Below are 72,089 nucleotides of genomic sequence, written 5' to 3' on the forward strand. Positions count from 1 at the left end.
ATCTTCATAAATACGTGAAGAAATAATAACAATATGAGTTAAAGAGACTTTAACAAAACTATATCATAGTTAATTATAAATATATTTACAACAAACATATTTACGTAAAAAGAATATATTAATAGTACCAAGAATATAAATAAAAATGACAATCATTATAAAATAATGAAACAATATAAAATATGAACATCTTAATAATTATTATAGACAAAAATAATCAAAGGTTAAGCAAATAAATGAGGTTAGGGACACCCCACTAAATAAAATAAATAAAAATAGTAGTAGATAAAATTTTAAAGAGATAAGGTTCTCCTCCCCCTTACCTGGATAAGTTAGAGCTAAAATTTGGGCAGGACCTCCTCCTCTGGATTCCTTCTTTCTTTCCCTCTCTCTCTTTCTTTCTCTCTCTCTCTCTCTCTCTCTCTCTCTCTCTCTCTCTCTCTCTCTCTCTCTTTCTCTTTCTCTCTCTCTCTCTAAGATTTTCACCTTCTCACTAAGTTATAAATTTTTCACCCCCTATGCCCCTATTTATAGGCATCCTGGCGCACCCGGAACGACCCGTACTGATTTCGAAACGGCCCGTTCCGGAACCTTTAAATATACGTAAATTTCTCAACTGGAACGACCCGTTCTGAAATCAGAACGGCCCGTTTCCAAAAAGCAGAACGGCCCATTCTAAAATCAGAACGCCCGTTCTAGAGTTCACTTTTACACAGATTGACCATAATGAGAACGACCCTTTTCCAACTGAACTTTTTAGGCATTTTTCTACTCTGGAACGGCCCGTTTCCCTTTGGGAACGGTCCGTTCTGGGAAAACCCAAATAGGCCATTTTACACATTTGGAACGGCCCGTTCCATTTTTGAAACGGCCCGTTCCGGGCCAACAAAAATAAGCCTTTTTGAAAATTTGGAACGGCCCGTTCTGAGCCTTCAAAATACCAGAATAATTTTATTATTTTTAATTATAAAAATTCCTTTAATAATTTTCATAAATATTTAAAATACATAATAATCAAGTATTAAAATCTCTACATAAAAGACCCATTTTTATTAATTAATAACTATAAGAAAAATAATTTTCATAAATATAAAATATTGTATAAAATTTGGGATGTTACACTTATACTACTCCAGGTCAAGCATAGTTAACTGTAGAGTTCTAATGAGATGGGCTACAGAAAAGCTAATGCATGTTATCAGTATAAGTTGTACTAAATAACTCATTTAAGTCATCTTCAACTATACAATCTCATACTTATACTATTTTTGGATCCCTCTCAATTTGGTATGTCCAGTCCGCTATAAAAATATAAAAATATAAAAATATATAATAATTATATTACCAATAATAATAATTATATTATATTTAATTAATCTTTATATATATATATATATATATATATATATATATATATATATACTTACTTGTATAATTAACAATCTACTTATTTCTATTTAAAATTAATATTATGATACAATTTAAATTATTTATTATAAATTTAAAGGTTTAAATAATAATTTATATATTTTAAAATGATAAGGGCTATAATAACACTGGTGTAACTTTTACTAAGTATTACCCCTCTCAATAACTTTATATTAAATGTGAATTTTATAAATCCAACCGTTAGATTAAAAGTTCATATCACTTTATATGTTTATATCAAATTTTGTTAAAATTGAACAACAATTTGAAGGTAGTCAAAGTGTTCATATTTTAGTATATTTCGAAATGTATATATTACGTCAATTTTGTTTTACAAGAATGAAGTATCAAATAATCTAGAATTAATATAAAATTTTGTATATATGAGCTAAGAGTAAAAAAATTTAATCTAACGGTTGAATTTATAAAATTCACATTTAAAATATTATTTTTATAAATTAAATTTTAGCATTGTAAATAATCCTTATTATTATACTGGTGTTATTATAACCCTTCTCTTTTAAAATATTATTTTTATAAATTAAAATTTAACATTTTCAATAAATTATTAATTTATTAACTTAATATATTTATTCATCTTAAATATAAGAAATAAAATTCAAAAAAATATATTTATTCTTGTTTTATTTTCTAATTATTAACCATTAATAAAATACTAATTTAAAATCTTATCTAATTGTATTATAATATTTTCATATTAAATTTAAAACCAAATATTAGTATGTTATTTTTTATCATCATTAATTTATAAAAATAAAAAATAAAAAATGAAAATTTTTAATAATATTTATTCTTTATCAAATATTTATTTTTTTACTATAATCTATTTAGTTTAAAAGCATACGCTACAGGTTATTTTAAAAAAACTTATATTACACTTAAAAGATTGATCAATTTGAATAAAAAAGAATAACAATAATAATTATTATTATTATTATTATCATATTAAATTTACTATAATATATTGAAATTATATATACTTTTATTTATCTTTTTAAATATTAAACTTGTTGATTTATATAATAAAGTGAAATTTATAAGTTTGTTGGAAGATAAATTCATATTCTATTTACATACTTTATTACAATTTTTTAAAAAAGAAAATAAATTATTACCAATATTAAAATTTAAAATATAAAAAAAAAATAATGTACGCATTTCGTTTCCACATTGTATTAAAAGAAAAATATATATAATAAAAATTGTGAGAAAAAGAAAATCTTAAATATTACCTACGAAAAAAATTCCGTAAGTAATATTTCATAGATAAGTAAACATTATCAGAAAAAAAATTCCGTAGGTAACTAAAAATTACCTATGGAAAAAATTCCATAGGTAATATTTCGTAGATAACTAAAAATTACTTACGGAAAAAATTTCGTAGGTAATATTCCGTAGATAACTAAACTATCTACGGAAAAATTTTTGTAGGTAACTATAAATTACCTATGGAAAAAATTTCGTAGGTAATATTCCATAGATAACTAATTTCATAGGTAACATTTCGTAGGTAATTAAAACATTACCTACGAAAAAAATTCCGTAGGTAACATTCCGTAGATAACTAAACATTACCTCTGAAAAAAATTCTGTAAATAATATTCCGTAGATAACTAAACATTACCTACGAAAAAAATTCCGTAAGTAATATTCCATAGATAATAACAGTTTTTCTTGTAGTGAATACCTGAGGATTTGAGGGAATAAACTGAAATGTGCGGTCTGAAAAATGAGTAAACTATTGATTATAAATGTGAAAAAGAGGAGCGAGACTTTCAAAATAATAAAAAAATATTAAAATAGAACAATTTATATATATCGAAAATAGAGTTAGCAATGCCTTTTGTCAGATTAAAATTTGTTAACAATTATTATATTATTATTCTATTAAGACATAGCATACCAACTTGCAAAAGTGAGTTACCTGATTTCTTTTTCTTTTTTTTTTTTTAAATGGAAAATATGAAGTCTTGTAATTTTTGAATTGCGTGTGGTTTGCGTGAATCAAAATTTTTAAGTAGTTGAAAATTGAAATTGGCAAAATTGAAATTTTTCGACAACATATATGCAAAATTTAAATTTAAATTTAAATTTAAAAATAGAAGAAGTATAAGCATCAAATGAATAATTTAAACTGAATAGCAATTTTGGCAACTAACAAGAAGTACAGGCAATGGAAATAAAGTTGGCATAAGCATATGTATAAAAGAAGGGGGAAATAATGTAATAGACAAAAAAAAAGTGTATTTTTTACTGGATTTCACTATATTTCACTCCATCCTCAATAATATAGTTATTTATTTTCATTTATAGTAAATTCCCCTCTTTTTCTCCTCTTAAAATGTTCATACTAATTTAACTTATCATTCAGAACTTTGCTTGTCTGCTTTTTGGATAGGCCAATTAGTACCTCCTTATTGCACCCATGCTACTTTCCCTCTCATCAAAAGATAAAATGCAATTCCATCTTACTGTTAGAGAAAACGACTAAAGTACTGTTAGAGAAATATAAAATAAAAGAGATATAATCGTTCTGGTACTTCAGAACTAATCGTACTAGCCATATGGAAAATACCATAACAAACACAACAAAAACTACATTGTAGTATTAAAGACATTATCAACACATTTTTATGGTTCTAGATCAATTAATCAGGCTAAGTTGGAATCTGAAGTGCTAAATATATAGGTGTTAGGCCCACTCGAAAAACTGCAAAAGTCGAAATAGTACATAAAGATTCCTCAAAAGATGATATGAAGACAGACACCTTCCAATAACAAATGTTCAAGATCGAAAAGAGTTATGTCGAGATTAGACAAAGATATGCTCGAAAAATAGTAAAGGTGTGTGTGGTGCTGATGGTCATACGAAGGTAGTTAACGTCCAGGTCGAGAAATTAATATACGTGAAATGACGGGTAGGTCGAGAGGTTAATATGAACGTGGGAGAACGGTTATGAGAAGTTTTAATTTGGAAGCCACGTAATGAGCATAGTAGATAGCGGTTATCCCATAGTGGCTTGCATGCACGAAGTTAACCGTCATCAATTCATTCTATAAATTCAAAAGAGTTGCACCATCACAAAGGTCGAAAAACTCATACTAAAATTATACTCTGAAGTACTCTCTGCCTGCGCACATGGCTTTCGTACACGGAATTATTTTTGGGTATGATTTCTTCTCGGCCATTTTCCTGTTTTCATCTTAGGAGTAGATTTAGTGTAGTTTCTTGTCCTTCTTGTAAGCACGTAGTGGAATTGTAACCTGAACAATATGCTTCAACCTGTACTGCAACTTGATCATTGTATAAAATTGAACCATGATTTGTATTGCTAATATCATTATTGTTCATCTAAGTGTTTACGTGCATGGAAATAATTATCTATTAATCATTGATGAATGCTTAGAGACCAGCCATTATTGATCATTCAATTTCATTCCTTTTCATTGTAATCCGAGATCATATACCTAAATTGAAACACTTGCTCTGCTAGTCTAAATAAAAAGAACCTGTTAACAAATTCCACCGTAAACAAATTGGCACGCCCAGTGGGACATGTTTAAGGAAAGCATCAGAACATAATTGGACTAGTTTTAGGTGTGTGAGTTGCATGAGATTAAGGAGTGGAAGAACAATGACTACGTCTAATAGAGAAATAGGTACTAACAATAATAATCACGTAGATGCAGAACAAGCAAATTCTAATCCTGATAATGTGACTAATGTGACCAGGGGGGCAACGTCTTCATCCCCTATGTTACTCGAAAACACAGCTAGGCAAACAAATGTTACTCAGGAACTAGCGAATGTCACTCGGGAATATCCCTGGGGTATGCCACAGAATTGGCGAAATACCCAACCTGTACATGTCGAAATGCCAATACCGTTAATAGGACCCAATTCACAAATGCATGTATACCCACAGGGATATAATCCTGGGCCGAATGGCATGGGTTTTGTTATGCAAGACCCGTATCAGCATATAGGAACAAGTCAAGAGGGTTCTTTGATTCGACAAGGCAGTTATGTACCTACGAGTATTAGTAATCAAGCCATGATGGCTCTTCGACAACAAATGGACCATAGTAATCATGACATGGTTAATTTGTTGTCAACTCAAATGCATAATATCATGACTCCTCTGTACGAATTGATAAACAAAATAGGGGATAGATTAGGTAATGGACCTCCTTCGAGAGCAATGAGTGCAAACCTGAACGAAATGGAAAACCCTGGGGGGCATGGAAATTTTCATCAGAACGTAGTTCGACCTAATAGGAATCCTAATGATAACTTAGACGAAATGGTAGAAAGAATACTGAATAGGCACGGATTCGATGTTGGTCGAAACGAGCGTCCTTACTTTGTGTCAGCCTTCCCGGATTATATAACTCAGGTAGAACTACCCCGAGGAATCAAAGTACCAAAATTTTCGAAATTTACGGGAGAATTGACCGAGTCAACAATCGAACACATAGCTAGGTACAGGGTTGAATGCGGAGATTTAGCGAATAATGAATATCTAAAAATGAAATATTTTCCAAGTTCATTGACTAAACATGCATTCACTTGGTTCACAACTCTACCCCCTAATTCGATACATACTTGGGTTCAGTTAGAAGGTAGTTTCCACTAACATTTCTTCAGAGAGGAAACGAAAGTGAGTATAGTTGATCTAATGAACATTAAGAGACAAAGCCATGAAACTTTAGACGACTATTTAAATAGATTCAGGCAATTAAAATCTCGATGCTATACTAATATACCTGAACATGAATTAGTTAGGATTGCAGCGACAGGGTTAGATTTCTCGATACGCAAGAAATTAGTAAATGAACAGTTGAGGGATATGGCCCAGTTAGCCGAAAAGGTAAGGAGGATCGAACAGATTAAGCTAGAGAAAGAAAGATTAAGAAAATTTGAAAAATTTGTTCGAAAAGAGAAGGTCGCGTATTTAGAAAATTCTGAACTTGGTGAAGATCCTAACTGTGAGGTTTCGAGTGAAGATTTTGAGATCAACTTAGCAGAAATACGTCCTGGCCCCACGTATCAATGTCAAATGTTAAAACCAGGGGATAACGTAGAAGGAAATTCGATTAAGAAATATAGTTTTGACGTAACAAAAGCAGAAAAAATATTTGACATCTTATTAAAAGATAAACAAATTGTACTCCCTGAAAATCATAAAATCCCACCATTCGAGCAGAGAAAAGGAAAGAAATTTTGCAAGTATCACAATATGTATGGTCATTGGACTAACAACTGTTTGTGTTTCAGGGATTTGATCGAAAGGGCGATTACTGATGGTCGTCTTGCTTTCGAAGAGAAAGACATGAAGGTGGATACAGACCCATTCGCTGCTCATACTGGATATGTCGAACCAGTCTCGATCGGTATCAACATGGTGGATGTTGCTGTCGAGGATGATGAGAACATCGAACCCATTTATGATGAGAAGCTCGAGGAGTTAATGGAGGATTTTGCCAAGGAGCAGGAGCCTATATACCCCAAAGAAGGGGATAGTTTGGTTGAGTTCTTGTCGAAAAAGAAAGAAGCTGATAAAGAGGTTATCCTGTGTCCTCGATGTAGTGCTGTTTTCGATAGGGCTGCTGCTAAAGCCTTTGAAGAATCAGATATGATGAGGAACTACAAAGCTGAAAGTTTTCAACAAAAGTCTAAGACTAATGCTGGACCACACGCTGGGTTAACAATGAGGCAGGTTCATATGCCTCAATACAATGCTCCAGTAGGAAAAATGGAGATGTATAACTCCTTGAGATTCGGCAATACTTTCGTACCAAATGCTAATGTCCCCATCGGAAAATGGAATGTACCTCCGAAACCCATGGTTGGTGGAATGGGTCGAGGGAAGTAGGTAATGACTTATGCTAGAAACCCAGTACAAGGAAATCTCGGGAAATTCTCGAATCAGGCTCCAAGGTCTGGTAAATTTTTGACTGGGGGATATGGACGGGGCTTTCGACAACCGTTCAATAATTTAACTAAGACCCAGTGGAGGAGACAGCAAAGGATGCGAAAAGCTACGTTTGAAGGTGTTGGGGGAAACCGCTTCTCAATCCCTGTACCTCAGAAAGGGGAATCATCTTAAAAGTTTCTCGAGGATGATGAAGACATGATTACTGATTGCTTCGAAAGTGGTTTTGAGGACTCTCTGGAAGACATTTGCGGGTAGTTTCCATTTTGCCTTCCGAGTATGCTGGGGCTATGGAGTCCGTGAAGGAACAAGAGGATATTCATCGAGAGGACCTCTTCGATGACCCCAATTATGAATCCAAAATCATATGGGTCCATCAAATCTCGAGGGTGATCCCCAAGTTCAATTCTGCTGTGTTCGACTCTCCCACGGAGGAAATGAAGGGACACCTTAAGCCCCTATTGCTGACATTGATGATCGAGGGGCAAGAGGTGAATAAGGTTTTGGTCGACGGAGGTGCAGCTGTGAACATCTTGCCAAAAACAATGCTGAAAAGGTTTGGGAAGTTTTTGGGTGACTTGAAGCCTCACAACATAATGATTTCTGACTATGCAGGGAAGTCTTCACACCCTGAAGGCATGATTCTGCTTGATGTGCAGATTGGGAGTGTGAAGAGAACCACTATGTTTATAGTGACGCCATCCAAGGCAAATTTCAATGTTTTGCTAGGTCGAGAATGGATCCATGGAGTAGGTGCAGTTCCTTCCACAGTGCACTAGAAGATTTTCTTCTGGAATGATGATGAAGGGTTAGAGGTTCTCGAGGCCGACCAGAAAACATATGAAGTTGGTATGTATTTCGCTGATCAACAATTGACAGCATTTGCCAAGACTAAACCGTTCAATGCTTATAATTCTAGGGTGATGGATGAAGAAGCAGGAGTCAAGAAAACTTTCTGTTGGGACGTTAAGAGAGGATTCGTGATTCGAGCCGAAAAGGATTCAGCTCCGCTTGAGGAATGAAGGATGAGAATCCTTATTCGAGCTTCTTAGCTCGAATATCGGCCTACGTGGCCGATCGAACAACCAATATGGCCGAAGAGGTTGAAGGTGAAGAAGGATGTTTGGGAATAGATGACAAAAGTACGGTCACTTTGGCCGAGGAAAAACGAAAAATAGAAAAACAAAGGGACCAACGAGTCTCGAGTAAAAAAGAAAATCAAAAAATAGAAAGAGGCCAAGAGGTCAAAAAAACAAAAACAAAAGAGTATGAAAAGCAAGAGCTTGAACTCAAATTAGACTGTATTTTCGATAATTCGCCCCTGGGATTCGAAAGGGACGCCAAGGAAGAATATAAGTTAGAATCCCAAGACCCACTGGAAGAAGTTAATCTGGGGACTGTCGAGAATAAAAAAGTCACTTATATCAGCAAGTCCTTGCAAGGGGAATTGAAGGAGGAAATCATTCGAGTCTTGCATGAATACAAAGATTGCTTTGCATGGGATTATGATGAAATGCTAGGACTAGATCGAGAGTTGGTAGAGCATAGGCTACCCATGATCCCAGGAAAGAAACCCGTGAAGCAAACTCCTCGAAGATTCGCTCCTGAAATAATCGAGAAAATCAAGGGAGAGATTGAGAGATTACTAAAAGCGAAGTTCATCAGAACTTCAAGATATCCTGAGTGGATCTCGAACGTAGTGCCGGTTATAAAGAAAAACGGGAAACTCAGAGTATGCATTGACTTTCGAGATCTCAACATGGCAACTCCCAAAGATGAGTATCCTATGCCCATTGCTGAAACCATGATAGACGCTGCTGCAGGTAATGAAATTATGTCTTTACTTGATGGTTATTCAGGATATACCCAAATTTTCATTGCAGCTAATGATGTATCGAAAACTGCTTTTCGATGTCCAGGTGCGTTGGGCGTTTATGAATGGGTGATGATGCCATTTGGACTAAAAAATGCAGGTGCCACTTACCAGAGGGCAATGAATTTAATATTCCATGATCTAATTGGTAAGTTCATACAAGTATACATTGATGATATAATTGTTGGGTCGAAACAAAAAGCGGACCACCTAAGCCATTTAAAATTATCTTTTGAAAGAATGAGAAGACATGGTTTGAAAATGAATCCACTAAAATGTGCTTTTGGTGTTTCAGCAGGAGAATTTCTGGGGTTTGTTATACACCAGAACGGGATTGAAGTAAATCGAAACAAAACGAAGGCTATCATGGAGACTAAACCTCCATCGAGTAAGAAGGAACTTCAATCTCTCCTAGGTAAAGTAAACTTCCTGCGAAGATTCATATCGAACTTGTCTGGTAAAACTAAAGTATTTTCTCCTCTTTTACGTTTAAAAAAGGAATAAGAATTTCGATGGAACGAAGAGCACCAGAAAGCATTCGATGAAATCAAAGTTTACTTGGCTCTTCCACTAGTGCTTGCACCACTCTTTGAAGGGAAGCAACTAAAGTTGTACATCTCAGCTAACGATTCGACTATTGCGGGCATGCTGGCGCAAGATGATGAAAATGGCATCGAGAGAGTCATTTACTATTTAAGTCGAATCTTAGTAGGGGCGGAAATTAGATATACCCCTTTAGAGAAATTATGTTTAAGTCTTTATGTTGCTTGTACAAAGTTGAAGTACTATATTAGGACTCGTGATGTTGTAATATTTTGTCGAAGTAATGTGATAAAATATATGTTGTGTAAACCTGTGTTACATTCTCGAGTTGGTAAATGGGCACTTGCATTAACTGAATACTCATTAACTTTCGAGCCATTAAAAGCAACCAAAGGTCAAGTAATTGTAGATTTTCTTGCAGATCACTCGAAAGAAACTGAAAAAATTAATTACTTAGCCATTAAGCCTTGGGAATTATTTTTCGATGGTTCGAAACATGACTTAGGCACTGGGATAGGTTTGTTAATCATTTCTCCTCAAGGAATTCCGACTAAGTTATCATTCAAAACAAATACAGGATACTCGAATAATGAAACTGAATACCAAGCACTCATTACTGGACTCGAGATTCTTAAAGAATTGGGCGCTAAAAATGTGGTAATTCGAGGAGATTCACAACTGGTCATCAAATAATTAACTCGAGAGTATAAGTGTTTAAACGAAAAATTAGTTGAATTCAAGACTCGAGCTGTGCAGTTACTTGATACGTTTGGTGAAGTAGAATTACAACACATTCCTCGGGACTCAAATCTTATCGCAAATGAGTTGGCTCAGATAGCCTCTGGATATAAAATCAGTAAAGAGTGTCTCGAATATCTGATTCATACAGAAAGTGAAGTGTTAGACCATCGAGAAATTCTAAGCATAGGTTCAGCAAGTCAACAAGATTGGAGGAGCAAATTGATCGAATACTTGCGAAATCCTAATATAAAGGTTGAAAGGAAGATTAAACTCCAAGCTCTCAATTATCTCTTACTAAACGATGAATTGTACAAAAGAGGTTTTGATGGAGTTTTGTTCAAATGTCTGGGAGACCATGAAAGTTATATAGCCATGGCAGAGATACATGAAGGCATTTGTGGAGCACATCAGGCTGGAAAGAAGATGAAATGGGTTTTGTCAAGGAAAGGCTTGTATTGGCCAACCATGATTAAGGATTGTATCGAATTCGCAAAAAGTTGTGAAGAGTGTCAAAAACATGGACCAATACAAAAGGTACCAGCAAGTGAGTTGCATTCGATCATCAAACCTTGGCCATTTCGAGGTTGGGCAATGGATTTAATTGGACAAATACACCCATCTTCTTCGAAAAATCACAAATATATTTTGGTTACCATAGATTACTTTACAAAATGGGTTGAAGCTATTCCTTTAAAAGATGTTGAGCAAAACGACATAATTAATTTCATCGAAGATCACATTATTACGAGGTTTGGGATTCCTCAAACAATTACTACTGATCAAGGCACAGTCTTCACGGGTCGAAAAGTCGCTCAATATACAAAATCGAGAGGGATTAGGTTGATAAATTCAACACCATATTATGCGCAAGCAAATGGTCAAGTCAAGGCTGCTAACAAAGTGGTGATCGGATTAATTAAAAAGCATGTATCAAGCAGGCCACGAAGTTGGCATGAAACACTTGTGCAAATTCTATGGCCATACAGAAATTCTCTGAGAGATGCTACAAAAACTACTCCATATAAATTAGTGTATGGGCATGAGGCTATCCTTCCTATTGATATTAACTTACAATCAATTCATATACAGAAACAGAATGAATTACCTACTGATGATTATTGGAATTTAATGTATGATGAGTTGATTTCTTTAGAGGAGGAAAGGTTAATTGCGTTGCAAAATATTGTTCGACAAAAGGAAAGAGTCGAGAAATCGTACAACAAGAGGGTTAAAACACAACGATTTCGAGTTGGGGACTTGGTGTTAAAAGTAATTCTTCCCATGGATCAAAAATCTCGAAATCTAGGCAAGTGGTCTTATAATTGGGAAGGCCCCTTCATAGTCGAACAAGCATATTCTAAAAATGCATACGTTATTAAAGAGATAAATTCAAATGTGACTAAAGTAATGAACGGGAAATACTTGAAACATTTTCATAAAAGGGTGGAATAAGAATTGTTCGATACAAGCAACACAAAGATAAATCAGAAAGCAATGTTAAAGAATCTAATTATTACAAAACTTGGACTTGAACTCGGTAAAGGCCATGTAAGCTTCATCCAACTTCTGCCTTCGAGTGGAGCATTGACTCTCCAAATGTCTCTTGTGCTTGAGTGACTTCGCAAGTCGAGAAGAGATTGTTTTGCCTTCGTCCTTCAAGGTCTTTTGACGTTGAACAACTTCTTGACTCTGAGCCTTTAAAGCGGCTTGTTCAGAGCGATAGTTTTTCAGTTCAATTTGTAAGGCTTCGATAGTAGCCACACAATCTGCTTCTCGCTGCTGAAGTTTCTTTAAGGCAGGAAGAATCTCCTCGGTGGCCTTACGATTCGAAATCAAGTCGTCACGAAGCTTTTCGAGTCGTGCACGATCACCCTCACTCTCGACTTCAATCTGAGCAACTTCTTGAAAAGTATTTGACCATTGTACTCGAAGATCTGAGGCAAGAGTGAAAGACTTGATAAACTCTTGAAGTTCAAAATGAATGGCAGAAGGAAGGTCTGGATAGGCAAGCAGGTCCTCAACCATCTGTTCAACTTCGACTTTAAAAGTTGGGTCGAGAAGGGCTTGATCCAAGTTATCCACATAAGCTTTTAACCTATAAGACTCGAGCACAGGTTGGAAAGATGGTGTTGTCTCAGAGACTTGTTCAATTGTGTCCTTCTCCTTTCCTGACTCAGATGGACCACTTGTCCAGTTATCAAGGACTTCAAAAATATTGTGGATATCTTCGTCCTCTTCGTTGAAAAAACTTAGCAGGTCCAAGTCAGTCGAAGGAATAGAAGAAAGGCCACCTTGAACAGAGGAAGTGGCGACCCCTTGGGTCGAAGGAGAAGTCGTGAAAGGCTTGGGAGATTCAGTCGAACCTGTACAAAAGAAAAATGCATAAGAGGTTCTCATTAAACACCATGATAAGAAGATAAAGTCGGAAGAAATATACCCTTGTGCGGACTCAAGGGAGGTTGTAGCTGAAAAGAAGGGTCACCTTGAGCGGAGTCTTGTTGCAAAGTCTCCTCATTGACCAAAGGGTCCGACTGAGGAACCTTGTCATCCTCGACCTGAGGAGGAATTTGATTGGAGGCTATCATCGAAGCCATCTCAGTAACGTTTAACTGAGAAGTGACCACCTATAAATTAATAAGGAGATTATGAGATTATTCTTTCTTATAATTTGTTAGAAACTGTGAAAAGAGGGGCTAAACCTGTTGAGATGCCTCAGTGAGGGGAGGAACATCTCTCGAGAATTCTCGAGAAGAATCAATCTGAATGACCTCGGTGTCCTAAAATAGAAAGCAGGTTAGAAATAGAAGTACTTGAGGAAAAGAAAATACGTAAGCAAAATCAAAGACAAGAGTACCTTTGCCACCGATTTCATAGCATCTTTGAGGAGTTTCTCAGAAGGGAGCCTCTGAATTTTCTTGGGAAGAGGTATAGTCAATTTATCTTTTCCTTTGTCCTGTTTCTTAGTAGTCGAAACCTGAAAACATAAAAGTTATAATCGAAAGGTGAAAGGAAGTCAACGATGCAAAAAGAATTACTTACAATTTTAGTACTCTAAGAGTCCGCCTTTTGTTTTTTTAGAGGTCTCGAGCTGCTGGAAATTTGGCAAGTAGTTAGGAAGGAACATAATATCAGAAACCTAGAAACTAATTGAAAAGATAGTCCAAAATGGTACCTTATAGCGCAGAGAGACCTTTTCATATTTGGTCTTCCTTTTTCGACCCTGTAAGGAAGATCCTTTGTCATCATCATCATCACTTTCCCAGTCGGGATTTTGGTCGACGTGTTGTGGAACACGTTGAGGAACAGCAGCTGTACAATAACGTAGATAAAGAGTGAGATAGGTGCAGTGAGGGATTCGACAAAATTTCTTAGTTACAGGTTGTTACCAGGGGGTAGGTTAGTGTTATCGACCCAACATAGAGGCCACCATCTTCTTCGAGGAAAATCGTACAAGGAACATTTCGCGTAGGTAAATCTATTCTTTACAGGGGTTGTCTTCCACTCGAGGTAAAACAGATCAAGTGTTTTTACCCAAGGAGGGTAAGATAAATACTTAGCTAAACCAAAAAGAGCATTTGGAAGAGGGGGTATATTTCTAGGACAAAATTTTTTGAAATCGGTTTTACCTCGAGGGTTAATTACCTTTTTTGAGCGGATGTTCCTTTGTACCATTTTCGACAAGGAAACGGAGGCATCGAAAATGGTTTGACCGATATTATCAGGTCGATAACAAACTTTAAAAAACTGCTCGAATTGATAAATAATATTTTGATTCTTGAAAGTACCTGATTGCTTGGGCCCCTGTGAACAAGAGAGAGGAGAGTTGATCAGTTTCTTCAAAAAACCATCAAAACTCACAAGTTTATCTACAGAGTAATCGCACCACCACCGAAGGTAGCACTTCGAAACTAAAAAGGAAGGAGAGAAGTGGCAAGGGGTAAGAGTAAGCTTTTTATTAGGACGCAGAATAAGGTCCAAAACTTCTTGATAATTCCCAGTCTCTGCACAAATGTCAGAATCAATTCCCTCTTTCCGTCGAAGGGGAAGTGGTTTCATTTGACACAAACCAAACTGTCGAGAGAAGAGTTGTGGTTGATAAGGATAAATTCTGACATCCTTTTGCCTCATCCCCGAAATGATGACGTCCCAGGAAAGAAACCCAATCCACATATCAATCGAATCTGGGGTGATCTTTCCAACTTGATTACGACCTCGAAGCCAAGAAGGGCCTGACAAGGTAGTACGTATGAAGGGGGCCAAGTCTTCACTAAACTCCAAGAAACTAAGAATAGCATCAACATATATCAAAAAATTGTCGACTAAATGTTTACGAGGGGTTAGAGTCATAAGACGGGCTCCTTCGAGGTCGCAAGTTGGGGCAAAAGTGGAAGCTAAAGAAAGTTTTTTCTCAAAAATGGCATTAAGCCATAGCTGAAGCAACCAAAGTGGTCCAGAGAGGTTGCGGGGATCTGAATCTCGAGAAAGGCTTTCCGATGCTTCGTCGAGGCAGGTGTAGAGAGAAGCTAATAAAAGTTTACTTAAACAAATCCTCTTTCCTAAATGTAAGGCTTGTGCCAAGGTATAATAATATTTGGGAACCTGTAATGAAGGAGTACAAAATACACAAGCAGAAAGCCAATACATTAAGAAAGCAATATGTTCAGAAGCGGAGACGGGGGTATTGGCTTGTCCCATGTGTGCAGTGATAAAGGCTAGATAGGTTTTCTTGTTCCAAGATATTGAAGTCTCCTTGATTGAAATTTCTTCCTCGAAAAGATTAGGGTGAAACCTATCCCCAATAGGTGCCAACCCAGTAATAGCAGCGACATCAAGTAAGGTTGGACACACAAAGCCATAAGGAAATTCGAATGCTCGAGTTTCCCTATTCCAGAAGAAAATAGCAGATAGAAGCATTTGAGGATCGAAGAGATGTAAATCAAACTTAGCTAACTGAATGAATTCAGAAATACCGGTTGCTACCCACTAAGAGTGCATTGAATGCTCTACACGAGTCAACCAAGCCAAATGTCTATCCTTAACAGGAGGGAAAGCCCTAAAAATCTTAGTGGTATCCTTAAGCAGTGACAAATCTATCTCAGAAGAATAAATGAAAGGTTGGGTGGAAGAGTCTTCAGGAAGTAAAGTGTTGCCAAATTTCTTCTCGTTTTGACCAGCAAAAGGCCCTAAGAAAGCATGCACATTACCGTTCTCAAGGGAGAAAGGAAGAAGTACCTGAGATTGAAAAATCTTCAAGCTCGCTTCTTCCATACCAGGGATAGGGACGAAAGGCTCAGTGCCTTTAGGAATGGTGCAGACTTGAGCATTAGTCATCAACAGAGAGCTCGCTTGAATGGGAGTGGTGGTGGCCATGGTGGACGCAGCGGTTGTGGTTAAGACCGGAGTTGATGCAGAGGCAGCAACAGGAGACGTAGTAGAGACCACGGCAGCAGAACTAGATGCAACAGAAGAGGCCATTATAGAGATGACAGGAGCAAATAACAAGAAAGGTGATGAAGAAGAAGAATGTGAAGATCGTCGGAAAAGAAGATCAACAAGTGGAGCAAGGCAAAACAAGAAACTTGGGCGCAAAGCAAGTGAAATGGTGAAGATGGATTTACTCTAGGGTAAAAAAATCTTAAATGAGGTAAATGGGCCTTAGGTTAAAATGGGTCCATTTTAACTTATTTCAAATTTTAACCCACATACATTTAAATCAAGCCGCCAAAACCGTCTCCTCAAAGACAAATTTATGGAGCAGAGTGAGCATACGCCGTCAGGACAATCAATGTCCCATCAAACGGTCATGTAAATTTAATGCGAAATCAAGGTAGGTTTTCATCGAAGAATTAGAAAGTCACTGCTTAAAACCATCTTGACAAAGAATCATAAAGTAATTCTCGATAAGGAATTCAAGTCTTTCATCGCAATGAGTATGCTCACTTCGACTTAATTCCTAGGGGGGCATTTGTTAGGCCTACTCGAAAAACTGCAAAAGTCGAAATAGTACATAAAGATTCCTCAAAAGATGATATGAAGACAGACACCTTCCAATAACAAATGTTCAAGATCGAAAAGAGTTATGTCGAGATTAGACAAAGATATGCTCGAAAAATAGTAAAGGTGTGTGTGGTGCTGATGGTCATACGAAGGTAGTTAACGTCCAGGTCGAGAAATTAATATACATGAAATGACGGGTAGGTCAAGAGGTTAATATGAACGTGGGAGAACGGTTATGAGAAGTTTTAATTTGGAAGCCACGTAATGAGCATAGTGGATAGCGGTTATCCCATAGTGGCTTGCATGCACGAAGTTAACCGTCATCAGTTCATTCTATAAATTCAAAAGAGCTGCACCATCACAAAGGTCGGAAAACTCATACTAAAATTATACTCTGAAGTACTCTCTGCCTGCGCACATGGCTTTCGTACACGGAATTGTTTTTGGGTATGATTTCTTCTCGGCCATTTTCCTGTTTTCATCTTAGGAGTAGATTTAGTGTAGTTTCTTGTCCTTCTTGTAAGCACGTAGTGGAATTGTAACCTGAACAATATGCTTCAACCTGTACTGCAACTTGATCATTGTATAAAATTGAACCATGATTTGTATTGCTAATATCATTATTGTTCATTCTGTTCATCTAAGTGTTTACGTGCATGGAAATAATTATCTATTAATCATTGATGAATGCTTAGAGACCAGCCATTATTGATCATTCAATTTCATTCCTTTTCATTGTAATCCGAGATCATATACCTAAATTGAAACACTTGCTGTGCTAGTCTAAATAAAAAGAACCTGTTAACAAATTCCACCGTAAACAATAAGACAACAATATTCCCAGCTAAAGTATCAAACAAGGTTCGGAAATGTGATTCTGCATAGGGAAAAAGTGAAACATGAGTGACTTGACATTCTGATGGCAACCCTCCTTGCATGGATTGAGTTAAGAGCGTGAAAGAGGGATGACCGGACTCCTTGGATCATGGAACTCAAGGTTTCTAGCCTTGGAGATGGAGATGGGCGAATGATGTTTATGGAGGCTAGGTGTTTGATGAAATGCTAAGGTGGTACTCTAGGGTTTTGGCTCACTTCATTGATGGATGAAGGCCACTCCTAAAGGTGAGAACACTCACGGTGAAGATGAGAAGGATAGGTGGCCGAAATGACCAAGGGGACTAAGGAAGAATATTAAGGGACAAAGGCTCTCTTAATATCATAAATTCCAAAGTATTTACAAGGTGTGGGGTGTTGGGTATTTATAGGAGGGGAGGCATCTAGGGTTGCATTTGGAGTAGGCAAATGCATTCCAAATGAAATGCAAATGAACCCTAGATGCAACTTGGTGGCCAAGGATGAAATCTTTGGGTTTAGATTAGCTATATCTAGGTGCATGATAAGACCATGCAACCTTTGCCCTCCACTTGGGCCTAAGCCTTTCTAACACCAAAAATAGACCCAATGACACCAAAAAAACATGCATCACCCTCTAATTAACACCCTAGCCCAAAATTAAAAACCTAATTATCTAGAGCACCCCATAATACAAAGGCAAAATGGGAAATACAAGGAAAATAAATTCTAAGTCCTAACCACCCCAAAATACAAGGGTAAAATAGGAAATTAAAGATAAGGGCAAAAATAGGAATAAAAATAAATGCTATAAAAACTTAGGAGCTAAGGCCCAAAAGTAGGCTTACTCCTCCTATGGTTTTTCAACACTAACCCATTCCTCTTGCTTCCTTCAATATATCACCTCTTGGTCTTCTTGGCCTTAGTGTTATTCCATCACATTCATCTGTGCTCCAGGTTACAAGGTAATAATATATGTGTATATAAAATTTGGACAGAAAAAATGTAGAAACTAACTTGTTATAAACCTAAAATTTAATATATAATTAATGACACTTAATGATTATTAATTACAAATATTCCAATTCCTGATTCATTAAATAAAATACAATAAATATATGCAATTAAATCCAAATTTATACTCAATAAAGTGGGAACAAATCTGAGTATAACAAAAATCAATCATAACAAATATTCTAATAGAAGAAAATAAATTATGTTCACTACAAAACAGCTCTGGCAAGCAAATTAAATTGAGTCTTACAGCCAAACAATTTTTTTTTGCAAGCTTCATCAACTTCAAAGCTATTTCACTGAGCAATCGAGTCCTGAGAGCCATATCATCAAAAGCTTGGCGGAAGTGGAAAGTAATACTATCAACAATGATGATCTTTACCTGGAATTATGTATTTAAAAATGGATCACAATGGATTAGTTAAGATGTAACAAAACAACTGATCAAAAGGAAAAGGAAAGAAACCCAAAGCAAGAGTACTGCGATTGTCGACAATCCAATGCAACATATGAGGGTTAATACTCAAGGATAAATTCAACATGTTTGCAGAAAAAAAAATCAATTTGATTGATGAAATACTATACTTACATCTTTATTCTCGATGATGAATTTGTCCAAGTAATTTATCAAAGCAATTTGCTCAGTGTAGCTGCAAACACGAAAATAGAATATATTTTCTAAGATATTATTAGGGTGAACTTTGACATCACAAGCTTGAAAATCCTTGTGAAACTGGTGGCTGTATTTTGCCATATCTTCTATGCATAGCAATTTGGCTTCTAAAGAAGAGGGAAACGGATAAGGTCGAAACGGCTAGCCAAGCAAGGTTATTTTCATTCCTGCAATCCTCAAGAATAGCTCATGTTCTTTCTTCCGTTCCACTGTGTTCTTGATGCAGGTAGCCAAGAGTGAAGCAGCGTTAATCATCTCATCTCTTCGCACTGTCTCGTCTGCGAGCTCCTTCTTCTTTCGCTTCAACTCCAGTTCCTGACTTGCTTCTGCTATTTGAGCTGGAGCTTTGGACTCGACGAGGTATTATAAATCTAAGAAGATCGAGGATGAAATTATACGTGTCAATTATCTAAGTTTCTCTTTCCATTTGTTTGACGCGTAACTAAAAAAGAAAGAAGATGAAAAGTGAGGAAGCTACATATGTAATTTTGCAGACACAAAAACATAATAAAAATTCATGCACTTTAGGAATTATTAGTAGCTAGGTTACGAAAAACAAATAATTAACTAATTACTAGTCTTAACTATAATAAAAAAGGTAATTTTTTTGATAAAAAATAGAAGTAAATTATATTCTAGTAATTTAAGAGTTATTAAAGCAATATTCAACTACAAGTTTAATAAAAAAATATTTTAGTTTAGTATTAGTTAATAATACATGTATAAAAACTAGGATAAAAAAATTATGATGGATAATTTTATGACTTTTCTGAAAAAATCAAGTTAATTTTTTTAAATAAAAATACAACTTAAAAATATATAAAGGAATCATAATAAATGAAATGTGGGAAGTGATGAATACAAAAACAAGTACAACCTACCGGAAACATGCTTCATTTTTTATTTTTTTGGTGAAAGAAAAGGTGAGGTCAATTGGGCTTAAAGTTCATCATAGCAAAATTTTGTTGTTTTACTCTAACAATTGGACCTTATTTTTTGTATGATCAATTCTATTTATACTAATTTTAACGTGATAAAGTACACTATTAATTGTTATAAGAAAAATAAATTTTGGGTTTATAGGTTGGACTTTAAACTCACTTAAAGGAATATATCCGATTATAGGTTAAATTTTGGACTTTATTATATTTTGAGATAAAACTTTGGACTTTGGTGAGTTAGACAAAATATAAGTTTAAAGGTTGGGCTTTGATAATTATAAAAAAGATTGATATTTATTTTAAAAATATTAAAAATAAAGTAAAAATAAAATACAATTGAATGTTTATGATGTTTTTTAATAATTTAAATTTCTATTAATTGATTGACTCAATTAAAATATTAAATGACTTAACAGTAATTACAAAAATAATCTTTATTATTTTTTAATTAGAGCTTGATTTATCTAAAATAATTAATATTGATTAAAAAAATCCGTTGTATATTATATTTCTATCATATATCGATATATTGGTCTCTAATATAGCATAATTAGATACTAAAAAAACTATCTAAAATGAGTTAATAGTGACTAAAAAATCAATTATTATTTACTCGTGTATTTTAATTAGAGACCAAATATTTTTGTGTCAAATAATTAGAAACTAAAAATTTAGTCTCTAATTTTAGTGCATCTTAATACTAAAATATTGGTTTCTAAAGTGTTTTAATAGTGACAAAAAAATTTGTCTCTGATTATATTTTAATTAGAGACCAAAAACGTTGTATCTAATTAAATAAATAATATTTTTAAACTATTAGCCACTAAAAGTTTAGTCTCTAATTACATTAAAAATATTAATGACAATAGAGACCAACTATAATCAATCTCTAAAATAGTATTTAAATAAGTTGCAAAAGTGACTATATAAATTTGATCTCTAAATCACCTTCTCAAGAGAAAGTTCAAAGATGGAGAGAAACTCAGACTCTAGAGAGTTTTTTTTTCCTAACTTATATCTCTAAGATTTTTAAGAACTAAACTTATAAAGTTTAATTTTTAAAGAAAACCTTATATACTTCTTCTCTCATGATCAAACTAGATCTCTTCTCAAAAATGCTTTAAAACATCTAAAGACTTCTCAGAAATTTATTAACTGTTAAAGTCTCTTAACACCACACCTCAAAACACCACAACATATAATTATTGCTAAAGACAATAATTAACAAAAACTTATAATATATAATTAAATGTTCAAAAAAGTAAAAGAAAAATGGTGTATCATATGGAAAAATATATATTTTTATGTGGGAATGAGAAAAATCAACCTCAATCTTTTTGAAAGACTTACTTAACATTGATTTAGTAATATATTAAAAATTATAATATATATATATATATATTCAAATAATTTTATATTTACATATATTTTATATCATTTTAATTTATATATACATATTCGTTTTACAATATTATCTTTATCAATATATTATAAATATATAATTTTAATAAAAAAATAATTTTATTATACATTTTTATTATTCATTTTTCTTTAAAAAATATTTTTCCTTCATAAAAGAGAAAAAATGACTACATTAATTACAAAAAATCCAATAAATAGATAAATAAATAGATAGAGTGAGAGAGAGGAGGGGAAGGGGAGGAGAGGGACAAAAATGTATAAATTGTAAATAAAAATAGGTTAAATTAATCCATAAGTTTCTATAGTTTAAAACATTCTGAATGGATTTTTATTACTTTTAAAAATCTTGTAATTACCATTCACTCACAGACGTTGTTAAATTCTTTAGCTTATGCTAACTATATTATGTGACATGATAATTATATTTTAATATGGTAATTAATTACCTATTCATTTCCATTTATTTTAAATGTTCTTAATTAAGCCCCTAATTTTATTATGCTTACACCATAACTTATGATTCCTTCAAAGTTTACATTTAAATTATGTATTTATTAAGATTACAAAGAGGTGTAATAGGTGAAATCCAGTCCCAAGCATTTCATATCTGAATTTCTCTAATACTTATTTTAATTTGCATATTTGTCACTTGTTTTAAGTTTTATTAATTTTAACTTTGAGTTTAATGAATCAGGTGTTGAATATGTGTGAATATATAATATGTATTTATTTTGTGCTTTTCAAAATTAATAGAGAATCAATCAATCTACCCAGTCCCTGAGGAGACGACCTTACTCATTACTGTTACAAGTTGACTCTGGTACATTTGTCACGGGATCAACGGTACGTGTGAGAAATGTTATTGAAATTAATTATAACTTCTCTATCATTTGTAAACCATGATTTATTTTAGTTTCTATTTTTAATACATTTTGAAAACTCTAAAAAAAAATCACTATTTGTTAAGAATTAAGTTTCCCCAATCAAATTATAAATACAAAAATGTTAAATAGAAATTGAGTGAGTCTTGCACAAGTTCTCGTGATTTGGATATTTAAAATCCTATCCATTATAGAACATGCTTTTGATTTTGGTACATTTGTAAAATCATTAACCACCACCATAGCCCAAATGAGCCCCCTTTTCTACTAGCTCAAATAGCCCCCACAAACAATACCAGACAAAACAAAAAAACAATAAAAATAAAATTAAAAATAAAATAATAAATAAAAAAACAAGCTTCCTTTATTGCTTTTCATTTCACGATTTTGAAATTAAAAAAAAATTATTTCATCGGATGAAATTTAAATTGATGTAAAAAGCTCTTTTTTACACCGGTTTTGATTTAAATCAGTTTAAAATGAGTTTTTTTACATCAATTATTTTATAAAAATATCATTATATTATTTTCTACCTCAATCACGTAATGATCGTTGTAGAATATAGCAATGTCAAGTGATATTTTTGTATTAATATTTTATGTTTAAATTTTGTTTTATTTTTAGTTGTTGATTGATCATTTGATATTAAAAGATAATTAAAGAAGAGAAAATCTTAAAATAAGGTTTGTATGAAGACAAGGACTAAAGACATGGAGTTGGAAAACATGCTTTAGTTTTGATTAGTTGAGATTTTACTTGGTGCGCATCTATATATGATGTCAACAAAGCGGTAGTAAAATTGAAAAATGATTTTAACTTTCAATTTTATGTTCTCAAATAAAAAAGAAAAAAAAAACTTATAGTTTGTTCTTCTTGTCGTTTAAAATGCGAAAAATATAACATAAAATAAACGGAAATAACATTCTTTAATTAACACAAACAGTTACATATTTTTGAGCCTTGACAACAGAACTCAGTATAATACTCGCACATCTTCGTGCTCAAACTCTTGATAATAATACATTTCCGCATAACTTAAAAGATAGGCCACAAAATCTCTTGCTTCGGAACTATCTTCTTATCAAATTAACAAATCCAATGATGTCACTGAATAGGGGGAGAGAATCACTTTCACGTTACTGCCAACCTTCCCTGGTGAACTTGTTTGTGGAACCACCTGTATTTAAAATGAGTAGCCATAAATGATTAATGGCATAGGTTTTTACATGCAAGGCTAATTTATGTAATGTATCTAACACAAGTACAGCAAAACCAAATTGTACCTTCTGCGGCTCTGAGAAGGAGTTCTCATCCATTACTTGGTTAGATGTAAGCACTGTGGCTTTAGTATCATAATATTGTTGCACGGTTGCGTTCAACCCATTTATAGAAATGCTAAGGCTCTCACTTGCTGTTCCAAAGTTTACTACCTGCAGAAATCAATTATTAACTCCTGGTGAATATAGTGATAGTTAAAATCATTTACACCAAATATAAATGCTAATCGAAGATGAAAAATGAACTAGACCTAATCTAAAAGATGCTCATATTTGTTTCACTTTCAGACATTGCATATAACAATAGTCAGAATTTCAGTTTAGTTGAAAAAGGACACCTCTTACCTTTATTCTTAGGTAGTTTTTCTTCTCTGTAGAATTTTTCCAAATAATTGCAGATGCAATGAGTTTATTGGATGAATTAATTGTACTGAGTGTTGAGTCAAGAAATGTTGCTCCACTGGACTCAATGAAAAGTTTTTGCACCCAATAGCTTGGAGTTCCATAAACCTGATATGAGTCGAACACAATTGCATCCGGAACCCATCTACATTGACACGTTTACACAATCTTGTGTTATTATGGGAACCATATATGTTGAAATCAACAATAATTCCCGACAATAAATTTTCAAAGTTCTTATTCTATGTTAAAGAGTATAAGTTTTCAAGGCAAAAGCATAAGAAAATTACCTCCTGTCATTTATATTTGAGAACAGTGGTGCATAAGAAACCATATCGACAACATCACTGCATCGGGAAAAAAAAATATTATATGTAAGAAATAAAAAACTTTATATGGTTAAGTTGAAAAACTACACAAAACACAGTACATTAAAAAAAGTTAAAACAAATTCGTAAACCTGTTTTTTTCCAATCCAATGAGAAACGCAGCTTCAGCCACAGCAGCCAAAAGACTTCCATTTCCAGCATCTTTTCTCCACACCGCATATTCACTAACAAAAGCCTGTAATCAAATTGAGCACTCATATATCAAATGACAGATAAATCAATATCGATAAATGATGAATTGGAAGAGTTCATAAAAATTTAAAACTGAAATTAATCAAACCTTTGGACCAGATCGTGATGTGTGATCGAACTGAGTAGACTTAGAAAACATGCCATTGGAGTCTGTGTAAATCTAATAAAAATAAAACATTAAGAAGGATGTGAGTAATTGAAAAACACAACAAGACAAGAAAACACTCTTGCCAAAGCTGAAGCAACAAATGAAAGTTCAATATGTAGTATCAGAATGTTATCATTACATGATAATCGAACAAATCAGCTGGATGATTTAATGGTTTAGTAGAAGCATCGCAATTTGAGATAATTTTAATATCAGGGTAGGCATATCTTATAGCATCATGGAACCTAAGGTAATTTCCTGATAAGAAACAAAAAGTCAAAAAAATTAAATTAAATTAACAATTGAATTAATCAAAGTCGATCTTTAGAATCGTGCAAAATTTCAAAGGTGATCGATCAGTCGTATAAAACAAGTTTTCATGGTTAACATATATATGAAGATTGCACTAAAATATGTGCTCACATGATGATAAACACAATAAAATTGCATACCTTCATAATTAAAAAGACCACAATCTTCATTTCCAATAGCAACAAATCTCAAGTCAAATGGCTTAGGATGTCCCATTGAAGCTCTAACAGAACCCCACTTTGACCTAGGAGAGCCTTTTGCAAATTCAATGCCATCGAGAGCGTCCTTTTAATGCATAGATTTTATAGTAAATATAAAGATATAATTCATAATTAACTAAGAAGAAAAGATCAAGGGAAGAAAGTTGTACTTGTACGTAAGGTGCTATGTTTGATGTATTAATTTCGTCATGGCGACTGATACCTAAATGTGACATTTAAATTAATTAATTAATAATAAAAAATTCAAATACTTGCATGTGATTGTTGAGAACAAATTTCAATTGGGGTAAGATGAATGAATATATATATATACCAGCGTTGAACACCCATACGGGCAATGTACCAAGGTCCTCTGTTAGCTGTTAAAAAATATTAAATCATTATATTAATTCAATTAACTAAGTAGGACAAATGGTGTAAAAAATCAGAAGAAAAAAATAGGACAAATTCAATTATGTTATATATGTAAAAAGATACTCACTTGGAGATACTCAAAATAACCGATTCCATCGTCACTCCAATAGTTCCAAATATCATTAAAGTGTCCAGGTCTCTCTTCCCATGGTCCAACAGTATCTTTCCACTGATATTTGTTTTGCAGATAATTACCTTCAACATAAGTGCCACCTAATGCATCGCCATTCACAAATAGAGTTATTCCAAAGGTTACATGGAATTCGACATAAACCCTTGCACACAATGCCCTAATTACATGTGAGCTGGTGAATACAACTAGATCAGTTTCAGCAGCTTTTTTTCTACCATGATACATTCTTTTTAATTACTTATAACTGTATAGAAACTGATTTGTGTTTTTACAAATTTAATTTAACTGTTTAGGTAAGAATGCAGCGTATATTGTTCCCCAATATAAAAATATAAATATATAAATAAATACATTGTATGACAAATCCTCACTCTTGAATCATAGAATTTCAACATACCCGGAAATCTAAGAATTTTTGGTTTCAAATCTGCAACCATTTGGTAAAGGTCCTTTCGGAAGCCATGACCCTGTGACAAGAGAAGAGTGAAATGATATCAAGAAAAAGAACAAACAAAATATAATGCACTGCCATCATTGGGTATTGAGAACTTATTATAATAATTATTAATTATTTTATTACTGAGAACACGTGAAAACTACTACTATGATAATTAATTTGAATAATTCCTTCCTTAGGATTTTTTTTTGGGATTAAATTACGATTGTAATTTAATGTGAGATCAAAGTTTATTTAAATTTTCAATAGTAATTAATTACCAAAAATTTGGGTGAACTATTTTTTCCCCAGAATAATCGATGACACTTTAAATTATTGTAAGACAAAATAATTAATATTATATTTTACAAAATTAAAGTAATGGGGTTTTCATCTTTAGCCACATTTGTTGATTTATAAGGTGTGATTCTTTTATTCTACTAACCAAGTAAGTGTCCAATGGCAACGCTGACACCTGGTCTAACAAATAAATCCCTTGGATAGTAGTGGTTATTTGAAGACTTGAAATATGATTAGTAGCTTTTGCTTCCACTATTATCTCCACCCTGTTCCATTTTGCACCTCCATAACCATACCTGTCAAGAACCATCACAACAAATAATCTTATGAATATAGGTTGCAGAATCTCTACCACATGTCTTCTAAAGAAAAAAAAGAACTAACTTGATATTTGATGACACTATGTTAACATCAACACCCGTGAATGAAAGTTGAAAATTAAGTTTTCCTTTTGATTTAACATGATAGACCACCTTGTACCTCTTCCCTTGCTCGATATTCTGATGATCATTGAAGAAAAAAAAACTTTTAAAAAGATATACATGCATTAAACTAATAATAAATTTTTCATTTCTTAAGAAAAATAAAGGTGTGACATTATTCAAGTCTTTATTTTCATATTCATTTCTGCTATATTTAAACTTACATAATAAAAAGAAAAAATATGAAAAATATTTATATGTATTAATTATTTTCTTACCATGCCCCAGTAACCAGGGTTAGAGACGCCAACGCCACCAGAAGGGCAAGGTGTGTAACCACCACAGTGCACCACCATTTGTAATGCAGCTTTATTACGCTCAAAGCAAGATGAACGGTTAATTGATACAGAAATCAACGATTCATTTCCAATAATTGTCCAAGGATAAATATTGAAGGTATTGTTTGGGCCTCCAGCTTCAAAGCCTAAAATTAGATTGATAATAATATAAAAATATCACTTAAAATATATTGAAATCTAAATGAAACATTGAACTAGGAAGACAAAGATGAAGAATTGTTTTTGGGATATGGATATAACCTCTGTTGCTAACAAGTTCTGCCCACAGTCCCCCGACGGCAGCATGATTAATCTCCTGAAAAATAAGTTCAAAGAAATTGATGACCATTTTAGAAATTGAATTTTTTTTCTTCTTTTTTTCTGATACTTGTTTTCTATAGGTTCATCTCCTGAAAAATAGGTTATTATGTAATACATCTTTAGAAATGAGTTTGGTTTACCTTTCGTGATTTGGTCTATATTTCGTTTATTTAATAAATAAATTTTGTAAATATTTTAAAACATGTGTTTAGCTAAAAGGAAATTTTCAAACTCCAAATTTGTTTCATTTGCATTAATTAGCAATTTTAAAGTTGAATATTGATGCCATGCATGCAATGCAAGGAGAATAATTTGTTGCATTACCTCGAGAAATGCTCCAAGAAAGGTGTCAGGAATTCGCCTTGTAGTGGCTTTGGTAGCAGCATTTACAACTAGCGTTGAGTTTGCATCAACGTAGCAATACTGAAATGCAAGAAAATAAATCACCAAGGAATACAACATAACACCCAAGGATCCTTTGGAAGAACAAAACACCATTTTTTTTCAAGATTTTAATGATATCCATGTTTAACGAAACGATCGTATATATAGGCAACGAAATTGTATAAATTGTAAATAAAATTAATTGTCTTAAGGGAAAAAAATAATTTTAAGAAAGAAAAAAACTAAGAAAAAACTACTTTAACTACTTTAATTACTTAAAATAATCTTATCTTACCGAATCATCTTCTGTATTAGTTGGTTAAAAGCAAAAGCGTTAAATACTTTCATATTTTAAATTGATACTTATCTAAAGTCTAAACTATTAACGATGTACGTCATACGTGAACTGTCAGCGAAAAAACATGGAGGATAATTTCAAAACATTTTGTTTTTGATAACTGAATGGATAATTTTAAAACACAAAATTGGAAAATGAATATAGGCTTTAAAACATAAACACGGAATTAAAGAATGCAAGTGGAAAGATTCGTTCCAACTTACATGTTGTAATAATAATGTTTTTCCATCAACAACAAATCATCTACTCGTAATATTGTTGAGCATAAATCCTTAAAAAATTTACTTAACTCGGTAATAGGATTCCATACTTAATATGTTAATGCACGAAAAACAATGGGTAATAGTCTCTCCATGAAAACATGACAATCATGACTTTTCATTCCATAAAAATTCCTTTCTTCTATGTTTACGCATTTATGAAAATTTGAGACATAATCATCAGGCATTTTCAACTCACTAACCCATTTGCAGACAACCTTTTTTTGTTCATTGGATAAAACAAACTTTGCCTTAGGCTTTAACTCTTTTCCATTAGTATGCACTTATAGTTCTAATTCACGTCGTCGACAATGCTCTTTTAAATCTTTTCTTGCATTAACATCATCTTTAGTCTTATCTTTGATGTCCATCACTGTATTAAAGACATTAACAAAGACATTTTTCTCTATATGCATCACATCAAGATTATGTCATATTAAGTTGGTTTTCCAATAAGGCAACTCCCAAAAGATGCTCTGCTTTGTCCAATTATGAGACACACCATGTCCATCACATATACAAGGACTAACCTCAATTATTTTTGGGAGACAACAAACTTGTTCCCATACTTCATTCCCACTTAAAAGCTGAGGTGGTTGAGATTTTTCTATCCGATTCTTGTAAAATGCATCCTTATTTCTCCTAAAAGAATGGTTCATAGGCAAAAATTGACGATGTGAATCAAACCAAGAAAATTTACTTTCGTTTTTCAATCTGAAAGCCTTTGATTGATTCATAGAATACGGACATGCTAATCTACCAGATGTACTCCAACCTGACAACATTGCATATGCAGGAAAATCACTAATAGTCCACATTAGTGTAGCTTTCATTACAAAATTTTGTTTCCTCGAAATGTCATATGTCACCACTCCTTCATCCCATAACTGTTTTAGCTCATCTATCAACGATTGCAAATACACATCTATCTTACCTTTGGGATTATGTGGTCCAGGAATGAGTAATGCCAAAAACATATAAGGAGTTGTCATGCATAGTTCTGGAGGAAGATTATAAGGTGTGACAATTACTGGCCAACAAGAATAATGTTTAGCAGTATTAGTAAAAGGCACAAAACCATCGACACTTAAACCAAACCTCACATTTCTTGGTTCACTTGCAAATTCAAGATACATTTGATCAAAGTGCTTCCAGGCTTCACCATCTGATGGATGACACAACACCCCTAATTCTCGTCTATTCTCATAATGCCACCTCATATGTGGAGCAGAACTCATTGAGGCATATAATCTCTTAAGCCTTGGAATGAGTGGTAAGTAATGCATTCTCTTCACAGGTACTTCTTTGTATTTACCCATGCCAACCTTTTTTTTTTTGGTAAAAAGGATTATGACAAAACTTGCATTCTTTTAATTGCATATCTTCAAAAGTGTAGAACAACATACAACCATCGATACAACAATCAATCTTTTTCGCTGTCAAACCAAGTTTTGAAACTATTTTTTTTGTCCTATAATAATCTTTCAGGATAAGATTATTTGGAGGATGTGTCTCCTTCATAAGAGACACTGTTTGATCAAAAGATCGTTGGGACATGTTTCCCACTAATTTAATTGCCAGCAATCTAACAGCAACAGATAATTTAGTATGATCATTACATCCTGGCCATAATGGCTTTTGAGCTGCATGTAGCAAGTCATAAAACTTTTGAGCATCTATATTTGGAGACTCATCCATTTCTTGATCATAATGGGTTTCGTAGTCTGAACCAACAACATCATAAGCCATGTTCTCAAATCTATTTAAATGATCATTATATCCCTCGTGTGTAGTAGTAGTATGGGTATTAAAAGTTACACACAGGTCTAGATCACTTTCTCCATGACATGTCCAATACCAATAATCAAGTATGTATCCTTTCTTATAAAGATGAACTTTAACTTCTTCAGAATTTAAGAACTTCAAGTTTTTGCATTTAGAACAAGGACATCTCATTTTTCCATTTGATAAGTTTGTTTGTAGGGATGCATAAGACACATTCATCTACCCCATTTAAAAATGCGTTAGTATATCCCCTTCGATCTGAATTTAGTCTATCATACATCCAACCACAACTTTGTTGAATATCCATCTTCTGTCGTTTATAAAAATGTTATAATTAATATAAATCTAAAAGGTCCTAACATCTAAGTGTGTAGTTGTGAGGTTTTAATATTTACCACATTTTTAACACCATAGTCACCACACTAAAGGAACAACTAAGAGCAATAAAAACTGTATGGAGAAGGTTAGGAACAATTAAGAACAACTAAAGATTCCAATTGTAAGAAAAATTATAGACATCAATCCAAACAAATTTTAGAACTCAAAAGTTGAAAAAACAACTCAATAGCAATTTAAAATTAACAAAAGAATATCAATAATTTCAATAATACAAATAAAAAACTATAATAAACATTGTGACACATCACAAATAATGAGAAAAATATCTCGATCACCACAAATAATGAGAAAAATAAACAGCTCAATAGCAATTTAAAATTAACAAAAGAATATCAATAATTTCAAAAATACAAATAAACAACTATAATAAACATTGTGACACATCACAAATAGTGAGAAAAATATCTCGATCACCACAAATAATGAGAAAAATAAATAGCTCAATAGCAATTTAAAATTAACAAAAGAATATCAATAATTTCAATAATACAAATAAAAATCTATAATACATATTGTGATACATCACAAATAGTGAGAAAAATACCTCGAGCACCACAAATAATGAGAAAAATAAATAGCTCAATAGCAATTTAAAATTAACAAAAGAATAGCAATAATTTAAATAATATATACAAATAAACAGCTATAATAAATATTGTGATACATCACAAATAATGAGAAAAATACCTTGAGCACCACAAATAATGAGAAAAATACCTCAAGGTAATTGAGGAGATTATGGCTATGGCACGAGCATTATAGCAAGACTGTAGAAAAATCCACGATTTCCATTGTCTTCAAAAAAGAAAAAAAAAAAAAAAAAAAAAAAAAAGAGGATAAAGTAAAGACAATACAGTGAGTATAATGAGAAGAAAAGAAAGAAAAAATACCTCAAGATGAATATAGGAAGGTGAATATGTATCGAGTATAATGGCCAGAAAAAGAAGAAGAAGAAAGAATATAGGGTTTGAGTATAAAGAGAAGAAGAATAAGAAACAATACCTGAGGGTTTGAGGGAATAAGCTGAAATGTGGGGTCTGAAAAATGAATAAACTATTGATTATAAATGTGAAAAAGAGGAGCGAGACTTTCAAAATAATAAAAAAATATTAAAATAGAACAATTTATATATATCAAAAATAGAGTTAGCAATGCCTTTTGTCAGATTAAAATTTGTTAACAATTATTATATTATGATTCTATTAAGACATAGCATACCAACTTGCAAAAGTGAGTTACCTGATTTCTTTTTCTTTTTTTTTTTTAAATGGAAAATATGAAGTCTTGTAATTTTTGAATTGCGTGTGGTTTGCGTGAATCAAAATTTTTAAGTAGTTGAAAATTGAAATGGGCAAAATTGAAATTTATTGACAACATATATGCAAAATTAAAATTAAAATTTAAAATAGAAGAAGTATAAGCATCAAATGAATAATTTAAACTGAATAGCAATTTTTGCAACTAGCAAGAAGTACAGGCAATGGAAATAAAGTTGGCATAAGCATATGTATAAAAGAAGGGGGAAATAATGTAATAGACAAAAAAAAAAAGTGTAATTTTTACTGGATTTCACTATATTTCACTCCATCCTCAATATAGTTATTTATTTTCATTTATAGTAAATTCCCCTCTTTTTCTCCTCTTAAAATGTTTATACTAATTTAACTTATCATTCAGAACTTTGCTTGTCTGCTTTTTGGATAGGCCAATTAGTACCTCCTTATTGCACCCATGCTACTTTCCCTCTCATCAAAAGATAAAATGCAATTCCATCTTACTGTTAGAGAAAATGACTAAAGTACTGTTAGAGAAATATAAAATAAAAGAGATATAATCGTTCTGGTACTTCAGAACTAATCGTACTAGCCATATGGAAAATACCATAACAAACACAACAAAAACTACATTGTAGTATTAAAGACATTATCAACACATTTTTATGGTTCACTACTAGAAAATTATTGTTTTACATCACTACATTTACATCGGTTCTCGAAGAAATGATGTAAAAATTATATGCGGTGGCAAACTTGTAAAATAATAGAAACTGTAAGCACATTTACATCGGTTCTTCGCAAGACCGATGTAAACATGAAGTATTTTACATCGAGTTTTCTTTTAACCGATGTAGAATATATGAGCAATTTCTTTTCTCCTTTCCGCGCGAGCACAGTGCCTTTAGCACCTCTGCAAAATTTCGCACACGGTCATCTCTGCTGGAAGCACATTACCTTTAGGGCTAGCACAGATTGAACTTTGAAGGTACCTAGCTCGCGTGAATCACACACTAGCAAGGTCATTGATCTTCGAAGCTGATTTTCTGATACACTACTAGGCTCGTTGAAACTCTTATAGGTAAACATTGAAACCCTTCTTTCTTAGGTGTTGCGTCTCTGATCTTGTACGAATGGGTGATGATGGTTTAGGGTTTGGAGACGCTCCCGAAGGAGTTTTCCCGAGACGTGGTGGTCTTGACGTGAGTTCGTTGCTGAAGGGAGAGGATCACTCGAGGTGCTTGTCGAGGACGTCGTTGATTCGCTTGCGATCCTCCGATTTGGAGGAAACGGACACTCCTCCTCGCTCTTTGTACATGATAGTTACCGAATCATGGTGGGAAATGGAGAATTAGGGTTTTTGATTCAGGGAAGAAGAAGAAGAAGAGGCACCACCGATACCTACATCACATGCCAGGTGCCAACTTAAGCAATACCAAAACCATTTTCTTTTTCTCTTCCCTCATACTCCTACTCCTACTCCTCACAAATAATTCATCTATTTTTTTTCTGCGGTACAGGTTTGCTTGCAGTTTGCTTCGACAAGGCATGAAGCAGATCTGTATAACTACTCCAGTTTCGGACTCTGTAGCCACTGATGTCAAACAGTAGTGTGAGTGTATAAACTACTTTTTTTTTTCTTTAATTATGTTTTCACATTGGCATGTGAATATAATCTGAATATGAAATTGGGTTTGGTTGGTGTAGGGTGGAGAAGTGCCTTGGTCCGAAATGTTTGGCACATTTGCTCTATCAGTGGGAGCTGCTGTGAGTAATTATGGTTCAAAATTTCCGATTAAGGTTTGGATGGTTTTGAATCCAGAATTTTGGGGTGATAAATTGAAGTGGGTATGTCTGATTTTCAGGTGGGTATGGAGTTTTGGGCTAGATGGGCTCATGAGGCTCTCTGGCATGCTTCCTTGTGGCACATGCATGAGGTATGCTTTCAATTCTTTTATCTTCCATCTAAATCCTGTCTCCCTCCATCACTTCTTAAGTCAATTTTCATCACATGTAAGAAAGAATTAAGCATCAAGATTCAAACTCTGTTGATGGTTAATCATGGGTTCATTTCTTTTGGGTCTAATTGTCTAACACCACAAAGTCCAAGACCCACAATAAAAAATCTTTGGCTTTGGTTAGACTTAGACGTTGGGATGCCTCAGCGACCAATAACCATAAACTATTTGATCTGTGTGTGAAACAAAAATTAACAAAAATATTTACTTCAATTGCAGTCCCACCATCGACCAAGAGAAGGACCCTTCGAGCTTAACGATGTATGAATTTTGTTGGTTAGAGTTGACTTGGATATAAGGGAACTAAATATCTTTCAAGGATGCAATTACACCCACTGTTGAATCTCACCAGGTTAATTTATTTTTCTTTGTAAAATTGCCTTTGGATATGCATATACTCAGTACCTTGGGTGCTGAGTGCACTAAGCTTATATGATTCACATTGACATGTTAAATATATCTAATAACATAGTTGAATAAGATTTTAGTTTTAGTGCATTTCAACATACAATTAAATTGAATTTGCAGATTAGATTTTTGTATGTGTTTTGGTCTTAATATTTCTTTCATTTGTTTCAAAGCAGGTAGTTTTCATATCTGGTGAGACTGGTTGCGAAAAGACTACGCAGGTTACCAATTCTTTGCTTTGTCTTTATTATGGTACAGCTACATTTACATATAATTTGTTTGTGACTGTTCAAGATGATAACTTTTCTGGTCGTTGTGTTGATGTTTTTATAATTGGTCCATTTAGTATGTATGCTTGTGATATCTTTTAATTTTGTATTAATGCACTTGCTCTTTTTATCCTCAATTTAAAATAAGTGGCTCAAGCTTTGATACTTGCGGATAAACTGATAATTTCTTGATGCTTTGTGAATCTGTTATTTTGGGTTTCACCAATCTGTACTTCCATCATTGTATATGGACCAAGGTATTTTAATAATCTTTCTATGCTATTCAAAACATTTATCTTTTAGAGAAGTTAAAATTAACTTGTATATAAGTTAAAATCAACTTTTAGAGAAGTTAAATAAGATAAATTTTACAAATTAATTTATACATGTGTCAATATGAACATATGGAAGAAGCTTGATTGATTGTTTTAGTCATAATTAGCTCCTTAAGTGTTTCTTTTTCTATTGTACTTGCCGATAATTCTTCTATAAAATAACTATATGTACGTATCTATGCCTAGATTTATGCCACTGTAAGGAGTGGGTCAATAGCTATTACAACATCAACTTTGGATTCTCTGCTTGATCTCATGGCTGGTGGCATACTTTGGTTCACTCACCTTGCAATGAAGAACATAAATATCCATAAATATCCAATTGGAAAGCTAAGAGTGCAACCAGTTGGCATTATTATCTTTGCAGCAGTCATGGCAACTCTTGGTGAGTCACACTGACTTAAACTATTCCTGGCTTTGACACCGTTCATTCTGCTGTGACTTGTATGTCCATGTCAAAAGTGTTTCCTCCTCCTGGGAGGTGCATGCTACAAAATAATTCTGTTTCATTTAATTAAATTTAATTCAAAATTTCATATTTTTTTTAGTTAAAAGATTTCTCATTCAGATTTCAATTTGAATGTACATCTGTACCTTACGCTTAATGCAAACCAATCTAAAGGAATTAATTTTTTTTCCTATTGTTCTTGTCTTTAGAATCTAATTGGTTGAAAATTATTTTTGTCTGGTGTAAACTTGGAAAATATCATTTTGACAGAAGCCTCATTTTTCCATTGGACTATAAATTAAAAGATATCCTAGTATTAGAAAGAATGCAGTAGGTGCCATGTCTGTATCTTCCCTAAGTCAATTTCATCACTTTACCAAGGAACTGAATGGATTTATTTACGAAGGATTAGAAAACAACTCCTTGGTTTGAAGGAGCTAACTGTGTGCAAATTTAAAAGAGGTTCTGTAGATAACTAACAAAATATTTATTCACTTTAGAGTTTTTAAATAATAATAATCATGATAATAATAGTGTCTTATTAGTTACATACATTTCTATAATGTTGATAAAAATAAATTCTTTAATTATATTTATTGACTTTAATTTCTTTAATTTCTTTAATTTCTTATTAAAGTCAGCTTCTTCTCCCAGATGTAAATTATTATAAATGTCAACAAGTTAATCCCATTCTCCCTTAAGAATGATTTTGTCCAATACATATGCCTCGTGAGGTGTAGTTGCAGAAGCATCATATGGCGGTATATTGCGAGAAACATGAGCTTCTGTACTTTGGAGAGCCTTTTTGTTTACAATAACATGTTTCATTTTCACATCCAGATTCCTTTGAGTATCAGGATCTTCATCTTGTTTGAGAGCCAGCTTCCTTTTAGCGTGTAGAATGATACATATTCCAATATTAGTTTAAAACTACAGTAATAAAAGTCAGCCGCACTTAATTGAATGATAACTAGTGGAATACACCTAAATGCATGTTCTACGTGTTGTTGCATAGGCCACGATGATACTGCATGTAGCCATGCAGGAAATGGAGCACGTGTTCAAGCCATGCACCAGACTCATGAGGGGCCACGTAATCAAGCAGCTGGTGCACACTCTGCTGTTCAGAAAGCTGCTGGTCATGACCTTTATCGTGGGGGTGGATCAATAGCGGTGCCTAATTCAGCTGGCGGTGCAGATGCCATGATGACGGTTGGTGCAGCTGAGTCATTCGACGTGAATGCAAGCATGGTGTTGGATCATGCGGTGAGGCCTTAAATACTCAAGTTGTTGATGCAGCTGCTGTTGCGCACTCAAATAAAATCTTTGATGGCACCAAAGAAGGTGCTGGTCCGTCTAAATTAGGCGGTGATGCCATAACCAAAAAGGCAGCTGATGCAGCTGCTGATCCAACTTCAGAAAAATCTGTTGCACCTGTTGCGGATTCAGCACTTGCTACGGCTACTCATGATGAAGAAAATGGAGACAAGTTTACATCGGTTTTATGAATAACCGATGTAAATTTGTACCAAATTTACATCGGTTATATATAGAACCGATGTAAAATTATGCACAAATTTACATCGGTTTTAAAACCGATGTAAAATAGTATACACATACTACGTCACTCTATTCTACATCGGTTTTAGAACCGATGTAAATAATGTTAAATAACCGATGTAAAATGGTATATATGTAGTAGTGGTTCTAGATCAATTAATCAGGCTAAGTTGGAATCTGAAGTGCTAAATATATAGGACAACAATATTCCTAGCTAAAGTATCAAACAAGGTTCAAAAATGTGATTCTGCATAGGGAAAAAGTGAAACATGAGTGACTTGACATTCATCTGTGCTCTAGGTTACAAGGTTATAATATATGTGTATATAAAATTTGGACAGAAAAAATGTAGAAACTAACTTGTTATAAACCTAAAATTGAATATATAATTAATGACACTTAATGATTATTAATTACAAATATTCCAATTCCTGATTCAGTAAATAAAATACAATAAATATATGCAATTAAATCCAAATTTATACACAATAAAGTGGGAACAAATCTGAGTATAACAAAAATCAATCATAACAAATATTCTAATAGAAGAAAATAAATTATGTTCACTATAAAATAGCTCTGGCAAGCAAATTAAATTGAGTCTTACAGCCAAACAATTTTTTTTTGCAAGCTTCATCAACTTCAAAGCCATTTCACTGAGCAATCGAGTCCTGAGAGCCATATCATCAAAATCTTGCACTACTAGAAAATTTCAAAATAGCAACCGAAATTAGCAACTGAAATTTATCAGTCGCTAAATAGCGACTGATTTAGCGACCGATTTAGCGACTAAAATAAGTCGTCGCTAGAAAATCGGTAGCTAAATTATAAATGTTGATTTTTTTTTAGCGACGGAATTAAATTCGGCCTCTATTTCAGTCGCTAAATTATAAATTTTGATTTTTTTAGCGACGGAATTTAATTTGGTTGCTAAATAGTAGTTAAAATTAGTGACAGAATTGAATTTGGTCGCTAAATAGTAGTTAAATTTAGTGACGGAATTAAATTCGGTCGCTAAATTATAAATTTTGATTTTTTTTAGCAACGGAATTTAATTCGGTCGCTAAATAATAGTTAAAATTAGCAACGAAATTGAATCCGATCGCTAAATAGTAGTTAAATTTAGCAACGAAATTGAATTCCGTCGCTATTTCGGTCGCTAAATTATAAATTTTGATTTTTTTTAGCGACAGAATTTAATTCGGTCGCTAAATAATAGTTAAAATTAGCAACGAAATTGAATTCGGTCACTAAATAAGTTAAAATTAGCAACGAAATTGAATTTGGTCGCTAAATTATAGTTAAATTTAGCAACGAAATTGAATCCAGTCGCTATTTCGGTCGCTAAATTATAAAGTTTGATTTTTTTTAGTGACGGAATTTAATTTGGTCGCTAAATAATAGTTAAAATTAGCGACGAAATTGAATTCGATCGCTAAATTGTAGTTAAATTTAGCGACGGAATTAAATTCGATCGCTAAGTATTAGTTAAAATTAGCGACGGAATTGAATTCGGTCTCTCAATCAGAAATTGTTTTTTTTAGCGAAAGAATTAAATTCAATCGCTATTTCGGTCGCTAAGTCGCTAAATATTAGTTAAAATTAGCGACGGAATTGAATTCGGTCGCTAAATAGTAGTTAAATTTAGCAACGAAATTTAATTCGGTCGCTAAATATTAGTTAAAATTAGTGACGGAATTGAATTCGGTCTCTAAATCAGAAATTGTTTTTTTTAGCGAAAGAATTAAATTCAATCGCTAAATATTAGTTACAATTAGAGATATAATTCTATTCGGTTGCTAAATACTAGTTAAAATTAGCAACAAAATTTTATTCGGTAGCTAAATATTAGTTAAAGTTAGCGACGAAATTCTATTCGGTTACTAAGTAAAACTTAAAAAAATTTATAAATTGCTTAAAAGTGATGATAATATTTTTGTTGAGTATCAATCCCATTTTCTTTTTTTTTGTAAGAGCAAGACATTAATTTATATTAAAAAAATATTTATATGCACTCCTACATAATTAATACCAATAGTTATTTATGTGAAAAAAAATTTAGAGTTTTTTTTTACGATTGGATTTTTAGGCAGTTTTTTAATTAGAGTATATGAATTTTAAAATTTCTTATTTATTTTGATCCATATTTATAATATATATTTCTAACTTATGATAACTTTATTTTTAATTGAATTTTTATATTTAAATTTTAAATTAGTATTTTATTAATGGTTGACAATTAGAAAATAAAACAAGGATAAATACATTTTTTGAATTTTATATCTTAGATTTAAGATGAATAAAAATATTAAGTTAATTAATAATTTATTTAAAATGTTAAAATTTAATTTATAAAAATAATATATTAAAAGAGAAGGGTTATAATAATATCGGTGTAACTTTTACTAAGTATTACATCGCTCAATAACTTTATATTAAATGTGAATTTTATAAATTCAACCGTTAGATTGAAAGTTTTTTACTCTTAGATCATATATACAGAATCTTATAAAACAAAATTGACGTAATATATTCATTTCAAATAAAATATGAGCACTTTGATTACTTTTAAGTTGTTGTTTAATTTTAACAAAAATTGATATAAACATATAAAGTGATATGAACTTTTAATCTATCGGTTGGATTTACAAAATTCACATTTAATATAAATTTATTGAGCGGTGGAATACTTAGTATAAAAGTTATACCAGTGTTATTATAACCATTCTCATTTTAAAATATATAAATTATTACTTAAACTTTTAAATTTATAATAAATAATTTAAATTGTATTGTTAAATTAATTTTAAATAGAAATAAGTAGATTGTTAATTATAAAAGTAAGTATATATATAAATAAAGATTAATTAAATATAATATAATTATTATTATATGTAATATAATTATTATATATATTATTATATATTTATAACAGTCCAGATATACCAAAATGATAAGGATCCAAAAATAATATAAGTATGAGATTGAATAGTTGAGGATGACTTAAATGAATTAATTTGTACTACTTATACTAACAACATGCATTTGCTTTTCGGTAGCTTATCTCATAAGAACTTCACAATTAAGCTTGCTTGACTTGGAGTAACATAGGGATGGGTGACCTTCTGGGAAGTTTCCAAAAATTGTGTAATTAAGGACAAAACATGCTAAAAACTTAAGTATTGTGAAATAATACCCTTAAAAGGCCAAATATGAGTGGTTCATAACGACTAAATTTGCGACGTCTATAAAATTTATTAAAATAAAAAATAAATATTTAGCAACCGATTTATTCGGTCACTAATTTGGTCTCATACACTTCAGCGACCAAAACCATTTCAACCATTTAGCGACCGAAATTTTCGGTCGCTAAATAGCTTAGCAACCAGGGTTTTAGCGACTGATTAAATTCGGTCGCTAATTCGGTCGTTAAAGTAAATAGCAACCGATTTTTGCAATTTAGAGACCGATTTTGGTGGTCGTTAAATTGCATATTTTTTGTAGTGTTGGCGGAAGTGGAAAGTAATACTATCAACAATGATGATCTTTACCTGGAATTATGTATTTAAAAATGGATCACAATGGATTAGTTAAGATGTAACAAAACAACTGATCAAAAGAAAAAGGAAAGAAACCCAAAGCAAGAGTACTGCAATTGTCAACAATCCAATGCAACATATAAGGTTAATACACAAGGATAAATTCAACATGTTTGCTGGAAAAAAAAAATCAATTTGATTGATGAAATACTATACTTACATCTTTATTCTCGATGATGAATTTGTCCAAGTAATTTATCAAAGCAATTTTCTAAGTGTAGCTACAAACACGAAAATAGAATATATTTTCTAAGATATTATTAGGGTGAACATTAACATCACAAGCTTGAAAATCCTTGTGAAACTGGTGGCTGTGCATGTATTTTGCCATATCTTCTATGCATAGCAATTTGGCTTCTAAAGAAGAGGGCAACGGATAAGGTCGAAATGGCTAGCCAAGCAAGGTTATTTTCATTCCCGCAATCCTCAAGAATAGCTCATCTTCTTTCTTACGTTCCACTGCGTTCTTGATGCAGGTAGCCAAGAGTAAAGCAGCGTTAATCATCTCATCTCTTCGCACTGTCTCGTTTGCGAGCTCCTTCTTCTTTCGCTTCAACTCCAGTTCTTGACTTGCTTCTGCTATTTGAGCTGGAGCTTTGGACTCGACGAGGTATTATAAATCTAAGAAGATCGAGGATGAAATTATATGTGTCAATTATCTAAGTTTCTCTTTCCATTTGTTTGACGCGTAACTAAGAAAGAAAGAAGATGAAAAGTGAGGAAGTCACATATATAATTTTGCAGACACAAAAACATAATAAAAATTCATGCACTTTAGGAATTATTAGTAGCTAGGTTACGAAAAACAAATAATTAACTAATTACTAGTCTATAACTATAATACAAAAGGTAAATTTTTTCGATAAAAAATAGAAGTAAATTATATTCTAGTAATTTAAGAGTTATTAAAGCAATATTCAACTACAAAGTTTAACAAAAAATATTTTAGTTTAGTATTAGTTAATAATACATGTATAAAAACTAGGATAAAAAAATTATGATGGATAATTTTATGACTTTTCTGAAAAAATCAAGTTAATTTTTTTAAATAAAAATACAACTTAAAAATATGTAAAGGAATCATAATAAATGAAATGTGGGAAGTGATGAATACAAAAAACAAGTACAACCTACCGGAAACATGCTTCATTTTTTATTTTTTTGGTGAAAGAAAAAGTGAGGTCAATTGGGCTTAAAGTTCATCATAGCAAAATTTTGTTGTTTTACTCTAACAATTGGACCTTATTTTTTGTATGATCAATTCTATTTATACTAATTTTAACCTGATAAAGTACATTATTAATTGTTATAAGAAAAATAAATTTTGGGTTTATAGGTTGGACTTTAAACTCACTTAATTAAAGGAATATATCATATTATAGGTTAAACTTTGGACTTTATTATATTTTGAGATAAAACTTTGGACTTTGGTGAGTTGGACAAAATATAAGTTTAAAGGTTGGGCTTTGATAATTATCAAAAAGATTGATATTTATTTTAAAAAATATTAACAAAAAGTAAAAATAAAATACAATTGAATGTTATGATGTTTATTAATAATTTAAATTTCTATTAATTGATTGACTCAATTAAAATATTAAGTTAACAGTAATTACAAAAATAATCTTTATTATTTTTTAATTAGAGCTCGATTTATCTAAAATAAATTAATATTGATTAAAAAAAATCAGTTGCATATTGTTGAGATTTCCGTTGAAGTACTTTTGTTATAATTGTAAATCAGTTTAATTCCATCAACGGTCTCAAACACGGCAAGTATACCGGCCGTTCAAGTAGTAAAAATATCGTATCCACAGGGATTAGAAGGTAAAATAAGCATTTATTGACTATTTGTGACTAAAGAATAATTCCAATTTATAGTTTGTCATGTAAATGTGAGATGAAGAGCATGACTATTGGAATGTTAAAACTATAAAAAGATTAGTTTTAGAATGGGAAAGAGTAGAAATGGGATAATGGTATTGTGAGGCTGTGGGGGTCAGATTTCACCGAACGTAACACTAATGTATCCTTAATCTCTTGTTAAATTCATTACTTAGTCAACCCATAAGTTTACTCAAACCTAATCCCTTAGAGAAAGAGCCTAGGTGCGGATATTGAATATCAATCCCTTGAGTACCCAATACCTACACCCGCATTACGGGCTAGGGTTTAAGACTACTAATGGGTCAAGCTCTATCCCTAGATACAATCTCCACTAGGCATATGTTCCAGAACTAATTTCAAAGGTATTTCCCAATACTCAATGGAACCTTAAATCATGCAAAGGGTGATCAATCCAAAGCAAGCATTAAGCAAAGAAACAAACACAACAATGAATGAAACAGCAAATATATACATCATTGAAAACGTAAGGATTACAATAGAGTATGTTGGCTACATCTAACCCCACAAAATAGGTGAAACCACTCAACAAAGAGGGCAAATACAAAATAGTGATGAAAGGAGGATGAAGAACCGAAGGAAAGATCCGCACACGGACGATCCCAAGCCCTGGGAATCCCTTCCGCAGCTCCTGGAGGCTCCCAATGTGAGAATGGGGGGTTTCTCCCCCGAAAATGGCTTCAAATACGAGCCAGGGAGATCAGATTAGGGTTTCGCGCCCGGCGTGTAAGTCTTCGCGCCCGGCGTGTAAGTCTTCGCGCCCGGCGCGTACTCTTCTGAGCACTTTTTGCCTCAGTGTAAGCCCGGCGCAATTTCCTTTTACGCCCGGCGCGATGTCTTCCAGAGAGTTTCAAGCACTCTCTGTCTCGACCACGCCCGGCGCATGTATTCTCTATCTCGCCCGGCGCCACGGCTTCCAGACTCTGTTCTTCTCGAGCCCGGCGCGAGTCATCTTGCGCCCGGCGCAATTTCTTCTCTGCTCCTTAGCCTCTTGGATTCCCAATCCTAAGAATCTTCAATCCTCACTTCTCTAGCTCAATACCTGCACAAAAATGAGGTGTATTAAGGTATTGTTAGCTAAATTTGGGTTAGTTATATCTGCACACAAAATGAACCAAAAAGAGAACAATTATATTGCAATGGTTCAAAGGATGAGTGGAATTTGTTCAATAAGTCTCATCCAAAAAGAGGTAAAATTGAGACTTAACAACTCCCCCAAACTTAGAACCTTGCTTGTCCTCAAGCAAAAGGTAATTAATATAGCAGATAACAAGCAATGCAAGTGTCTTCAATTCTACATCATAGTTCACTTATACTTTCCTTTCGCAAGCATGAACCTCAGATGAACTTTCAGTCACAATTGTTACAATGGAACATGACAAGGTGCAAACAAAGGTTTCAAAAGAGATTAAAGAGCTGAGAAGAGTAATGACTATTTGTGTATACATCCTCGCTAGGAAAGTGTTTCTCTCTATGCACACTAGTGTATTAGGGTGAGTGTTTCTCTCATATCTACTACTCACGCCACATGATTCAACTTTGCTCTTCGTTTCCAAATGAAACCAGTGGTAAAACAAATGCAGGCACTTATCACAAGGTCTTTATTAGGGCAATTCTGGGTCAAGCAGGGTCAAGCATTAGCAGTTTTATGGTTTTTCAAGGATTGAAGGTGCTATAGCTTAAGAGAGCAAATAAGATTTTACAATGATGTCCCTCTCCATACCCCATTACACATTTTGGCACATGCCCTTTACCGGATCCAAGCCATTAGCCTTTTTGTTTTTATTGTTTTGCTTTTTGTTTTTCTCTTTTTTTTTCTTTTTTTTTTTTTAAATGGCTGACCACATACTTTATTCTTCCCAAAATTCCCCATTCTTCGACTCCCCCAAACTTATTTGATGTCATCAATTTGCTCTCTTAACCAAGGCAAAGGTTATGGTTAATTTTTCATGGTTTGGGACAAGTGGAAGGTGTGGTGTTTAGGCTTAGGAAGGTATGGGTCAAGTGGAAAGTGGATATGGCTTTTTGGCTTAGACGGTTAACAAAATATGGAAATGTGAATGCCTTGATCATATAAGTGCACAACATAAGCAAACCACCAGGGAAACTCAAGCAAAGTCTATCATGCAACTTAAGTGTAGTTCACTCATAAGTATTTAGGCTAAAACCTCACCTGGCTATGCATCCACAAATTATCAAACTCAGCTCAGTTCTATGATCAACATTGAAACCCGCATGCAACTAGTCATGAACTAAAGATCTAACGTGACTTGAAAATGTCTAAGGTACACGCACCACAAACATCAAGCAAACCACAATCCAGACTCGACCACAAGCAAAGCAAGTATCAACGCGATTAAAAACCATGCTAAAGCAGAATATTCACAAAAAATTGAACCAACAATAATTACCAAAAAGAACTAAATATATAGTAAGATTTTTTGGGACAAAAGCAGTTAAACAACTAAAAATAAATGACAGAAAAATTAAATGACAAGAACAATAAAAATAAAATGGTCTAAGGCAATCTCCATCTGCATCCATCACAGAGCCTGGTCATCATCATGTCCGGGGTCAGCTCCACCCTCCTCAACAGCAACTCCAGAATCCTCGGCAACTCCACCCCCCTCAAAGAAAGGAGCCTGGTCCCCAGGTCACCCCGTGTAAGCATGATAATCAGTGGTGGTGGGGAACTGGTAATCAGGGGCAGAGTGCAGCGTGAAACTCCTGAAGGCATCAAACATGAAGGTCTGTCCACGGTGGAGAGACTCCATCTGGCCCTCGTGCCTCTGCATAAAAGTATCCAGGCGGTCCTCCTGTCGCTGCATGAATGTGGCCATGCGACCCTCCAAGGCGTCAAAACGCTGATGGATAGTGAGTGGAGGGTCTGGGACAGCAGCATCATCCATGGGCACGTCCTCCTGGGGCCCAGCAACATGAATAGGCTCGGAGGCAGGGACTGCTGGTGGAGCGCGGTCCTGGCAATAGGCAGAGATGTATCTGCTGTCAATGGCCCTGCCAGGACCCTCAAATGGCAGCGAGTGGACATCCACACCTGCCAACTGGCATAACTGCGTGATGAGAGATGGATGTCCAAGGGCGGAGCCAGGCGCAGAGTTGGCACAACCAGAAATCTCCATGCAGATAATGCCCCCCAGATCCACGGTCCTCTGAGTCATGATACAGTACATAAGCATGGACCGGGTCCAATGCAGGTCAGAAACGTGGGAGCACGGGAGAATGTTAGCATGCACCAAGGCTGACCAAATTCTAACCACCGGTAGAAGATCCCTGCGCTTCACGTGCAGAGGTTGCTGAGCTCGATTCCTGTGGAACCCACGTCCCGGCATACATATGGCAGCCTCAACCACATCAGGATCCATAGTAGTGTGACTGAAGTTGCCGTACTCATTCTGCTCATCGTCCCTCAGTGTAGTCCCCAGAAATTCATTGATCTTCCGAGCGTCATAGGGGACATGCACACCCCTAACATAGCTAGTGAATGGGGCAAGGCCCTCCTGTCTCAGAGCATTAGTGTAGAACTCTTTGACCACAACTATGTTGGCCGGAAGTGGATAGGAACCGAGCTTGTCCCATCGGCGCCTGCGCAGTTCAGCTTGAAACTCGGGAGCCTCATTTGGCTCCAGCTCAACCCGCCTCTCCAGTATAAATTTCCGAGCACTGGTGGACTCGAAATGCTTCTCATTCCTCTCAGTCAGGAAGAGGTCCGAATAAGGCTGACTCGGTTTGCGCGGGGGCTGACCCGATTTGCCTGCACGGGGTCGCTTGCTTGAGGAGGCCATCTGCAAAAAAAATTTTAACACAGAAATCCCAAGCAGACAGACATGAGCACAAAACATACAATGATGACCAGTGCAAATTACTGAAAAGGAAACTAGCCTTAGACTGAAACTAGAACCTAAAAAGAAATTAAAAATAGTGAAAACAGGGGTTCAGAGGTGAACTGCGCCGGGCTTATGACTCATGCACCTGGCGCAGAGAGTGTAGAAAACTCTCTGAAAGCAAGTGCGCCGGGCGCAAGTGAACGCTTTTTTGAAAAGTAGCCCAGAACGAGCTGTTCCAAGATCAAAACGGGCCGTTCTTCAGTTCAAAACGGGTCGTTCTGGAGTTGGAACAGTCCGTTCCAAATTTCGAAACGGGCCGTTCTGGACATGGAACAGTCCGTTCCAAAGTCCAAAACGGGCCGTTCTGGAATTTGAACGGGCCGTTTCGAAGCACCGCGCCTGGCGCGATTTCACCCCTGTTAACAGAACCCCATGAACCCAAAACAAGGAAAAAAAACAGGAATAATGTAAAACGCAAAGGGAAACAATGAATGTGAGCACCTCCTTGAGTGATGCGTTCTTAGAGGGAAGAGAGAAAGTGAAGTGCGCCCTTAAGAAGCAAATGCTTGGGGAGTGAATAAGAGGAGTGTAGAGAGAGTGGGTTGAGAGAGTGAGGGTAACGGCTTTGGGGGATGAAAGTGATTGAGTGAGGAGGAAAGAGGGAGATGAGAGGCGCGGGAGTTGAGAGAATATGAGAGGTTTTTGGGGGAGAACCGTTGAGAAAATGAAAGTGGGAAGAGTGAAGGAAGAAGAGTGGGGGCATCTGAAGGGTCGCGCCGAGCGTGGCATGTTACACGCCGGGCGCCATATCAGTAGAAGCCCCAAAGGTTACCCAAATCTGGTGTGGCACCGGGCGCTGCCGTTTTGCGCCGGGCTTAACTAGGGTTTCAACGTTCAAACATTTAATGCGCCCGGCTTGGCAGATGGTGCGCCCGGCGTAATTAATGCTCAGACCTTCCAGTGGTAAATGCGCTGTGCGCGCCGGGCTTGCCAACCCCCTAGAGCACCTAACTATTAATGCGCCCGGCACGCCAATAAATGCGCCGGGCTTGGTCGTTCTAGTGGCCATAATGAAGTTAGAGCCGGGCGCAATTAGAAATTGCGCCTGGCGTGGGTGTTGGCAGAGACCAATTGGCTTTGGGTGCGCTAGGCGTGGCTATTTCGCACTCGGCGTGATTAGTTCTACTAAGCTTTCGCCTAGGCTTTTTCACTCTTCACTCCTAACATATTCAACTTAACTCTATCCACTCAAGTATGATTCACACACTTAACACATAATACCAAACACAAACAACACAATACAACATACATATCATAAACTATGCAAAATCACAAAACAAGTCCCAAAAACAAGTATAACATACAATTCTAACACAATCATAAACAATCAAAGTTAAAAACACAAGCAACTGAAAAACAAATAAAAACACAGTTTAAATCTCTTGGTTGCCTCCCAGGAAGCGCTTGTTTATTGTCCCGAGCCTGACGGTGACCAACTTGAAGTGCTCTACTCTCCTTCTTCTCTTGTTGCTCTTGTTCCTCCTTGCTTTGTGCTCAATCTGAGGATTTCTCAGCAACTGCTCAGAGGAATTGGTCCATCTAGTTCACAGTACCTTGCATACAAGAGAAAGCAGAGGACTAGAGCGCACAGGTTAGCTTCAACAATTCATTGCCAGCACATAAATAAAAATAACAATAAAAACAAAAGAATAAGTCACAAATAGCTACAAATACTAAATCGCCATTCTAATCCCCGGCAACGGCGCCAAAAATTTGTTGAGATTTCCGTTGAAGTACTTTTGTTATAATTGTAGATCAGTTTAATTCCATCAACGGTCTCAAACACGGCAAGTATACCGGGCGTTCAAGTAGTAAAAATATCGTATCCACAGGGATTAGAAGGTAAAATAAGCATTTATTGACTATTCGTGACTAAAGAATAATTCCAATTTATAGTTTGTCATGTAAATGTGAGATGAAGAGCATGACTATTGGAATGTTAAACCTATAAAAAGATTAGTTTTAGAATGGGAAAGAGTAGAAATGGGATAATGGTATTGTGAGGCTGTGGGGGTCAGATTTCACCGAACGTAACACTAATGTATCCTTAATCTCTTGTTAAATTCATTGCTTAGTCAACTCATAAGTTTACTCAAACCTAATCCCTTAGAGAAAGAGCCTAGGTGCGGATATTGAATATCAATCCCTTGAGTACCCAATACCTCCACCCGCATTACGGGCTAGGGTTTAAGACTACTAATGGGTCAAGCTCTATCCCTAGATACAATCTCCACTAGGCATATGTTCCAGAACTAATTTCAAAGGTATTTCCCAATACTCAATGGAACCTTAAATCATGCAAAGGGTGATCAATCCAAAGCAAGCATTAAGCAAAGAAACAAACACAACAATGAATGAAACAGCAAATATATACATCATTGAAAACGTAAGGATTACAATAGAGTATGTTGGCTACATCTAACCCCACAAAATGGGTGAAACCACTCAACAAAGAGGACAAATACAAAATAGAGATGAAAGGAGGATGAAGAACCGAAGGAAAGATCCGCACACGGACGATCCCAAGCCCTGGGAATCCCTTCCGCAGCTCCTGGAGGCGCCCAATGTGAGAGAATGGGGGGTTTCTCCCCCGAAAATGGCTTCAAATACGAGCCAGGGAGATCAGATTACGGTTTCGTGCCCGGCGTGTAAGTCTTCGCGCCCGGCGCGTACTCTTCTGAGCACTTTCTGCCTCAGTGTAAGCCCGGCGCAATTTCCTTTTACGCCCGACGCGATGTCTTCCAGAGAGTTTCAAGCACTCTCTTTCTCGACCACGCCCGGCGCATGTATTCTCTCGCCCGGCGCCACAGCTTCCAGACTCTGTTCTTCTCGAGCCCAGCGCGAGTCATCTTGCGCCCGACACAATTTCTTCTCTGCTCCTTAGCCTCTTGGATTCCCAATCCTAAGAATCTTCAATCCTCACTTCTCTAGCTCAATACCTGCACAAAAATGAGGTGTATTAAGGTATTGTTAGCTAAATTTGGGTTAGTTATATCTGCACACAAAATGAACCAAAAAGAGAACAATTATATTGCAATGGTTCAAAGGATGAGTGGAATTTGTTCAATAAGTCTCATCCAAAAAGAGGTAAAATTGAGACTTAACACATATTATATTTCTATCATAGATCGATATATTGGTCTCTAATATAGCATAATTAGATACTAAAAAAGTATCTAAAATGAGTTAATAGTGACTAAAAATCAATTATTATTTACTCGTGTATTTTAATTAGAGACCAAATATTTTTGTGTCAAATAATTAGAAATTAAAAAATTTAGTCTCTAATTTTAGTGCATCTTAAATACTAAAATATTGGTTTCTAAAGTTTTTAATAGTGACCAAAAATTTTGTCTCTAATTATATTTTAATTAGAGACCAAAAAAGTTGTATCTAATTAAATAAATAATATTTTTAAACTATTAGCTACTAAAAGTTTAGTCTCTAATTACATTAAAAATATTAATGAAAATAGAGATTGAATTAGGGACCAACTATAATCAATCTCTAAAATAGTATTTAAATAAGTTGTTAAAGTAACTATATAAATTTGGTCTCTAAATCACCCCTCTCAAGAGAAAGTTCAAAGATGAAGAGAAACTCAGACTCTAGAGAGTTTTTTTTCTAACTTATATCTCTAAGATTTTTAAGAACTAAACTTATAAAGTTTAATTCTTAAAAAAAACCTTATATACTTCTTCCTTCATGATCAAACTAGATCTCTTCTCAAAAACGCTTTAAAGCATCTAAAGACTTCTCATAAATTTATTAATTGTTAAAGTCTCTCAACACCACACCTCAAAACACCACAACATATAATTATTGCTAAAGACAATAATTAACAAAAACTTATAATATATAATTAAATGTTCAAAAAAATAAAAGAAAAATGGTGTATCATATGGAAAAATATATATTTTTATGTGGGAATGAGAAAAATCAACCTCAATCTTTTTGAAAGACTTACTTAAAATTGATTTAGTAATATATTAAAAATTATAATATATATATATATATATTCAAATAATTTTATATTTACATATATTTTATATCATTTTAATTTATATATACATATTCGTTTTAGAATATTATCTTTATCAATATATTATAAATATATAATTTTAATAAAAAAATAATTTTATTATTCATTTTTCTTTAAAAAATATTTTTCCTTCATAAAAGAGAAAAAATGACTACATTAATTACAAAAAATCCAATAAATAGATAAATAAATAGATAGAGTGAGAGAGAGAAGGGGGAAGGGGAGGAGGGGGACAAAAATGTATAAATTGTAAATAAAAATAGGTTAAATTAATCTATAAGTTTCTATAGTTTAAAACATTCTGAATGGATTTTTATTATTTTTAAAAATCTTGTAATTACCATTCACTCACAGACGTTGTTAAATTCTGTTAGCTTATGCTAACTATATTATGTGACATGATAATTATATTTTAATATGGTAATTAATTACCTATTCATTTCCATTTATTTTAAATGTTTTTAATTAAACCCCTAATTTTATTATGCTTACACCATAACTTATGATTCCTTCAAAGTTTACATTTAAATTATATATCTGTTTTTAAACTATATATGTAGGAAGAGTTACCATTCTTAATACTACAGGGAATCTCGCAGTGGTAAAATTTCTTCTTGATTTTGGGACAAACATGAACTTAATGTCCCTATCCATGTTCTTTAAAGTTAATAATGTAGAGTTGAAGCCAACTCGAATGAATTTATAACTTGTTGGTCGGTCTCTCAAATTTCTTCATGGAGCGGTTAAGAATATGTTGGTTAAGATTAATTTATATCTTTCTAGTAAATTTTGTGGTCATGAATAAAAAGGAGAATGTGGACATTCCTATTATTTTAGGAAAATTGTTGGTGACTATAGCATGAACACTAATTTGATGGGACAAATGATTAATTCCAAATGAGAATGTAAGATGAGATGATGACCTTCAATGTGTTTGAAGCAATCAATCAACCAATTGAAAAATGAGTGTCTTTAATGATGATAAAAGTAGCGGATGAGACAGTCATTGACTCTTTCAAGCAAGGTACACCACATGTACCTCTTGATATAGAAAATTACACATTTTGTTTAAGAGCTTCAAAGAAGAAAATAAGAGCTTCAAGTGACTCACTACAACGCTACACTTTGGTGACCCTTGGAGTCTCCTCATTCATCAAGTTAGTCATGTCAAAGAAGCATTTTCTAGGAGGCAACCTAGTTTTCTAACTCTTTCTTTGTGTTTTTTTTTATCTCTATTATAAGTTTTTGAAAAGGAAAAAAAGGGGGACTTTGCAAGATTGATACTTGCTTAAGCGTGGCACTATACTCAACTCAAACGAGTTAGTTTCAAAAATTTTAATGAACTCTTAGGGCTCCTCACTTGAGTGAGTTTTAATCTTGCTTAAGCTAGAAAGTACCCGAAATAAATGATGGTTCTTTAGAGTCACTAGCTTAAGTGCTCCCTAATCTCACTTAAGCAAGCAAGTCCCTATAAAAGAAGGGGATTTGTTTTGGAAACATAAGTGAATAAGTTCAAATAAGTGATTAAAAAAAAGTATTTATAGTTTCAATTTTTATTTCAACCTTGGCTTGAGATTATCATGTGGGGTATCCATTATCATCTAGCATTGTTACATTTGTTTGATGAAGATTTGTTTCTAGATTATGTTGCATTAATGTGATTGCACTCTTTTATATTTACTGAAATTCTTACAGTGTGGTTCAAGTCTCATGAGGTTCCTCAATGGTTGATTGCTTTTCCTGTTGACTTTTATAAATTTAGTAATTTCACCATTTCTTTGATAATACAAATGAGCACCATAGACAACTTGATAGTACAAATGAAGAATACAATAACCGATTGGGGCCCAAAACCTTTCAGAACACTTAATTGTTGGCTTCAAGAAAATAACCTTAGACAACTTGTCCACCAGACTTGGACGGAATCAACGGTGCAAGGTTGGAGTGCTTACGTAGTAAAGGAAAAACTCAAAATATTGAAAGGCAAACTGAAAACATGGAATGCAAATAGTTTTGGCAACATACAAACAAGACTCAGGGAGGTGGAAGAACGTATGAACTCTTTGGACATTAAGGAGGAGGAGGGGGAATTGGATGAGACGGATCAAAGGTCTAAGAGGCAACTTCAACAACAGTTCTGGGACCTGGCCAAACACAATGAATCATTATTAAGGCAAAAGTCAAGAGTAAGGTGGCTACTGGAGGGAGATAAAAACACGAGGTATTTCCCATATAGTTGTAAACTGGAGGAGAAGAATGAACAGCTTAAAAGGTATAGAGAAAGATGGTGTTTGGATACAAGAGCCAAACCAGGTGAAATATGAGGTATCAAACTACTTTAGTAACAAGTTTTCAGAGGAAATGTGGCTTAGACCTACCCTCGATGGGGTCCAATTTTCACAAATCAATAATGAACAACGGATCTTATTGACTCAACAATTTGGGGGATTAGAAGTTAAGGAAGCAGTGTGGAGTTGTGATGGCTCAAAAAGCCCAGGTCCAGATGGTTACAATTTCAACTTTATAAAAAAGTATTGGGACGTGCTAGAGGCGGACATAATGGGGTTCATGAATGAATTCCATGCAAATGGGAAGCTACCAAAAGGGACAAATGCCTCATTCATTGCACTAAGTCCTAAGGTTGAATGCCCACAACAATTGGGCCATTTCAGACCGATATCCCTAGTGGGTTGCCTATATAAGATACTATCAAAAGTGCTCGCCAATCGAATCAAGAGGGTACTGCCAGCTGTTATTGACCAAATGCAGGGCGCTTTTTTGGGAGGCAGGAACTTAGTGCATGGAGCATTAGTAGCCAATGAGGTGGTTGACGAAGCCAAACGAAAGAATCAAAATTGTATGATATTCAAGGTTGATTTCGAGAAGGCATACGACTCAGTCAACTGAGAGTTCCTACTTTATATGCTTCATCGTCTCGGTTTCTGTGACAAATAGAGACTTTGGATAAAAGAATGCTTGAAATCTTCAACAGTATCAGTATTGGTTAATGGCAGTCCTACAAATGAGTTCTACACACAAAAAGGATTGAGACAGGGGGACCCGTTGGCACCGTTTTTGTTTCTGGTAGTAGTTGAAGGCTTGAGTGGTTGATGAGGGCTGCAGTCACCCTTAATTTATATTCTGGGTTTAAGGTAGGATCTAATCAGATGGAGGTGAATTTACTACAATTTGCTGATGATACCCTCTTCTTTGGGGAGGCAACCCTGGCCAATGTTGTTACGGTAAAGTGCATCCTCAGATGTTTCGAGCTCGTCTCCGGACTAAAAATAAACTTCCATAAAAGTAAATTTGGGGTTGTCGGATTAGATAACAGATCACGAGAAAGATGCGCAACACTACTCAATTACAAAGTCATGACCCTTCCATTTGTGTACCTTGGGATTCCTATAGGGGCCAACCCGAGGAGACAACAGATGTGGAAAGAAATAATGCTCAAATACAATAGGAAATTGGCATTGTGGAGGAGCAAAAACCTGTCGTTGGCGGCACGAGTGTGTCTAATTAACTTTGTTTTATCTGGACTTCCCTTATACTTGATTTCCCTTTTCAAGATGCCAAAACAACTGGTGCGACAATTAGAAAAAATCCAAAGGAATTTCTTATGGGGGTCAAAAGACGAAACCAGAAAGATCTCATGGGTCAAGCGGAGAACAATTTGCCAACCTAAGGAAAAAGGTGGGTTGGGCATCAAGAATATAGAATCTTTTAACGATGCATTGCTCGGGAAATGGAAATGGCAACTCTTCCATCAAGAGGACTCTATGTGGGGAAGATTACTGCTCTCTAAGTACGATGGGTGGCAATCACTTTTGAAAGAGGCAGGCCATCAGAACTCTTCCATTTGGTGGCAGGATTTAACAAGGGTGTGTGGTGGTCAAACAAGAGAAAAGTGGTTTGATGCTGCAGTGGAGTGGAGGTTAGGAGGGGGAAAGAAAACCAGATTTTGGCATGATACTTGGATTGGGAACACGACTCTGGCCGAGGTTTTTCCCAGATTGTTTTTGAACTCAAAGCAAAAGATGAACCTCATCATGGAGTTGGGATCTTGGATTGGTGAGGATTGGAGATGGGATTTAAAGTGGCGAAGAGGCTGGTTTGAAAGAGAAGTTGGTCAATGGGAGGAGCTACAACGAATGCTGGAGGGAAGAAAGCCAAAGAAAAATGAAAAAGATTTTTGGTGGTGGACTTGTGAGGCCAATGGACAATATTCAGTGTCTTCTGCATATACCCTCATTCACAGCCAGAGCTATCTTGCTAGCACTAATCAGCCAATGACAGAGTTTTTCTCCTCATTGTGGAAATTAAAAATCCCACCAAAGGCCGCTGTCTTATGCTGGAAGGTATTACACAATGGTCTACCTACAACGGAGAACCTGACTAGGAGGAACATTGCTTTACCGGTAGACAGCCAGACTTGTACCATGTGCGACAAGGAGATGGAGACTATGGTACATATAATATTCACTTGTAAAGAAGTACAAAAAATTTGGAACCTGAACAATATGCTTCAACCTGTACTGCAACTTGATCATTGTATAAAATTGAACCATGATTTGTATTGCTAATATCATTATTGTTCATTCTGTTCATCTAAGTGTTTACGTGCATGGAAATAATTATCTATTAATCATTGATGAATGCTTAGAGACCAGCCATTAATGATCATTCAATTTCATTCCTTTTCATTGTAATCCGAGATCATATACCTAAATTGAAACACTTGTTGTGCTAGTCTAAATAAAAAGAACCTGATAACAAATTCCACCGTAAACAATAAGACAACAATATTCCCAGCTAAAGTATCAAACAAGGTTCGGAAATGTGATTCTGCATAGGGAAAAAGTGAAACATGAGTGACTTGACATTCTGATGACAACCCTCCTTGCATGGATTGAGTTAAGAGCGTGAAAGAGGGATGACCGGACTCCTTGGATCATGGAACTCAAGGTTTCTAGCCTTGGAGATGGAGATGGGCGAATTGTGTTTATGGAGGCTAGGTGTTTGATGAAATGCTAAGGTGGTACTCTAGGGTTTTGGCTCACTTCATTGATGGATGAAGGCCACTCCTAAAGGTGAGAACACTCACGGTGAAGATGAGAAGGATAGGTGGCCGAAATGACCAAGGGGACTAAGGAAGAATATTAAGGCACAAAGGCTCTCTTAATATCATAAATTCCAAAGTATTTACAAGGTGTGGGGTGTTGGGTATTTATAGGAGGGGAAACATCTAGGGTTGCATTTGGAGTAGGCAAATGCATTCCAAATGAAATGCAAATGAACCCTAGATGCAACTTGGTGGCCAAGGATGGAATCTTTGGGTTTAGATTAGCTATATCTAGGTGCATGATAAGACCATGCAACCTTTGCCCTCCACTTGGGCCTAAGCCTTTCTAACACCAAAAATAGACCCAATGACACCAAAAAAACATGCATCACCCTCTAATTAACACCCTAGCCCAAAATTAAAAACTTAATTATCTAGAGCACCCCATAATACAAAGGCAAAATGGGAAATACAAGGAAAATAAATTCTAAGTCCTAACCACCCCAAAATACAAGGGTAAAATAAGAAATTAAATATAAGGGCAAAAATAGGAATAAAAATAAATGCTATAAAAACTTAGGAGCTAAGGCCCAAAAGTAGGCTTACTCCTCCTATGGTTTTTCAACACTAACCCATTCCTCTTGCTTCCTTCAATATATCACCTCTTGGTCTTCTTGGCCTTAGTGTTATTCCATCACATTCATCTGTGCTCCAGGTTACAAGCTAATAATATATGTGTATATAAAATTTGGACAGAAAAAATGTAGAAACTAACTTGTTATAAACCTAAAATTAAATATATAATTAATGACACTTAATGATTATTAATTACAAATATTCCAATTCCTGATTCAGTAAATAAAATACAATAAATATATGCAATTAAATCCAAATTTATACTCAATAAAGTGGGAACAAATCTGAGTATAACAAAAATCAATCATAACAAATATTCTAATAGAAGAAAATAAATTATGTTCACTACAAAACAGCTCTGGCAAGCAAATTAAATTGAGTCTTACAGCCAAACAATTTTTTTTTGCAAGAAGCTTCATCAACTTCAAAGCTATTTCACTGAGCAATCGAGTCCTGAGAGCCATATCATCAAAAGCTTGGCGGAAGTGGAAAGTAATACTATCAACAATGATGATCTTTACCTGGAATTATGTATTTAAAAATGGATCACAATGGATTAGTTAAGATGTAACAAAACAACTGATCAAAAGGAAAAGGAAAGAAACCCAAAGCAAGAGTACTGCGATTGTCGACAATCCAATGCAACATATGAGGGTTAATACTCAAGGATAAATTCAACATGTTTGCTGAAAAAAAAATCAATTTGATTGATGAAATACTATACTTACATCTTTATTCTCGATGATGAATTTGTCCAAGTAATTTATCAAAGCAATTTGCTCAGTGTAGCTGCAAACACGAAAATAGAATATATTTTCTAAGATATTATTAGGGTGAACTTTGACATCACAAGCTTGAAAATCCTTGTGAAACTGGTGGCTGTATTTTGCCATATCTTCTATGCATAGCAATTTGGCTTCTAAAGAAGAGGGCAACGGATAAGGTCGAAACGGCTAGCCAAGCAAGGTTATTTTCATTCCTGCAATCCTCAAGAATAGCTCATGTTCTTTCTTCCGTTCCACTGTGTTCTTGATGCAGGTAGCCAAGAGTGAAGCAGCGTTAATCATCTCATCTCTTCGCACTGTCTCGTCTGCGAGCTCCTTCTTCTTTCGCTTCAACTCCAGTTCCTGACTTGCTTCTGCTATTTGAGCTGGAGCTTTGGACTCGACGAGGTATTATAAATCTAAGAAGATCAAGGATGAAATTATACGTGTCAATTATCTAAGTTTCTCTTTCCATTTGTTTGACGCGTAACTAAAAAAGAAAGAAGATGAAAAGTGAGGAAGCTACATATGTAATTTTGCAGACATAAAAACATAATAAAAATTCATGCACTTTAGGAATTATTAGTAGCTAGGTTACGAAAAACAAATAATTAACTAATTACTAGTCTTAACTATAATAAAAAAGGTAATTGTTTTGATAAAAAATAGAAGTAAATTATATTCTAGTAATTTAAGAGTTATTAAAGCAATATTCAACTACAAGTTTAATAAAAAAATATTTTAGTTTAGTATTAGTTAATAATACATGTATAAAAACTAGGATAAAAAAATTATGATGGATAATTTTATGACTTTTCTGAAAAAATCAAGTTAATTTTTTTAAATAAAAATACAACTTAAAAATATATAAAGGAATCATAATAAATGAAATGTGGGAAGTGATGAATACAAAAACAAGTACAACCTACCGGAAACATGCTTCATTTTTTATTTTTTTGGTGAAAGAAAAGGTGAGGTCAATTGGGCTTAAAGTTCATCATAGCAAAATTTTGTTGTTTTACTCTAACAATTGGACCTTATTTTTTGTATGATCAATTCTATTTATACTAATTTTAACGTGATAAAGTACACTATTAATTGTTATAAGAAAAATAAATTTTGGGTTTATAGGTTGGACTTTAAACTCACTTAAAGGAATATATCCGATTATAGGTTAAATTTTGGACTTTATTATATTTTGAGATAAAACTTTGGACTTTGGTGAGTTAGACAAAATATAAGTTTAAAGGTTGGGCTTTGATAATTATCAAAAAGATTGATATTTATTTTAAAAATATTAAAAATAAAAATAAAATACAATTGAATGTTTATGATGTTTTTTAATAATTTAAATTTCTATTAATTGATTGACTCAATTAAAATATTAAATGACTTAACAGTAATTACAAAAATAATCTTTATTATTTTTTAATTAGAGCTCGATTTATCTAAAATAAATTAATATTGATTAAAAAAATCAGTTGTATATTATATTTCTATCATATATCGATATATTGGTCTCTAATATAGCATAATTAGATACTAAAAAAACTATCTAAAATGAGTTAATAGTGACTAAAAAATCAATTATTATTTACTCGTGTATTTTAATTAGAGACCAAATATTTTTGTGTCAAATAATTAGAAACTAAAAATTTAGTCTTTAATTTTAGTGCATCTTAATACTAAAATATTGGTTTCTAAAGTGTTTTAATAGTGACAAAAAAAATTGTCTCTGATTATATTTTAATTAGAGACCAAAAATGTTGTATCTAATTAAATAAATAATATTTTTAAACTATTAGCCACTAAAAGTTTAGTCTCTAATTACATTAAAAATATTAATGACAATAGAGACCAACTATAATCAATCTCTAAAATAGTATTTAAATAAGTTGCAAAAGTGACTATATAAATTTGATCTCTAAATCACCTTCTCAAGAGAAAGTTCAAAGATGGAGAGAAACTCAGACTCTAGAGAGTTTTTTTTTCCTAACTTATATCTCTAAGATTTTTAAGAACTAAACTTATAAAGTTTAATTTTTAAAGAAAACCTTATATACTTCTTCTCTCATGATCAAACTAGATCTCTTCTCAAAAATGCTTTAAAACATCTAAAGACTTCTCAGAAATTTATTAACTGTTAAAGTCTCTTAACACCACACCTCAAAACACCACAACATATAATTATTGCTAAAGACAATAATTAACAAAAACTTATAATATATAATTAAATGTTCAAAAAGTAAAAGAAAAATGGTGTATCATATGGAAAAATATATATTTTTATGTGGGAATGAGAAAAATCAACCTCAATCTTTTTGAAAGACTTACTTAAAATTGATTTAGTAATATATTAAAAATTATAATATATATATATATATATTCAAATAATTTTATATTTACATATATTTTATATCATTTTAATTTATATATACATATTCGTTTTAGAATATTATCTTTATCAATATATTATAAATATATAATTTTAATAAAAAAATAATTTTATTATACATTTTTATTATTCATTTTTCTTTAAAAATATTTTTCCTTCATAAAAGAGAAAAAATGACTACATTAATTACAAAAAATCCAATAAATAGATAAATAAATAGATAGAGTGAGAGAGAGAAGGGGGATGGGGAGGAGGGGCACAAAAATGTATAAATTGTAAATAAAAATAGGTTAAATTAATCTATAAGTTTCTATAGTTTAAAACATTCTGAATGGATTTTTATTATTTTTAAAAATCTTGTAATTACCATTCACTCACAGACGTTGTTAAATTCTTTAGCTTATGCTAACTATATTATGTGACATGATAATTATATTTTAATATGGTAATTAATTACCTATTCATTTCCATTTATTTTAAATGTTTTTAATTAAGCCCCTAATTTTATTATGCTTACACCATAACTTATGATTCCTTCAAAGTTTACATTTAAATTATGTATTTATTAAGATTACAAAGAGGTGTAATAGGTGAAATCCAGTCCCAAGCATTTCATATATGAATTTCTCTAATACTTATCTTAATTTGCATATTTGTCACTTGTTTTAAGTTTTATTAATTTTAACTTTGAGTTTAATGAATCAGGTGTTGAATATGTATGAATATATAATATGTATTTATTTTGTGCTTTTCAAAATTAATAGAGAATCAATCAATCTACCTAGTCCCTGAGGAGACGACCTTACTCATTACTGTTACAAGTTGACTCTGGTACATTTGCCACGGGATCAACGGTACGTGTGAGAAATGTTATTGAAATTAATTATAACTTCTCTATCATTTGTAAATCATGATTTATTTTAGATTCTATTTTTAATACATTTTGAAAACTCTAAAAAAAAATCACTATTTGTTAAGAATTAAGTTTCCCCAATCAAATTATAAATACAAAAATGTTAAATAGAAATTGAGTGAGTCTTGCACAAGTTCTCGTGATTTTCCACACCCATATATATGGCATGCTTCGTTCTCCTTCCTAACCGATGTGGGACTATATCCACCCCCCCTCAAGGGAGTCCAGCGCCCTCGCTGGCACACCGGCCCGGGAACCGGCTCTGATACCAATGTAACAGCCCAAGAACCCGCATGTAGATATTGTCCGCTTTGGCCGCAGCCCTCACGGATTTGTTTCTGGCAATGGCACGCATGCCACCCCAAAACGCGTCTACCAAGGCAAGTCCTGCCAACCCCATCAGAGTAGCGCAGCGACCCCACATGGCCAGATATTGTCCCACAATGGGTTTTGTTCTAGGCAATGCCCTCATGGCATCCCTAAACGCGTCTACCAAGGCAAGTCCTGCCAACCCCATCAGAGTAGCGCAGCGACCCCACATGGCCAGATATTGTCCCACAATGGGTTTTGTTCTAGGCAATGCCCTCATGGCATCCCTAAACGCGTCTACCAAGGCAAGTCCTGCCAACCCCATCAGAGTAGCGCAGCGACCCCACATGGCCAGATATTGTCCCACAATGGGTTTTGTTCTAGGCAATGCCCTCATGGCATCCCTAAACGCGTCTACACAAGGAAGGTATCCACACCCATATATATGGCATGCTTCGTTCTCCTTCCTAACCGATGTGGGACTATATCCACCCCCCCTCAAGGGAGTCCAGCGCCCTCGCTGGCACACCGGCCCGGGAACCGGCTCTGATACCAATGTAACAGCCCAAGAACCCGCATGTAGATATTGTCCGCTTTGGCCGCAGCCCTCACGGATTTGTTTCTGGCAATGGCACGCATGCCACCCCCAAAACGCGTCTACACAAGGAAGGTATCCACACCCATATATATGGCATGCTTCGTTCTCCTTCCTAACCGATGTGGGACTATCGGTTAGGAAGGAGAACGAAGCATGCCATATATATGGGTGTGGATACCTTCCTTGTGTAGACGCGTTTTGGGGTGGCATGCGTGCCATTGCCAGAAACAAATCCGTGAGGGCTGCGGCCAAAGCGGACAATATCTACATGCGGGTTCTTGGGCTGTTACATCCCACATCGGTTAGGAAGGAGAACGAAGCATGCCATATATATGGGTGTGGATACCTTCCTTGTGTAGACGCGTTTTGGGGGTGGCATGCGTGCCATTGCCAGAAACAAATCCGTGAGGGCTGCGGCCAAAGCGGACAATATCTACATGCGGGTTCTTGGGCTGTTACATTGGTATCAGAGCCGGTTCCCGGGCCGGTGTGCCAGCGAGGGCGCTGGACTCCCTTGAGGGGGGGTGGATATAGTCCCACATCGGTTAGGAAGGAGAACGAAGCATGCCATATATATGGGTGTGGATACCTTCCTTGTGTAGACGCGTTTAGGGATGCCATGAGGGCATTGCCTAGAACAAAACCCATTGTGGGACAATATCTGGCCATGTGGGGTCGCTGCGCTACTCTGATGGGGTTGGCAGGACTTGCCTTGGTAGACGCGTTTAGGGATGCCATGAGGGCATTGCCTAGAACAAAACCCATTGTGGGACAATATCTGGCCATGTGGGGTCGCTGCGCTACTCTGATGGGGTTGGCAGGACTTGCCTTGGTAGACGCGTTTAGGGATGCCATGAGGGCATTGCCTAGAACAAAACCCATTGTGGGACAATATCTGGCCATGTGGGGTCGCTGCGCTACTCTGATGGGGTTGGCAGGACTTGCCTTGGTAGACGCGTTTTGGGGTGGCATGCGTGCCATTGCCAGAAACAAATCCGTGAGGGCTGCGGCCAAAGCGGACAATATCTACATGCGGGTTCTTGGGCTGTTACATTGGTATCAGAGCCGGTTCCCGGGCCGGTGTGCCAGCGAGGGCGCTGGACTCCCTTGAGGGGGGGTGGATATAGTCCCACATCGGTTAGGAAGGAGAACGAAGCATGCCATATATATGGGTGTGGATACCTTCCTTGTGTAGACGCGTTTTGGGGTGGCATGCGTGCCATTGCCAGAAACAAATCCGTGAGGGCTGCGGCCAAAGCGGACAATATCTACATGCGGGTTCTTGGGCTGTTACAACAAACAAAACAAGAAAACAATAAAAATAAAATTAAAAATAAAATAATAAATAAAAAAACAAGCTTCCTTTATTGCTTTTCATTTCACGATTTTGAAATTAAAAAAAAAATTATTTCATCGGATGAAATTTAAATAGATGTAAAAAGCTCTTTTTTACACCGGTTTTGATTTAAATCTGTTTAAAATGAGTTTTTTTACATCAATTATTTTATAAAAATATCATTATATTATTTTCTACCTCAATCACGTAATGATCGTTGTAGAATATAGCAATGTCAAGTGATATTTTTGTATTAATATTTTATGTTTAAATTTTGTTTTATTTTTAGTTGTTGATTGATCATTTGATATTAAAAGATAATTAAAGAAGAGAAAATCTTAAAATAAGGTTTGTATGAAGACAAGGACTAAAGACATGGAGTTGGAAAACATGCTTTAGTTTTGATCCTAGTTGAGATTTTACTTGGTGCGCATCTATATATGATGTCAACAAAGCGGTAGTAAAATTGAAAAATGATTTTAACTTTCAATTTTATGTTCTCAAATAAAAAAGAAAAAAAAAACTTATAGTTTGTTCTTCTTGTCGTTTAAAATGCGAAAAATATAACATAAAATAAACGGAAATAACATTCTTTAATTAACACAAACAGTTACATATTTTTGAGCCTTGACAACAGAACTCAGTATAATACTCGCACATCTTCGTGCTCAAACTCTTGATAATAATACATTTCCGCATAACTTAGAAAAGATAGGCCACAAAATCTCTTGCTTCGGAACTATCTTCTTATCAAATTAACAAATCCAATGATGTCACTGAATAGGGGGAGAGAATCACTTTCACGTTACTGCCAACCTTCCCTGGTGAACTTGTTTGTGGAACCACCTGTATTTAAAATGAGTAGCCATAAATGATTAATGGCATAGGTTTTTACATGCAAGGCTAATTTATGTAATGTATCTAACACAAGTACAGCAAAACCAAATTGTACCTGCAGAAATCAATTATTAACTCCAGGTGAATATAGTGATAGTTAAAATCATTTACACCAAATATAAATGCTAATCGAAGATGAAAAATGAACTAGACCTAATCTAAAAGATGCTCATATTTGTTTCACTTTCAGACATTGCATATAACAATAGTCAGAATTTCAGTTTAGTTGAAAAAGGACACCTCTTACCTTTATTCTTAGGTAGTTTTTCTTCTCTGTAGAATTGTTCCAAATAATTGCAGATGCAATGAGTTTATTGGATGAATTAATTGTACCGAGTGTTGAGTCAAGAAATGTTGCTCCACTGGACTCAATGAAAAGTTTTTGCACCCAATAGCTTGGAGTTCCATAAACCTGATATGAGTCGAACACAATTGCATCCGGAACCCATCTACATTGACACGTTTACACAATCTTGTGTTATTATGGGAACCATATATGTTGAAATCAACAATAATTCCCGACAATAAATTTTCAAAGTTCTTATTCTATGTTAAAGAGTATAAGTTTTCAAGGCAAAAGCATAAGAAAATTACCTCCTGTCATTTATATTTGAGAACAGTGGTGCATAAGAAACCATATCGACAACATCACTGCATCGGAAAAAAAAAATATTATATGTAAGAAATAAAAAACTTTATATGGTTAAGTTGAAAAACTACACAAAACACAGTACATTAAAAAAAGTTAAAACAAATTCGTAAACCTGTTTTTTTCCAATCCAATGAGAAACGCAGCTTCAGCCACAACAGCCAAAAGACTTCCATTTCCAGCATCTTTTCTCCACACCGCATATTCACTAACAAAAGCCTGTAATCAAATTGAGCACTCATATATCAAATGACAGATAAATCAATATCGATAAATGATGAATTGGAAGAGTTCATAAAAATTTAAAACTGAAATTAATCAAACCTTTGGACCAGATCGTGATGTGTGATCGAACTGAGTAGACTTAGAAAACATGTCATTGGAGTCTGTGTAAATCTAATAAAAATAAAACATTAAGAAGGATGTGAGTAATTGAAAAACACAACAAGACAAGAAAACACTCTTGCCAAAGCTGAAGCAACAAATGAAAGTTCAATATGTAGTATCAGAATGTTATCATTACATGATAATCGAACAAATCAGCTGGATGATTTAATGGTTTAGTAGAAGCATCGCAATTTGAGATAATTTTAATATCAGGGTAGGCATATCTTATAGCATCATGGAACCTAAGGTAATTTCCTGATAAGAAACAAAAAGTCAAAAAAATTAAATTAAATTAACAATTGAATTAATCAAAGTCGATCTTTAGAATCGTGCAAAATTTCAAAGGTGATCGATCAGTCGTATAAAACAAGTTTTCATGGTTAACATATATATGAAGATTGCACTAAAATATGTGCTCACAGGATGATAAACACAATAAAATTGCATACCTTCATAATTAAAAAGACCACAATCTTCATTTCCAATAGCAACAAATCTCAAGTCAAATGGCTTAGGATGTCCCATTGCAGCTCTAACAGAACCCCACTTTGACCTAGGAGAGCCTTTTGCAAATTCAATGCCATCGAGAGCGTCCTTTTAATGCATAGATTTTATAGTAAATATAAAGATATAATTCATAATTAACTAAGAAGAAAAGAGCAAGGGAAGAAAGTTGTACTTGTACGTAAGGTGCTATGTTTGATGTATTAATTTTGTCATGGCGTCTGATACCTAAATGTGACATTTAAATTAATTAATTAATATAAAAAAATTCAAATACTTGCATGTGATTGTTGAGAACAAATTTCAATTGGGGTAAGATGAATGAATATATATATATACCAGCGTTGAACACCCATACGGGCAATGTACCAAGGTCCTCTGTTAGCTGTTAAAAAATATTAAATCATTATATTAATTCAATTAACTAAGTAGGATAAATGGTGTAAAAAATCAGAAGAAAAAAATAGGACAAATTCAATTATGTTATATATGTAAAAAGATACTCACTTGGAGATACTCAAAATAACCGATTCCATCGTCACTCCAATAGTTCCAAATATCATTAAAGTGTCCAGGTCTCTCTTCCCATGGTCCAACAGTATCTTTCCACTGATATTTGTTTTGCAGATAATTACCTTCAACATAAGTGCCACCTAATGCATCGCCATTCACAAATAGAGTTATTCCGAAGGTTACATGGAATTCGACATAAACCCTTGCACACAATGCCCTAATTACATGTGAGCTGGTGAATACAACTAGATCAGTTTCAGCAGCTTTTTTTCTACCATGATACATTCTTTTTAATTACTTATAACTGTATAGAAACTGATTTGTGTTTTTACAAATTTAATTTAACTGTTTAGGTAAGAATGCAGCGTATATTGTTCCCCAATATAAAAATATAAATATATAAATAAATACATTGTATGACAAATCCTCACTCTTGAATCATAGAATTTCAACATACCCGGAAATCTAAGAATTTTTGGTTTCAAATCTGCTACCATTTGGTAAAGGTCCTTTCGGAAGCCATGACCCTGTGACAAGAGAAGAGTGAAATGATATCAAGGAAAAGAACAAACAAAATATAATGCACTGCCATCATTGGGTATTGAGAACTTATTATAATAATTATTAATTATTTTATTACTGAGAACACGTGAAAACTACTACTATGATAATTAATTTGAATAATTCCTTCCTTAGGATTTTTTTTTGGGATTAAATTACGATTGTAATTTAATGTGAGATCAAAGTTTATTTAAATTTTCAATAGTAATTAATTACCAAAAATTTGGGTGAACTATTTTTTCCCCAGAATAATCGATGACACTTTAAATTATTGTAAGACAAAATAATTAATATTATATTTTACAAAATTAAAGTAATGGGGTTTTCATCTTTAGCCACATTTGTTGATTTATAAGGTGTGATTCTTTTATTCTACTAACCAAGTAAGTGTCCAATGGCAACGCTGACACCTGGTCTAACAAATAAATCCCTTGGATAGTAGTGGTTATTTGAAGACTTGAAATATGATTAGTAGCTTTTGCTTCCACTATTATCTCCACCCTGTTCCATTTTGCACCTCCATAACCATACCTGTCAAGAACCATCACAACAAATAATCTTATGAATATAGGTTGCAGAATCTCTACCACATGTCTTCTAAAGAAAAAAAAAGAACTAACTTGATATTTGATGACACTATGTTAACATCAACACCCGTGAATGAAAGTTGAAAATTAAGTTTTCCTTTTGATTTAACATGATAGACCACCTTGTACCTCTTCCCTTGCTCGATATTCTGATGATCATTGAAGAAAAAAAAACTTTTAGAAAGATATACATGCATTAAACTAATAATAAATTTTTCATTTCTTAAGAAAAATAAAGGTGTGACATTATTCAAGTCTTTATTTTCATATTCATTTCTGCTATATTTAAACTTACATAATAAAAAGAAAAAATATGAAAAATATTTATATGTATTAATTATTTTCTTACCATGCCCCAGTAACCAGGGTTAGAGACGCCAACGCCACCAGAAGGGCAAGGTGTGTAACCACCACAGTGCACCACCATTTGTAATGCAGCTTTATTACGCTCAAAGCAAGATGAACGGTTAATTGATACAGAAATCAACGATTCATTTCCAATAATTGTCCAAGGATAAATATTGAAGGTATTGTTTGGGCCTCCAGCTTCAAAGCCTAAAATTAGATTGATAATAATAGAAAAATATCACTTAAAATATATTGAAATCTAAATGAAACATTGAACTAGGAAGACAAAGATGAAGAATTGTTTTTGGGATATGGATATAACCTCTGTTGCTAACAAGTTCTGCCCACAGTCCCCCGGCGGCAGCATGATTAATCTCCTGAAAAATAAGTTCAAAGAAATTGATGACCATTTTAGAAATTGAATTTTTTTTTTTTCTTTTTTTCTGATACTTGTTTTCTATAGGTTCATCTCCTGAAAAATAGGTTATTATGTAATACATCTTTAGAAATGAGTTTGGTTTACCTTTCGTGATTTGGTCTATATTTCGTTTATTTAATAAATAAATTTTGTAAATATTTTAAAACATGTGTTTAGCTAAAAGGAAATTTTCAAACTCCAAATTTGTTTCATTTGCATTAATTAGCAATTTTAAAGTTGAATATTGATGCCATGCATGCAATGCAAGGAGAATAATTTGTTGCATTACCTCGAGAAATGCTCCAAGAAAGGTGTCAGGAATTCGCCTTGTAGTGGCTTTGGTAGCAGCATTTACAACTAGCGTTGAGTTTGCATCAACGTAGCAATACTGAAATGCAAGAAAATAAATCACCAAGGAATACAACATAACACCCAAGGAACCTTTGGAAGAACAAAACACCATTTTTTTCAAGATTTTAATGATATCCTTGTTTAACGAAACGATCGTATGTATAGGCAACGAAATTGTATAAATTGTAAATAAAATTAATTGTCTTAAGGGAAAAAAATAATTTTAAGAAAGAAAAAAACTAAGAAAAAACTACTTTAACTACTTTAATTACTTAAAATAATCTTATCTTACCGAATCATCTTCTGTATTAGTTGGTTAAAAGCAAAAGCGTTAAATACTTTCATATTTTAAATTGATACTTATCTAAAGTCTAAACTATTAACGATGTACGTCATACGTGAACTGTCAGCGAAAAAACATGGAGGATAATTTCAAAACATTTTGTTTTTGATAACTGAATGGATAATTTTAAAACACAAAATTGGAAAATGAATATAGGCTTTAAAACATAAACACGGAATTAAAGAATGCAAGTGGAAAGATTCGTTCCAACTTACATGTTGTAATAATAATGTTTTTCCATCAACAACAAATCATCTACTCGTAATATTGTTGAGCATAAATCCTTAAAAAATTTACTTAACTCGGTAATAGGATTCCATACTTAATATGTTAATGCACGAAAAACAATGGGTAATAGTCTCTCTATGAAAACATGACAATCATGACTTTTCATTCCATAAAAATTCCTTTCTTCTATGTTTACGCATTTATGAAAATTTGAGACATAATCATCAGGCATTTTCAACTCACTAACCCATTTGCAGACAACCTTTTTTTGTTCATTGGATAAAACAAACTTTGCCTTAGGCTTTAACTCTTTTCCATTAGTATGCACTTATAGTTCTAATTCACGTCGTCGACAATGCTCTTTTAAATCTTTTCTTGCATTAACATCATCTTTAGTCTTATCTTTGATGTCCATCACTGTATTAAAGACATTAACAAAGACATTTTTCTCTATATGCATCACATCAAGATTATGTCATATTAAGTTGGTTTTCCAATAAGGAAACTCCCAAAAGATGCTCTGCTTTGTCCAATTATGAGACACACCATGTCCATCACATATACAAGGACTAACCTCAATTATTTTTGGGAGACAACAAACTTGTTCCCATACTTCATTCCCACTTAAAAGCTGAGGTGGTTGAGATTTTTCTATCCGATTCTTGTAAAATGCATCCTTATTTCTCCTAAAAGAATGGTTCATAGGCAAAAATTGACGATGTGAATCAAACCAAGAAAATTTACTTTCGTTTTTCAATCTGAAAGCCTTTGATTGATTCATAGAATACGGACATGCTAATCTACCAGATGTACTCCAACCTGACAACATTGCATATGCAGGAAAATCACTAATAGTCCACATTAGTGTAGCTTTCATTACAAAATTTTGTTTCCTCGAAATGTCATATGTCACCACTCCTTCATCCCATAACTGTTTTAGCTCATCTATCAACGATTGCAAATACACATCTATCTTACCTTTGGGATTATGTGGTCCAGGAATGAGTAATGCCAAAAACATATAAGGAGTTGTCATGCATAGTTCTGGAGGAAGATTATAAGGTGTGACAATTACTGGCCAACAAGAATAATGTTTAGCAGTATTAGTAAAAGGCACAAAACCATCGACACTTAAACCAAACCTCACATTTCTTGGTTCACTTGCAAATTCAAGATACATTTGATCAAAGTGCTTCCAGGCTTCACCATCTGATGGATGACACAACACCCCTGATTCTCGTATATTCTCATAATGCCACCTCATATGTGGAGCAGAACTCATTAAGGCATATAATCTCTTAAGCCTTGGAATGAGTGGTAAGTAATGCATTCTCTTCACAGGTACTTCTTTGTATTTACCCATGCCAACCTTTTTTTTTTTTTTTTGTAAAAAGGATTATGACAAAACTTGCATTCTTTTAATTGCATATCTTCAAAAGTGTAGAACAACATACAACCATCGATACAACAATCAATCTTTTTCGCTGTCAAACCAAGTTTTGAAACTATTTTTTTTGTCCTATAATAATCTTTCAGGATAAGATTATTTGGAGGATGTGTCTCCTTCATTAGAGACACTGTTTGATCAAAAGATCGTTGGGACATGTTTCCCACTAATTTAATTGCCAGCAATCTAACAGCAACAGATAATTTAGTATGATCATTACATCCTGGCCATAATGGCTTTTGAGCTGCATGTAGCAAGTCATAAAACTTTTGAGCATCTATATTTGGAGACTCATCCATTTCTTGATCATAATGGGTTTCGTAGTCTGAACCAACAACATCATAAGCCATGTTCTCAAATCTATTTAAATGATCATTATATCCCTCGTGTGTAGTAGTAGTATGGGTATTAAAAGTTACACACAGGTCTAGATCACTTTCTCCATGACATGTCCAATACCAATAATCAAGTATGTATCCTTTCTTATAAAGATGAACTTTAACTTCTTCAGAATTTAAGAACTTCAAGTTTTTGCATTTAGAACAAGGACATCTCATTTTTCCATTTGATAAGTTTGTTTGTAGGGATGCATAAGACACATTCATCTACCCCATTTAAAAATGCGTTAGTATATCCCCTTCGATCTGAATTTAGTCTATCATACATCCAACCACAACTTTGTTGAATATCCATCTTCTGTCGTTTATAAAAATGTTATAATTAATATAAATCTAAAAGGTCCTAACATCTAAGTGTGTAGTTGTGAGGTTTTAATATTTACCACATTTTTAACACCATAGTCACCACACTAAAGGAACAACTAAGAGCAATAAAAACTGTATGGAGAAGGTTAGGAACAATTAAGAACAACTAAAGATTCCAATTGTAAGAAAAATTATAGACATCAATCCAAACAAATTTTAGAACTCAAAAGTTGAAAAAACAACTCAATAGCAATTTAAAATTAACAAAAGAATATCAATAATTTCAATAATACAAATAAAAAACTATAATAAACATTGTGACACATCACAAATAATGAGAAAAATATCTCGATCACCACAAATAATGAGAAAAATAAACAGCTCAATAGCAATTTAAAATTAACAAAAGAATATCAATAATTTCAAAAATACAAATAAACAACTATAATAAACATTGTGACACATCACAAATAGTGAGAAAAATATCTCGATCACCACAAATAATGAGAAAAATAAATAGCTCAATAGCAATTTAAAATTAACAAAAGAATATCAATAATACAAATAATACAAATAAAAATCTATAATACATATTGTGATACATCACAAATAGTGAGAAAAATACCTCGAGCACCACAAATAATGAGAAAAATAAATAGCTCAATAGCAATTTAAAATTAACAAAAGAATAGCAATAATTTAAATAATATATACAAATAAACAGCTATAATAAATATTGTGATACATCACAAATAATGAGAAAAATACCTTGAGCACCACAAATAATGAGAAAAATACCTCAAGGTAATTGAGGAGATTATGGCTATGGCACGAGCATTATAGCAAGACTGTAGAAAAATCCACGATTTCCATTGTCTTCAAAAAAGAAAAAAAAAAAAAGAGAGGATAAAGTAAAGACAATACAGTGAGTATAATGAGAAGAAAAGAAAGAAAAAATACCTCAAGATGAATATAGGGAGGTGAATATGTATCGAGTATAATGGCCAGAAAAAGAAGAAGAAGAAAGAATATAGGGTTTGAGTATAAAGAGAAGAAGAATAAGAAACAATACCTGAGGGTTTGAGGGAATAAGCTGAAATGTGGGGTCTGAAAAATGAGTAAACTATTGATTATAAATGTGAAAAAGAGGAGCGAGACTTTCAAAATAATAAAAAAATATTAAAATAGAACAATTTATATATATCAAAAATAGAGTTAGCAATGCCTTTTGTCAGATTAAAATTTGTTAACAATTATTATATTATGATTCTATTAAGACATAGCATACCAACTTGCAAAAGTGAGTTACCTGATTTCTTTTTCTTTTTTTTTAAATGGAAAATTTGAAGTCTTGTAATTTTTGAATTGCGTGTGGTTTGCGTGAATCAAAATTTTTAAGTAGTTGAAAATTGAAATGGGCAAAATTGAAATTTATCGACAACATATATGCAAAATTAAAATTAAAATTTAAAATAGAAGAAGTATAAGCATCAAATGAATAATTTAAACTGAATAGCAATTCTTGCAACTAGCAAGAAGTACAGGCAATGGAAATAAAGT

General features: G+C 33.8%; 4 protein-coding genes and 1 long non-coding RNA gene across 6 annotated transcripts; 2 read left to right on the forward strand and 3 right to left on the reverse strand.

The window, feature by feature from the left end:
- Window positions 1-7,675: 7,675 nt before the first annotated feature.
- On the forward strand, window positions 7,676-8,164 carry LOC145957137 (uncharacterized). The gene has a single exon (XM_083073351.1). It carries the CDS (start codon window positions 7,676-7,678, stop codon window positions 8,162-8,164), a length of 489 nt encoding a protein of 162 aa, XP_082929477.1.
- Window positions 8,165-22,633: 14,469 nt separating this feature from the next.
- Window positions 22,634-27,448, reverse strand: LOC145957604 (alpha-L-arabinofuranosidase 1-like). Its single transcript, XM_083074093.1, has 15 exons — window positions 27,247-27,448; window positions 26,931-27,046; window positions 26,692-26,842; window positions 26,208-26,277; window positions 25,745-25,890; window positions 25,577-25,622; window positions 25,413-25,465; window positions 25,183-25,327; window positions 24,870-24,988; window positions 24,671-24,742; window positions 24,462-24,565; window positions 24,292-24,348; window positions 23,945-24,146; window positions 23,606-23,752; window positions 22,634-23,499 (listed from the first exon to the last, which is right to left on the reverse strand). The coding sequence occupies exons 1-15, from the start codon at window positions 27,322-27,324 to the stop codon at window positions 23,404-23,406; spliced, it is 1,602 nt and encodes a 533-aa protein (XP_082930219.1). The 5' UTR covers window positions 27,325-27,448; the 3' UTR covers window positions 22,634-23,403.
- A 503-nt stretch (window positions 27,449-27,951) lies between these two features.
- Window positions 27,952-32,799, reverse strand: LOC145957605 (uncharacterized). Its single transcript, XR_014433648.1, has 3 exons — window positions 31,704-32,799; window positions 31,531-31,608; window positions 27,952-28,050 (listed from the first exon to the last, which is right to left on the reverse strand). It is a non-coding gene; the product is annotated as an uncharacterized LOC145957605 (long non-coding RNA).
- A 167-nt stretch (window positions 32,800-32,966) lies between these two features.
- LOC114915081 (uncharacterized) lies at window positions 32,967-37,301 on the forward strand. 2 transcript variants are annotated; one of them, XM_083074094.1, is made up of 9 exons: window positions 32,967-33,168; window positions 33,240-33,504; window positions 33,608-33,699; window positions 33,795-33,854; window positions 33,953-34,024; window positions 34,325-34,457; window positions 34,690-34,765; window positions 35,304-35,502; window positions 36,581-37,301. In XM_083074094.1, the coding sequence occupies exons 7-9, from the start codon at window positions 34,763-34,765 to the stop codon at window positions 36,841-36,843; spliced, it is 465 nt and encodes a 154-aa protein (XP_082930220.1). In that variant the 5' UTR covers window positions 32,967-33,168; window positions 33,240-33,504; window positions 33,608-33,699; window positions 33,795-33,854; window positions 33,953-34,024; window positions 34,325-34,457; window positions 34,690-34,762; the 3' UTR covers window positions 36,844-37,301. The 2 variants fall into 2 exon arrangements, with proteins under 2 accessions (XP_082930220.1, XP_082930221.1); XM_083074095.1 differs by having other exon boundaries at window positions 32,970-33,168; window positions 34,690-34,734.
- A 26,280-nt stretch (window positions 37,302-63,581) lies between these two features.
- On the reverse strand, window positions 63,582-69,768 carry LOC145956682 (alpha-L-arabinofuranosidase 1-like). Its single transcript, XM_083072162.1, has 14 exons — window positions 67,361-69,768; window positions 67,040-67,245; window positions 66,724-66,839; window positions 66,484-66,634; window positions 66,000-66,069; window positions 65,537-65,682; window positions 65,369-65,414; window positions 65,205-65,257; window positions 64,975-65,119; window positions 64,662-64,780; window positions 64,463-64,534; window positions 64,254-64,357; window positions 64,084-64,140; window positions 63,582-63,938 (listed from the first exon to the last, which is right to left on the reverse strand). Exons 1-14 carry the CDS (start codon window positions 67,536-67,538, stop codon window positions 63,707-63,709), a joined length of 1,695 nt encoding a protein of 564 aa, XP_082928288.1. The 5' UTR covers window positions 67,539-69,768; the 3' UTR covers window positions 63,582-63,706.
- Between the last annotated feature and the right edge of the window lie 2,321 nt (window positions 69,769-72,089).

This window comes from Cajanus cajan, chromosome 4 (genome assembly GCF_000230855.2).
Source record: "Cajanus cajan strain Asha chromosome 4, NIPB_CcT2T_4, whole genome shotgun sequence".
Lineage (NCBI taxonomy): Eukaryota > Viridiplantae > Streptophyta > Magnoliopsida > Fabales > Fabaceae > Cajanus > Cajanus cajan.

What these genes read in the sequence shown, in the direction of transcription:
- LOC145956682 (XM_083072162.1), bottom strand. Translation starts at nt 67,538, where the DNA reads ATGTATTACATAATAACCTATTTTTCAGGAGATGAACCTATAGAAAAC. An exon ending in ATAGTGTCATCAAATATCAA is followed by an intron (nt 66,635 to 66,723) that starts GTTAGTTCTTTT and finishes GGTTCTTGACAG; the next exon opens with GTATGGTTATGGAGGTGCAA. An exon ending in TCAAATATAAATGACAGGAG is followed by an intron (nt 63,939 to 64,083) that starts GTAATTTTCTTA and finishes GTGTCAATGTAG; the next exon opens with ATGGGTTCCGGATGCAATTG.
- LOC145957137 (XM_083073351.1), top strand. Translation starts at nt 7,676, where the DNA reads ATGGAGTCCGTGAAGGAACAAGAGGATATTCATCGAGAGGACCTCTTC.
- LOC114915081 (XM_083074094.1), top strand. An exon ending in AGCAGTCATGGCAACTCTTG is followed by an intron (nt 35,503 to 36,580) that starts GTGAGTCACACT and finishes GTTGTTGCATAG; the next exon opens with GCCACGATGATACTGCATGT.
- LOC145957604 (XM_083074093.1), bottom strand. Translation starts at nt 27,324, where the DNA reads ATGGTGGTGCACTGTGGTGGTTACACACCTTGCCCTTCTGGTGGCGTT. An exon ending in CGTATGGGTGTTCAACGCTG is followed by an intron (nt 25,466 to 25,576) that starts GTATATATATAT and finishes TGTCACATTTAG; the next exon opens with GTATCAGTCGCCATGACGAA. An exon ending in CTGATTTGTTCGATTATCAT is followed by an intron (nt 24,743 to 24,869) that starts GTAATGATAACA and finishes TATTTTTATTAG; the next exon opens with ATTTACACAGACTCCAATGG.